Source organism: Gastrolobium bilobum, unplaced genomic scaffold, assembly GCF_033153095.1.
Source record: "Gastrolobium bilobum isolate Gb01-03AN ecotype WA unplaced genomic scaffold, APGP_CSIRO_Gbil_v1 utg16099, whole genome shotgun sequence".
Lineage (NCBI taxonomy): Eukaryota > Viridiplantae > Streptophyta > Magnoliopsida > Fabales > Fabaceae > Gastrolobium > Gastrolobium bilobum.
The window spans coordinates 1-63956 of NW_026898009.1; the positions used below are offsets into that span (position 1 = coordinate 1).

At 37.0% G+C, this 63956-nt stretch overlaps 7 protein-coding genes and 1 long non-coding RNA gene across 10 annotated transcripts; 6 read left to right on the forward strand and 2 right to left on the reverse strand.

Annotated features, from left to right (window-relative positions):
* Positions 1 to 5241: 5241 nt before the first annotated feature.
* Positions 5242 to 13232, forward strand: LOC133312169 (uncharacterized). Its single transcript, XM_061513323.1, has 8 exons — positions 5242 to 5509; positions 7475 to 7662; positions 7991 to 8300; positions 8354 to 9898; positions 9961 to 12029; positions 12190 to 12532; positions 12788 to 12957; positions 13218 to 13232. Exons 1-8 carry the CDS (start codon positions 5242 to 5244, stop codon positions 13230 to 13232), a joined length of 4908 nt encoding a protein of 1635 aa, XP_061369307.1.
* Positions 13233 to 15474: 2242 nt separating this feature from the next.
* LOC133312194 (uncharacterized) lies at positions 15475 to 18651 on the reverse strand. 3 transcript variants are annotated; one of them, XM_061513361.1, is made up of 8 exons: positions 18506 to 18651; positions 18295 to 18343; positions 18163 to 18186; positions 17940 to 18066; positions 17481 to 17633; positions 17123 to 17228; positions 16893 to 17007; positions 15475 to 16030 (listed from the first exon to the last, which is right to left on the reverse strand). In XM_061513361.1, the coding sequence occupies exons 2-8, from the start codon at positions 18340 to 18342 to the stop codon at positions 15992 to 15994; spliced, it is 612 nt and encodes a 203-aa protein (XP_061369345.1). In that variant the 5' UTR covers position 18343; positions 18506 to 18651; the 3' UTR covers positions 15475 to 15991. The 3 variants fall into 3 exon arrangements, with proteins under 3 accessions (XP_061369345.1, XP_061369342.1, XP_061369344.1); XM_061513358.1 differs by having other exon boundaries at positions 17940 to 18186; positions 18506 to 18644; XM_061513360.1 differs by having other exon boundaries at positions 17481 to 17624; positions 17940 to 18186; positions 18506 to 18626.
* A 101-nt stretch (positions 18652 to 18752) lies between these two features.
* LOC133312195 (uncharacterized) lies at positions 18753 to 19180 on the forward strand. Its single transcript, XM_061513362.1, has one exon. The coding sequence runs from the start codon at positions 18764 to 18766 to the stop codon at positions 19028 to 19030; it is 267 nt and encodes an 88-aa protein (XP_061369346.1). The 5' UTR covers positions 18753 to 18763; the 3' UTR covers positions 19031 to 19180.
* A 6477-nt stretch (positions 19181 to 25657) lies between these two features.
* Positions 25658 to 26524, forward strand: LOC133312197 (major allergen Pru ar 1-like). The gene is made up of 2 exons (XM_061513364.1): positions 25658 to 25921; positions 26115 to 26524. The coding sequence occupies exons 1-2, from the start codon at positions 25738 to 25740 to the stop codon at positions 26411 to 26413; spliced, it is 483 nt and encodes a 160-aa protein (XP_061369348.1). The 5' UTR covers positions 25658 to 25737; the 3' UTR covers positions 26414 to 26524.
* A 1120-nt stretch (positions 26525 to 27644) lies between these two features.
* LOC133312185 (major allergen Pru ar 1-like) lies at positions 27645 to 28234 on the forward strand. The gene is made up of 2 exons (XM_061513341.1): positions 27645 to 27828; positions 27936 to 28234. The coding sequence occupies exons 1-2, from the start codon at positions 27645 to 27647 to the stop codon at positions 28232 to 28234; spliced, it is 483 nt and encodes a 160-aa protein (XP_061369325.1).
* Positions 28235 to 29613: 1379 nt separating this feature from the next.
* On the forward strand, positions 29614 to 30181 carry LOC133312198 (pathogenesis-related protein STH-2-like). The gene is made up of 2 exons (XM_061513365.1): positions 29614 to 29797; positions 29883 to 30181. Exons 1-2 carry the CDS (start codon positions 29614 to 29616, stop codon positions 30179 to 30181), a joined length of 483 nt encoding a protein of 160 aa, XP_061369349.1.
* An 18851-nt stretch (positions 30182 to 49032) lies between these two features.
* Positions 49033 to 49887, reverse strand: LOC133312168 (uncharacterized). The gene is made up of 2 exons (XR_009751645.1): positions 49813 to 49887; positions 49033 to 49292 (listed from the first exon to the last, which is right to left on the reverse strand). It is a non-coding gene; the product is annotated as an uncharacterized LOC133312168 (long non-coding RNA).
* Positions 49888 to 55581: 5694 nt separating this feature from the next.
* Positions 55582 to 56633, forward strand: LOC133312170 (pollen-specific leucine-rich repeat extensin-like protein 1). The gene is made up of 3 exons (XM_061513326.1): positions 55582 to 55619; positions 55742 to 55826; positions 55924 to 56633. Exons 1-3 carry the CDS (start codon positions 55602 to 55604, stop codon positions 56631 to 56633), a joined length of 813 nt encoding a protein of 270 aa, XP_061369310.1. The 5' UTR covers positions 55582 to 55601.
* Positions 56634 to 63956: the final 7323 nt, after the last annotated feature.

Below are 63956 nucleotides of genomic sequence, written 5' to 3' on the forward strand. Positions count from 1 at the left end.
TTGAACTTTGGACTGGAAGGAAACCTAGTATAAGACACCTGCATGTTTGGGGTTGTCAGGCAGAGATTAGATATTATAATCCGCAAGAAAAGGAACTAGATGCAAGGACAATCAGTGGTTATTTCATTGGTTATCCAGAAAAATCGAAAGGGTATAGATTTTACTGTCCTTATCATACTACAAGGATTATTGAATCTGGAAATGCAAGGTTCATTGAGAATGGTGAAGTTAGTGGGAGTGAAACACCACGTAAAGTGGATATTCATGAAGTGAGAGTACAAGTTACATTACCTTGTAGCTCTAGTAAAGTTATTGTTCCTTATGCTATTGAACCAATCAATAATAATGAAGGACAAGTTAATGATCCCACTACTTATGAAGAGATCATTGTTGATGAACCGAATGAACCCATAGTAGAAGAACCACAACAAATAGCATTAAGAAGATCTCAAAGAGAAAGGAGACCTGCTATTTCTAATGATTATGTGGTATATCTACAAGAGTCTGAATTTGACATGGGTATTCAGGATGATCCAGTAACGTTTTCACAAGCCATGAATGGAGAAAATGGTGATAAATGGTTAGATGCCATGAAAGATGAGTTGAAATCTATGGAACAGAATAAGGTCTGGGATCTTGTTGAGTTACCAGAAGGGTGCAAGAGAGTTGGTTGTAAATGGGTCTTTAAGACCAAACGTGACTCTCATGGTAACTTGGAACGTTACAAGGCCAGACTAGTTGCAAAGGGATTCACTCAGAAAGATGGCATTGACTATAAAGAAACTTTTTCACCAGTTTCAAAGAAGGATTCGTTAAGAATTATTATGGCATTGGTGGCTCATTATGATCTAGAGTTACACCAAATGGATGTGAAAACCGCCTTTCTAAATGGAAATTAAGATGAAGATGTGTACATGGACCAACCAATGGGGTTCATAGAAAAGGGTAAAGAGCACATGGTGTGCAAACTTAAGAAGTCAATATACGGACTTAAACAAGCTTCACGGCAATGGTACCTTAAGTTCAATGATACCGTTGTTTCCTTTGGATTTAAAGAAAACATCGTTGATCGATGTATATATCTGAAGATCAGTGGGAGCAAGTTCATCTTATTGGTTCTGTATGTTGATGATATTTTGCTTGCAACTAACGATCTTGGTCTTTTAACTGAGACTAAGAAGTTTCTCTCTAGTAACTTTGAAATGAAAGATATGGGTGAGGCAGCTTATGTGATAGGAATAGAAATATTCCGTGATAGATCACAAGGACTGTTAGGTTTGTCTCAGAAAGCATATATTAATAAAGTTCTAGAGAGATTCAGAATGGAAAACTGCTCATCATCTCCAGTTCCAATTCAGAAAGGAGATAAGTTTAGTCTCTTACAATGTCCTAAAAGTGAATTGGAACGAAAAGAAATGGAAGCAATTCCGTATGCATCATTAGTTGGGAGCTTAATGTATGCTCAGACTTGTACGAGACCAGATATTAGCTTTGCAGTTGGGATGTTGGGTAGATACCAAAGTAATCCCGGTATGGATCACTGGAAAGCAGCAAAGAAAGTTCTGAGATATTTGCAAGGAACTAAAGGTCACATGCTTACTTATAGAAGGTCTAGCAACCTTGAAGTTATTGGATACACAGATTCGGATTTTGCAGGATGCGTAGACACAAGAAAATCTACATGTGGTTACCTGTATTTTTTAGCTGAAGGAGCTATATCATGGAAAAGTGCAAAGCAGACTGTAATAGCTGTGTCCACTATGGAAGCTGAATTTGTGGCATGCTTTGAAGCCACGATTCAGGCTAAATGGCTACGGAACTTTATTTCAGGGCTTGGATTGGTCGACAATATTGCAAAGCCGCTGAAAATTTATTGTGATAATTCCGCAGCTGTCTTCTTTTCTAAAAACGACAAATATTCCAAAGGTGCTAAACATATGGAATTAAAGTACTTTGCCGTTAAAGAAGAGGTTCAGAAACAAAGAGTGTCTATAGAGCATATTAGCACCGATCTTATGATAGCTGATCCCTTGACGAAGGGATTACCGCCCAAGACATTTACTGGTCATGTATGTAGAATGAGCATTATGTCAGCTAATGAATGATAAAAATTATAGTTATGTATTAAAGTATTGACACTCTGAGCTCATTGATGAATATATGTTTCTGATATTGTCTTGTTTTTCAATTTATGTATGCATGCAAGTATATGTGATGATATTGAAAATATATGTGGTCCGTTATGAAGACATTATTGTTGGACATAATGTGTACTTCCTATTAAAGTATCATGTTAGGAAGAAGAGTCAATATAGTAGTACATGGAAGGGACTATGCCGACTTGATAGCATACAACCGCCATGACTCATGTTGATTTTATTTCTAATAATGAATTATGATGACGTCAATGTATGGAACCTTTAGCCTAGTAAATGCGCATTATAGTGAATTTTAATTAAATCATGAAGGGACACCTTATGACATGAGCCAAGTGGGAGAATGTAAAACTATTTGTGTCTCATGTGTAACGTGTGTCAATCGGTTTAATTAAATAATAAAAGAGGCTTTATGGTAATTGACGTTTCGCATTAATGGTAATTGACGTTTTGACGTTTTGCATTATGGTAACGTTTTACATTAATGGTAATTGACGTTTTGACGTTTCGCATTAATGGGAAGTTACAGGGAGTTATTTGAAACTCCGTAACTGGTGACATGGTTCAGTTATATAAAGAGAAAAATGGTGAGTCTCTGTGTTTTTTATCTCTCAGAATTCTCTCCTTCATGGTCTGCCCATAAAAGTTGTATCAGATCCCTGTCATAGACGATACAAGAAAAGCAGAGGGTAAAGACTCTGAGAAACAATCTTCCATCATCAAAGTTCTTCATCAGAGTTCTTCCGCACTAATGGAGAAAGGTACGCTCTTATGTGAAAATCATGAATTCTAAAGATCCTGTATCATGTTCTTGAATGATCATTGTTGAACATGAATCATGAATTACTGATTAAATTACTTACAAATATACCAGGTAAGCTCTCACTCATGGTGCATGCATTTTATGTACTGTTTACGTATGAGTAGGATATGCGAAGCAAAGGGTAGATGCGGTTGATGCAGAAAACTACGTGTACCACTACAGCATAATTGAAGGCAGTGCTTTGCCACACCCATTAGAGAAGATCTCTTATGAGTACAAAATGGTGGAAAACCATGACGGTGGAGGCATCATTAAGACCGTTACCAAATACTACACCAAAGGCGAAGAGCAGCTCCCAGAAGAGTATCTTAAGGCTAACAAGGAAAGGTCTGCTAGGTTCACGAAGGCTATTGATGATTATCTTTTGGCTAATCCTGATTACAACTAAAAAACACAACCTATTCAGTTTACGATGTTATTATATGTTCCTTATATGCGTTCTCAACTATCATGTTGCTTTAATTACTTGCCAGTAATAAACATTTGTAATTGAGGGAGTGGTGTGAGATTATTTAGCTGTTGTTTGTACGTATACATAATATTGTGACACTTTTAATCCAGGAATAATATGGACGCATCTACTCGTGACATGAAAAATAGTATTTAATATATATTCTGCGAAATCTTTCTTCCTGTAACTAATTTTTCCCTAAACTACATAAGACATAAATAATAAATGGGACTTTGATTGTAAAAAGTTGGGAAGAGACAAAATACGTCCTTTGAGCTTATTTGGTTTGACCGGAATTAATATTTAGTTATTTACTTGTGAATTCATTTTTAAGGATTAAACATTCTTTATTTTTTTTTTCCTTTCTGCCTTCTTCACCTCTTAGTGGGAATTTCTTAAGCACAACTTTAAAGTGCAATATATTATTGCTCAAATCTCTCCTACACCCTAATACGGTATAACATATATATATATATATATATAGACATGATCTTTTGACACCGATGTCAAATTTCAAATTTGACACTTCATCTGAAAGCCGTTACATCAAAAAAGATAAACGACTCTGATTTGTAACAATGTGAACCGTTGATCTAATTTTTTGATCTAACGGCTCAGATGAGGTGTCAAATTTAAAATTTAACACCAGTGTCAAAGGATCCTCCTACCTCATATATATATATATATATATATATATATATATATATATATATATATATAAAATCTAACACCTATAAATAGATTATTAAGTAATGTTATTATGAGTTTTGATGATATTAGACTTACATATAGCGCATGATTAACTTAAACCGATGTAAAATATTCATCCCCTTTATATATTGATATATTATGCCATTTCATTAATTTATTTCTTTACAATTTATCAAATTTGTCCAAACAATCATCGTAATTAAAAAAAAAAAAGAATTTTGCTTATACTTGAGTCTTATCACTTATGTATGCCCAAGTTTGCACTCGTCCTAACATAGCTCACAGTGAGAGTATTAGGAAGATACTTGAGTAATCTAGGAATGGATCATTGGAAAGCAATTAAAAAAGTTATGTGTTATCTAAAGAGAACAGAGGATTACATACTCACCCATTGGTGGACCCACGTTATTGCACATGACTGCAAGTGCACACAGTAATTTTTGAAAAAAAATTATATCTTACTTACTAATTGTGCATGCTTGTTTATTCTTCTAACTCACAAAGTATGTTCTGGCAACGGATATATGTTGACAATATATTTAATAGTACATAATTATATAGAAATGGATTGTCCATTTTAGGATTTTATAGAAATTATTGACTACTCTCAAGGATTGACAACATAATTATTGTAGGCGTTATTTCAGAATTTTCAATTTTGTTGGGTACATCTATGGATGTTTTAGTCATGACTGTTTTGTTGATTCTCTAATTGATTTATGTTTGATTGTAATCGTTCTATTGTAATAATTTAGTTGCCTCTTGGTTACTATTTTTTTATATTAAGTTGAAGTTTTCTTTTCTTTTCTTGTTTATATTCTTTTATTTTTTAATGCATTTAAAACCTTCTTTAAAAAATAATTGGATGCTCTATACCTGAACCATCGCCACTAAATGTGCAGATGTAAACAAAATTTTCTGGGTCCGCCATTGTACTCACCTATCGGAGATGAGACAGACTAGAGATCATTGAGCATGCTGATTTCGATTTTACTGGATGCCTAGACAGTAGGCGATCCACCTTAAGCTATGTTTACATGTTGGCAAAAATAGTTATTTCTTGGAGGAGTGTCAAACAGACACTCATAGCTTCATCTACCATGGCAGCGAAATTCAAAAGGGATATGGTTAATGGTATTGAAAGGTCATTAAAGTTATATTGTGACATTAAATCCACAGTGTTGTATTTCAATAACAACAAAAGCTCTTCAAAATCAAAATATATTGATATTAAGTTTCTAGTTGTTAAAGAAAGAATTCAAAACGGTGAGATTTCTATAGAATACATTAGGATGAACTCCATGCTTGCGGATCCGCTCACAAAGGGTTTCGTGCCCAATGTCTTTCATGAGTACATTGCTCATACAAGTTTGAACAAAGTAAAAATAACAAAGCAGTTATAACTATAATCAAGAGACAACAAGGTGGATGTTTTTAAAATAGTTTAACAGAAGGAATGGATTTACTGCTCCATTCTTAAATAGTTATTTTCTCTGCTCAAGACTTGGTACTTTTTGGCTTTGTCCAAGTTTCTTAACTGCCAACTCTGATTCCTCAGCTCATGGACTAGATGGCTCACAAGTTTCCATATTCCTATGGCTCCCTTGACTCCAACAGGTACTTGGTACATAACCTTAAAATGGACGGAGTGACCCCTTATTCCTAAGGTGACCAATAGTGTTTTTGCTAGAACACTACCTTCCCCCACTGGCTAAGCTGTCTGAAATCCCTTCCTTATGGAAGTTCCTTTCTCAGTATGTGTTCAATTTCCATTGATACACAATGAATATAGCTTACTTAGCCAGAGAAATACAAAAAGCTTCGGTCAAGAGTTTTGAAAATAATTCTCTAAGAGTTTTGCAGATTATCCGTTCCACAGATACTTCAGCCCATTGCTGATACTTTAAACATAATTATTCTAAACTGAAGTCCCATGGACCCGAGATTCAGTTCAGAGATAACAAATGGAACGAAAAGAAGTAACAGTTATATTAAATTGAAACAAGAAGGTTTACAACGCAACATAAAATGGAGAAGATGGTCTGATGCTCGTGAGGAGTCTTTAGGGGATGATACAGAACAAGGAAGAAGGGTTGTCACTTAACTATAGTTACAACTATACAAAATTAAACTACTAACTAATACTAGGTGATCTCTTCTTTTAGGACTTCAATCCCTCCAGAATTCGATGATGTTTTTGTATTTGGGATGTCCTATTTATAGGTAGAAGAATGTGTGGCAGTCTTATAAATCCTTTGGAGTTGGTTTCTTAAATGAAGGGACAGGGCGGTGGCAACAGTGTTTAGAAGGTTGCAAATTGCTTGATGGGACAGTTTTGTTGATGATTAGCCATTTTCTTACAGTCCCCCATGCCTTGCTTTCTTCTTAGCCAATGAGAACTCTTGATTCTCAGTTCTTCACGTTTTTTGGTGCTTAAGTGGTGCACCACCTTTGCTTTTAGAAGACGTTGTTTCCACGTTTCCTGCAAAATGGACAGAAGCATTAAATGAGTGCAACAGGTGTAACAAATGCTCTCAATTCGTTCCCCTTTTAATATATTTTCAAAGGAATACGTCATCATACGTTCCTCACTGTGTTTTTGTCACAAATGTGTAAAACACATGATTTTCATGCTGAAGTTGTTCATCAGATGAGGGAACGTATGGTATTTTGCCATCAAAATGGGCTTAGATGGGAACGAATTTACGTCCCATCAATATTCATATGTAGCCCAAGTGAGAGATTGTCAGAAAATTTTATTTTCTAAATTATTGTGGGCTACATATTTAATTATCAATCATTTCATGTTATTTAATTATTTGACAAATTAAGTGATCTATTAAGGGGAAATAAATTCTATGCCCTTCTCTCTCTCCTCCTTGTTTCTCTCTCGCTCGTCTCTCCTTTCTCCTCCCCCCTCTCTCTGCAAGAGCAATGGTCCCAGACCGCTACATTTTCGCTCCTATTAATTAAGGAACCAAATTAAGATTTAAATGAGCATAGATTAAATGAGTGGATATCCATATTAGCCCAACATAGTATAATGGGAGCGTGATAGGTCAAATGATAACGAATCACTAAAAAAGTTATTGTACCCAATATGTCAAATCAGTTAGATAGATTTCTTTTCCCAATCAAGAGATAGCTTCTGTGTAAGGATTTGCTCTTTGGTGATTGAACAAAGGAAGACCCTCAATCCCAAAGTTAAAAGGCATTAAGAAACCACAATCATTGCGATGGAATCAGATACGCTTTAATTCCTTTAGTTTCCTCGATGATCTAATATGATATATTAGGAGATTTACTGTGATGGTTTTCGTCATGGGATATTAGGGATAACCCCAACAATTTTTACTCCTGAAAGTGAATATGTTTATTATCTTTCCCTGGAAAGACTAAACAAAGCCATCGTCCTAGACTGTAGCAATGTTTCCCCAAACCTCATCAAGAATGCTGAAGCTATTGAAGGAGCTGGAGGGCCTGGATCCATTAAGAAGCTCACACTAGCTGAAAGTGATAAAGTTTATGTTACGAAGAGAAGTTCAACACGTGTCAGGGCTCCTCCACTTAAGCTTCGTGACTACGTGGCTTGACTATAGTTAGTAAGAGTAGTTAGTGAAATGTAGTAGTTAGTTAGTTAGTTGGAATATCAGCAATGTATAAAAACTGAAGTTGTAAAGATGAGAAATATTGAATAAGAATTTCCTTGAATCTTTCTTTCTTCTCTCTTTTCTCTTCCTCTGAACTATCTTTAGGGTTCATCCCTAACATTGGTGCTTTCATCTTCTGAACGCCATTGATACCAGGATGCGCGTACAAGATCTGGCTGAGGAGTTATCTACCTTTCAGCAACGGATTGATGGCCGCATTGTCGATTATCAGACGCAAATCGCTCGCGTTGAGTCACGGATTGAAGATCATCAAGTACAGATGAATCGTGTTGAATCACGACTTGATAATAATCAGGCTCAGATGAAGTTGATGTTAAATCAACTTCAACAGCTTAACAGCAATTTCGCGACTTCGGATTCCAGGGTTCATACGCGACCTCTACGTTCCCCTATTTTGACCCATTCTTCGGAATCAATGTCCATAGGTGGTGCACGTCCGGAGTTCAATCTTTCTAAGTCGATTCGTTTAGAAATTCCACTGTTCAATGGTACTGAGCCTAACACTTGGATTTTCAAAATCGAATTATTTTTTCATCTTCAGCAAATCCAAGAGGAATTCAAGGTTCCTTTAGCTGGGTTGCGGATGGATGGTATGGCTGGCGCGTGGTATCAGTGGATGTACCACAGTGGAACCATTCATTCATGGGGCGATTTGGTGATTGCTTGCATCAGCGATTTGGAGTCTCTGCCTTTACGAACCTTAAGGGTGTTTTATCGAAGCTTTCTCAAACAGATTCCTTGCGTGATTATATTCGAGAGTTTGAGGCTCTTCTTAATCAGGTACCTGGTTTGGACGATGACTTATATATGAGTTTCTTTGTGTCTGGCTTACAACCAGAACTTAGAAGTGCTGTTCAGCTTCGGACTCCCTCCACTCTTCATTTGGCCATGCAAATTGCTCTTGCATATGATGATCACCATTCGGAGTTGAAATCTTCGTTCTCGGTACATCAAAGGAAGGTTTTTTCTAAGCCTTTCACACAGGCTGATCCCTTACCAGCCCCAGTTCATAGCAAACCAGTGTCACAAAATTCACCTGCTACTCAGCCTTTGGCGCTTCCGGCACCTTCCCAGATGAGACGTTTATCTCATGAGGAGCTGCAACAAAAACGTGAGCAGGGTTTGTGCTACTATTGTAATGAGAAATGGAATGGTAAACACAAGTGTAAACACAGATTTCTACTGTTGATTGGTGATATTGATGAGTCTGATAATGACGTGGAGGAGGAGGAGATAGTGTGGAAACCAGAAAATGATACCACTGACATTAAAGATGCTGCTTTGCATGCTATGGGAGATCATTCTTTTGGTCATTCCCTCAGGTTTAAGATAGTTTTCTCCCATAAGGAGGTTAGTATATTAATTGATTCTGGCAGTACTCAGAATTTTATTCAAAAGCAATTAGCTCTTGAATTGCAATTGTCAATTACTAAGGTGAAGAAATTGCGTGTCTATTTGGGCAATGGTGAAGTTCTAGTCATTGACCGCAAATGTCTTAATGTTCCAATTGAGTTACAAGGTGTGCAGTTCTCTGTTGATTTATGGTTGTTAGAATTGAGTGACTTACAAATCATCTTGGGAATGCCATGGTTGGAGAAATTAGGGAGAGTTACTCATGATTATATGAGAGGTTCTATGGAATTTGTCTGGCATGGGAAGGATGTGATGTTAACAGGAGGGAAAGACGAGCCACTACATTCCCAAACAGATACTGCTAATGCCATCAGTACAACCATTTGCTATGCCATTTCTCAAAGAAGTGATTCCTTGGAAGTGACCAACTCTGAATTACTCGGCATCCAGAATCAAGTGTCATCAGAATTATGGCCGGTGTTGCTTCATTTCCAATCTATTTTTCAAGTTCCACATGAGTTGCCTCTATTTCGTGGCTTGAACCATGCAATCCATCTCTTAGACAAGGTTCCACCAGTGAATGTTAAGCCATATAGGTATGCACATTGTCAGAAAACAGAGATCGAACAACAAATTTCTGACTTGCTTGCCAATGGTTTCATTCAACACTCTCAGAGCCCTTTCTCCTCTCTAGTGTTGTTGGTCAAGAAGCAGGATGAATCATGGAGGATGTGTATAGACTATAGGCTCTCAATGCCATTACCATCCGTGATAGATTTCCTATTCCAACTATAGATGAATTGCTAGATGAACTGGGCAATGCATCAGTATTTACAAAATTGGACTTGAGGGCTGGCTATCACCAGATAAGAGTCCAACCAGCAGATGTGGAGAAGACTACTTTTAGAACACACCAAGGACATTACGAATTCCTTGTAATGCCTTTTGGTTTGACGAATGCACCAGCAACCTTCCAGGCAGTGATGAATCAACTCTTCAAACCATATTTGAGAAAATTCATAATTGTTTTTTTCGATGACATTTTGGTGTTTAGCAAATCCTTATCTGACCATATTGAGCATTTGCGTATAGCCTTGTTTCATTTACAGCAGCACAGGTTTTTTGTCAAGCTCTCTAAGTTCCAGTTTGGTGCATCTTCAATTGATTACTTAGGCCACATTGTTTCGAAACAAGGAGTACAAGCAGACCCCAAAAAGATAGCAGCTATGGTGAGTTGGCTTGAACCAAAATCCTTGAAACAATCGAGGGGATTTTTGGGATTAACAGGTTATTATCGAAGATTCGTGCAAGGGTATGCATCATTAGCAGCTCCCTTAACCGATTTGTTAAAAGGTGGTAAGGACTTGCCATGGTCTGCAACAGTTGCTCAAGCCTTTATTCAGTTGAAGGAGAAAATGGCTAACACTCCTGTGTTGGTGCTACCCGACTTCAAGCTTCCTTTTGTTATTGAAACGGATGCATCCAACAGTGAAATAGGAGTTGTCCTTCTCCAACAGGATAGACCACTGGCATTCTTTAGTCAGAAACTTGGAAGTAGGATGTCCAATGCCTCTACATATGTAAGGGAACTTTATGCCATTACTGTAGCTGTTAAAAGATGGCGCCAGTACCTTCTTGGATCCTTCTTCACCATCAGAACAGACCATAGGAGCATCAAGGAGTTGCTCACTCAAACCATCCAAACTATTGAACAACAGAAGTACATATGCAAGTTGATGGGGTATGCATTTCGAATTGAGTATAAGGCAGGAAGCTCTAACATCGTTGCTGATGCCTTATCAAGAATTCATGAAGAAGCATCAGTCAATGCCTTGCTGTCTGAACCAGTTTTTGATATTCTCAAGGAGATCAAGCAGCAAAACACTGAGGATTCTTACTTACTGCATTGCCAACAGCAGGTACAGAATAACTCAACTGATGTAAGTTTACTAACAGTGAAGGATGGCATTGTTTTTCATAAAAACAGGTTCCTCTTGAGTCCTAAGTCTTTGTTGATTCCTGGGTTAATTCGAGAAGCTTATGCATCTCCTGTGGGGGGCCATGCTAGCATCACACGTACCTTCTTGAGATTGTCAACAAATTTTTATTGGACTACCATGAGAGCTGATGTGAAACAGTATGTCAGTGAGTGTTCCATTTGTCAGCAAGTAAAGTATGAGGCCAATAAACCTACGCGTTTATTACAACCCTTACCAGTTCCTGAAGGAATATTTGAGGATTTATCGATGGACTTTATAGTGGGTTTACCACTGTCTCATGGTCATTGTACCATCCTTGTGGTCATTCACAGACTTTCAAAATTTGCTTATTTTGGAAGGCTTCCTCGTTCCTACACAGCTGCAGTGGTTGCTCATCTTTTTTGTGAATTGGTAGTCTCAAACCATGGGTTTCCATGTTCCTTGTTGACTGATCGAGACCCAGTTTTTATGAGTCAATTTTGGACTCAATTGTTCAAATTGAGTGGGACTCAGTTGCGCACAACTACTGCCTATCATCCACAATCTGATGGACAAACCGAAGTAACCAATCGGTACCTGGAACAGTACTTAAGGGCATTTTGCCATGAGCAGCCAATGCAATGGTCCAAATTCATTAGTTGGGCTCAACTCCATTATAATTCCTCTGTTCATTCTGCCATTGCTATGACCCCTTATGAAGCAGTTTATGGAAGGCCTCCTATGATGATTCCACACTATCCTCGTGGACTGCTAAAGGTGGAAGCTGTAGATTCGGTCTTGTCTCAACGAAATGAGATATTGTCTCGCCTCAAGACACATTTGGAACGAGCTAGGAACTGTATGAAAGTGCAAGCTGATAAGCACCGCAGAGAACGCACTTTTCAGGTGGGAGACTTGGTTTGGGTTAAGCTCCAAACCGTATAGACAGATTTCAGTTGTTCGAAGGGCCAATCATAAGCTGGCAGCTCATTTTTTTGGGCCTTTTCCTATGGAGCAGAAGCTGAGTGATGTAGCTTACTGATTAACCTTACCACCTGACAGTCAGGTTCATCCCACTTTCCATGTTTCAGTGTTGAAACCTATGAGGCAATCTGAGGGATCAGTGCTTCCAGCAGTTCCCCTGCCTCTGTTGGCTGTTGATAATAAGCCAGTCCAAGAACCGTTGGCTGTGGTGGCCAAGCGAGCTCTTCACGGCAATGGTCAAACCCAATATCAGTTCTTGGTCCAATGGACTCATTCTGTACCTGAGGACTCCACCTGGGAGAATGCAGATGATCTCCAGCGCTGTTATCCGAACTTAAACCTTGAGGACAAGGTTTCTTTTGAAGATGGGGGCAATGTTACGAAGAGAAGTTCAACACGTGTCAAGGCTCCTCCACTTAAGCTTCGTGACTACGTGGCTTGACTATAATTAGTAAGAGTAGTTAATGAAATGTAGTAGTTAGTTAGTTAGTTGGAATATCAGCAATGTATAAAAACTGAAGTTGTAAAGATGAGAAATATTGAATAAGAATTTCCTTGAATCTTTCTTTCTTCTCTCTTTTCTCTTCCTCTGAACTATCTTTAGGGTTCATCCCTAACAGTTTATATATATCTTTATGCATTGTTCACTCTTGTGGACCTGTTTGTGCTTGTGCATATAGAATGTTGTAACAATTGTTTCATTGAAGACAGTGCTTTCAGAGAAACATTAGAGAAGATTTCTTATGAGTACAAATTAGTGGCAACCCTTGACGGAGGATTTGTCAAATCTACAAGCAAATACTATATATGGACAACTCACAAAAGAGTTTTTGAACAATGGCAAAGACAGGTCTATTTCTATGTTTTTGTTTGGGAAGTCTTATTTTTAACTTTTTTATCTTTATAAGTGAAAGTTTAGCTAAATATGTTTTTACAAAAGCTATTATTATAAAAAGAGCTTTTTGTTATAAAAAACTAAAGATTTTATTATAAAAAGAGTTTCTTATTATTAAAAAAACAAAAGGTAAAAGCTCTTAAACTAGCTATTTAGAGTTCTCATATTTATTTTTAGTTTCATCCTTATTCTAAATTTATATCTATCAATTATAGTCTTTATCTTGGTAATTCATCCTAATAAAAAATTATTTTATCTTTCCTCCTTCAAAACTCTTTAAAATGTATATATATATATATATATATATATATATATATATATATATATTGGTAGATCTAATGGCAGACTCTAACGACCTCTTTAAGACGAGTCAGCTACCAAGTATTCCCACAAAACTTTAATTCTATGAGCCGATTATAAGACTAATTCCGAGTCGGGACCTAGTCATTATTAAAGCTCTTCGCCATTCCTTAAAGATATATTTGGTGGGAATCGAGTACAGGTTCTCTCTCCACTTACCTAGCCAGTATTATCAACAAAATTACATCCACTATGATAGTGTCAAAGATTACGTTCTGACTAATCGTGACTATAACTAAAACAACATATGTTTAGGTTCATTTTCGTTCTTAGCAATCATTTTACTTTATACAATAAATATTTGTGAGCCTTAGGAGTGAAATTATTTTGGAAAAAATTCAAAAATTTCCTTATGATTTTCTTTGAATCATTTATCCCCTTATGCTTTTTTTTATCACTTATCTCTCTATGATTTTTCCATCCAAGTCCTTAATTAACATTGTGAAAATTTTGATAAATCTGTCTATTCTATTATTTATATCATCTTGTTCCTCAAGCTTTGCAATAGTTCCTAACAATACAACCAAACTTTCTTTCATTATCCAATTTCTGAAAAAATTTGGGAAGTACCACATGACTGGTGACAAGAATATAAAAAATAGTTGCAATGAGATTTTAACCAAAGTAATTTTTAATAAAAAAAAAAATTATACAAAAAAAGTCAAATGCCAAAGGCTAAAACTACATATTTTCTTGATGAATTTATCCCACTTATCATATTGTAATCAGACAATGATCGAGAAGAAAATGATCTTTAATTTTTTGCTTTGAAAAAAAAAATTGTTTTAAAAATTGATACCAATTCTTTTTAGAGGTTTTGTGCTCACTTTGAGTTATGCTATGTTGCACCGACATCGACACGGGACACGGGATACGACACGACACTCCGACATGTTAATTTTAAAAAATGTTAAATTTCGACACGTTAGAACACGTTTTGATATTATATAATATTTCTAATTTATGTAGTGTATATTATATTTAATATTCAATAATTTAACAAAAAGATAAAACTAAACTTATAATACCCATCAATTTTGCAAAGAAACATAAGATATCGCAAATGTTTATGTTAAACTCAATAAAATAGTAATCGTAATCTAACAAATCTAATAGTTGGAACTCAAAATGCAACGCAACGTAACATTTGAACCTTTTTTGAGTCTTTGCAATGAGTAATGGAGTGTCAAAAAGTGTCGGAGTGTCAGTGAATATCGAAAAGTGTCGGATACGACACGTCAAAATTTTTGAAGTGTCGGGACTTTATAAAAACTATGTGACCAATTTGTGTTAGGATAGGTGTTATGTGACATCAACTTAGATGTCATCATTACGTGTTAAACACCCTTTTACTCTTATTTATATAGTTTAAAATTCAGCACAAAGGAAACTTGTTTTATACTGTATTTAACCTTCCTTCATAGTTTTTATTCTTATTGTTTTCTTTTCATTGCAATATATTTGACCTTTTTCTATTTTATTTTATTTTTTTAAGGGTAAAATTGATAAATTGGTTAAATTTATTCTCAAGTAAGGACTCTGATGAAAAAAATCATAAGAATATAAGTGATTAAAAAAATATAAGAAATAAGTGACTCAGAGAAACCATAGAGAATTTTTAAACTTTTCCCAATCATTTAAACACCTCTCAATATTGACGTTCGATGTGTATACGTAATATTAAAGTAATAAACATACAGATTACCAAAATAATAATAATAATAATAATAAACATACGACAAAAATATTGCATTATGTTTTAGTCGTTGATTCTATGTTTTGAGTACGATGCATCAAACATGATTGTAGCAATTCGTACAAGCATAAATATAAGATAAATCATATAAATGAGCAAAGCTTAATCTCAGTAACTCCAATTTGCAAACCTAAGCCTAATACTCTCCGAATGAATCAAATCAAATTATGAGAATTCAAACTGCCTAAAAGAACCACTTTTATTCCAACAGTAAGAACCAACCCATTTTTTAGGAATTGTTTCAAGAACCAAAACACCTTACACATTTAATTATGTTTGAGCTAAAAAATTAAGGAAAAAGTGTTTATCCTTTTAGATAATACAACTTATATCATTTCACTCTTTATCAACTCTCTTTCCATTTTTATCTATCTCTTTCTCTCTCTCAAAATGACACAACTTTACATCCTTTAAAATGATACACATTTTTCCCAAAAATCAAACCATATCCATTCTCAAGAGCCAAAAAAAATAACTACATATATTTTTATGAATCGGTTCAAGAACCAAACCAATTTTTAAAATCGATTCAGTTTGTCAGAATTGAACCAGTTTTCTGGTTTGGTTTTGAAAATTGAACAGAACCGAACTGGAGACACCCCTACCTCCACCATGTTGTGTCAAGTACTTTCTGCTGTGGCTAATTTTCCTTTAGTCCAGAGAAGAAGAAAAAAATGCATAGCATGTAAAACATATTACTTGCATTCATACATCCAGGCAGCAAATTTGCTGAAGAGAAACTGTAGATTTAGATTGCTGCAGAGCTTAGGGCTTAAATTCAGTAGTCAATTGGAACCATTAAGTATGTCTCGACTTCTCTCCTTTTCATCGGAAAATTATATGTCAATTGAGAGACAGAACAGCCAACTACTCTTAGGCAGCACCAAGTGAAATACCGTCCGTCTTCACAATCTGCAAGAGAAAGGTTGTTTCAGAAAGGCATATAGCATGAAAATAAGCGTATTCAAAGCCAACACGATAAGATATTCTCTTCAATAAAGTTCAACGATTATTATCAAAGAATAAGATATTGTAACAAACAAGTAGTGTTACTACCAATGTTACTACCAATCAATTTCACCGTTAGATCGATTATGTTAATCTAACGGTTATATTTATTTCCATCTTTGTATAGTTATGATTCTGTGAAAGGATTAAATATGGAAAATCATAACCATACAAAGGTGAAAATAAATGTAAAGTATTAAATATGGAGAATCATAACCATATAAAGATGAAAATAAATATAACCGTTGGATCAACGTAATCGATCTAATAGTGAAATTGATTAGTATTAACATTGGTAATAACACTACTTGATTGTTACAATATCCTTCCCTCATTATCAGATACCGTAATCCTTACATTATTGGAAACAAAAACTAATGTATGTTTTCTCGGTTTTATTTTAAAAAATCAAAAAATATTTCAGTGATCACTTGTTCTCTTGTCACCTATATGTACCACTCGGTGCTATATCAGAGACAGTCCACAAAATCTTAAAACTTCTTGCAGTGAAACATATCAGAACAATCCTGCACATACAGAGTTCTATTTGCTTCATCTGGTTTTTCAATTATGACTACTTGTGTTCAGCAACATGTTAATAATAATATAAATAGCAAACATGTATCAACGTTAGGCTAGAGCTCTCCCAAACGAAGTACATAAATATAAGACATTTATTGCCTAATATTGAATTGTTTAATGAATAAAAAAAGAGAAAGAAAGAACTAACCATAAAACTCATATAATTTACATTCCAAAACACTACCTGAGATATATATTCCTTAATCCTGTCTCTGATGAGTCCGTCTAAAGCTCTCTCAGCAAGCTCATAATATAAAGTATTGCCTTCAGGACCATTAACTTTATCCTTCTGTAAATACCTACAAAGAAAAAGAAGAATCAAGAATTACTTCATTGCTTTTTAGTGGAAACCTGAGGTGCCCCAAAATGCACCAAATCTTGTAATTTAAATCCACCGCATTGAAAAATTCTAACCTTTGCTGAACAAGAAGTTCCAATGCTTGCTTAATGTTTCCAAGGTCGGGATGACTTACTTCATTTTCTGACAAACCCATCCTCCTCATTTGGCTCCACAGATTTTCTGCAATACTCTCACCAGAAGGAGTTTCATTGTGTTAAAAAGACAGCAGCAGAAGTACCTTCTGAAATTCCCAGTTAATTTTTTAAGCCAATAACTGGCAAACTTTGAAAAGCAAAACCTTATACTTATTGCATTTATCTAGAGATCGTAAAGTACCTGCGTAAACTTCCATAAGTGTTTACCAGGAGTATAAGCATATGCATATATATTATGTATAATTTTAGCATTATGAAACTAAATTTGGGATCATACCTTCTGCAATTTTGCCACCAGCTAAATATACAATACTAATTAGAGCAAAAGTGAATCCAGACATGTGGGCAGCATTCACGTCTACAACATATTTTTCATATACATCAGGAGGAAGTTGACTTATGAGAACATACGATTTTGAATCTGCAACAACTGAAAGAACGAATGTCATAAAACCTATAAGTAGAGGAAAATGTAGATAGCTAACAACAACCAAAACAAAGTTGGAAAACTCTAACGAATGCAGACAGGTCCGAACAAGTAAAAAGCAATTTTGTACAAATTTCCTCAATGCCATTAAATATACATGCATGACACATTCAAAGATTAAAAAAACAATTAAATGAAAACTAAGCATTCTCTAGTCTCTACCCATTGCTAGGTAAGAGTATTATAAAGGCACAGTTCTTCAAATGGTATTTCATATATAGCCAGAGTGAGTAACCACAAAATGCTCACTTTGTTGGGATAACCGTGCCTGAGTTTTGGATGATGGGAGGGACCTCTGAAGCTCTCTCATTTCATACCCAAATACGCTTGAAAGCTTTTCTTTAGCCTCATTGATCACAAAAGTAGGAAGGTTACGCTGATGATAGTTACTTGTAACCAGCTGAGTTAGTTCTTCTCTCTTAATTGGACACCCAGAGTTTTGATGTGTTTTAAAAAGCATATAGCGTATTACCTCTCCAACAAGCTTATCCTTTTCCTGAAAACAAAGCATAACAAAATATAAATAAAAAAATAAAAAAAATAAACCCTTGTTTACAACAAGTTTGTATCTTTTGTTAAAAACAAAGGAACCAAACGAACGCACCTCCTTTGAAATTCCAAATTGGGAGAAATTTTCAGCACCACTTGCCATCCTGCAAGCATTATTACCAAACCATGATACTTTGCAAGTGTGGTTTTAAATTGGGATAGCGAATGGTAAAAACGAAAAGAAAATGAGAAACCCCAAACACTGTTTTGAGTCAAATTTAGAAGAAGCAGGGTGAAGGAACCATAATCAGGTAGAAAGTCCAAACCTTTTTTATAAAAATTTTCCTCTGCAAATTGAACTCTGCTCAGTGTGAAACGAACTAGGGTTTATCAGCACCTAATTGCTGATTCCAAAACTCTAACTTCAAAAGGCGGGAGTAGAATATACAGTTATAACTTTGAAACTGGGCCATGATAACTGGGCCAGGCCCAATTATCTATTGGATCAAAAAACAATGAACCTTTGTACCAACCCAACATAAGTGCGAGTGACACGAAACTTGCTGCGATCTGGAACGAGAAACATGTCGGGGGAAGGAACATGCGAGCGGTTGCAGAGGGCGCTAAGGGAGTGTCACCGTCGGGTTCCGGCGGGTCCGGGTCGTGACAGAGCGTGCCGTCACCTGAACCACGCGCTGGCGAAGTGCCTTGTTTGTTTGGCGTGTCCTGATGAATCTGAGGCGGTTCGAAGCCTTTGCTCGAGCGCTGGAACCGCTCTGAAGCGAAATCAATGCCAACGGGCTCAGCTTTCTCTATCCCTATGCCTCTCTTCTCATCAACAAAACTTCTAACCCTTTCGCCAAAAAAAAAAAAAAAAAATCCCTAACCCTTGTGCAATTCTATGTAATTTTTTATTTATTTATTTTCAGAATTTGTTTCTTTGTTTTCTCTTTAGGAATTTGTAGATTCAGTTGTCTAATTTAACTTTTATTAAATTTGTACCTGACGATGAATTTATTGTGAAAAAAGATAAAATAATTATTTGTTGTTGATAATCTATGGTTAAAACATAATGAAATAATGTATGAGATTAATGCATGGGAGATAATTTTATATCTTATATACACATAAAAATATTTAAAATTTATATTTTTTTTCTTTTTTTTTCACATGGTTGCACATGGATTCATATATTTTTATTGTAATACTTCATTTTAGAACCGGTTTGTTAACATTACGTATGACATTAATCGCAGTTATAATCACAGTAATTGAATTATAATACCGATAAACTTTTTCGTTAATAAATGTTTCTGTTAAAAATCAATTCTGTAATTAAAATAATTCCAAAAACTATAATCATAACTTAAACTATAAGCGGAACACTTAATGAAATTTTATTTAGACCATACGTTGCTATCACAGTGTGCCAAGTAGCTCTTTTAGACCAACAAGGCTTAAACTCATTTTATTGATACTTAACACTAAACACTTACACTTTTAAATAGGGTGTGTTTGGTATAGGTTATCTTCAAATTTTACTAGACATTTGAAAGCGGGTATTTAGGTTGTCCATGTTTGGTACAAGTTATTCAAAAATTTACCTAGCTAATTGAGTTGTCTAGCAATTGAGCTTTGTGTGCAAATTTGAACCAAAAGTACAACACTGAAATCCAACTTTAATGGTGGTATTCCATGGATAGCTAGCTAAGTTAGGCAACATTAGAACTATAATATAAACCATCATTATTTTATGACTGAATTATCCCTTTCATTTGATGACTTTAGGCAACAGTAGAAGTAAATTAAAATATTGTAAAAGGTTCTTTTGTAATTTCAACCTGGTTTTCCATCAATATTTTATCTTCAACCAAACATAGATTCAGGGAATTTCACTCAATTTTTCCGGTAATATTTTGCCCAACCAAACAACTTTTTTTTAACTTTCTTACCTATCTCAATTTCCCTGCAGATCCTTAGTAAATACATTTTCCTGGTAAAAAAAAAAATTCACCTATACGAAACGCCCCCTTAGGGGGCGTTTGGTTCAAGTTTTTGGTTTGGTTTCCCATCCATCTTGAAGTGGCATTCCATGATTGCTTTGTTTGGTAGAAAGATTAAAAAAATTTAGCCATGTTTCTCTTTTCCATGTACTTTAACAAGCATGTGCAAAAGCAAATCATGGTAGAACTTTACCACTTAGGATGTGGTATTCCTAGAAAACTAGCTAAAATGCAAAAAGGTGAATGAAGAGTGTTATCATAATACCCTCTTTTAAGTACACATGTCTACATCTCTTAAATATCAAGGGTTGTTTTCGGTATTTCAACACATTTACCTATCATTATTTCACCTTCAACGAAACAAAGACTCACAAAATTTAACCCAATTTTTCAGGCAAAATTTTGACCAATCAAACAACTTTTTATTAACTTTCCTATCGAACTCACTTTCCTACCATATTACTGGTAATTGCATTTACCTGGTAAAAAAAAATATCTCCTCTACCAAATGTCCTCTTAAGGAATTTTGTACTTCCTCTATGGTTATCATCTCCCACTATGTTATAGATTTCTTCGTTGGCTACGAGTGGGTTCAAACCGCGCTCAATTCGGAGCATTGTAGCCCAAGTTATGAATTTTTGAAGAAAATGATGCTGAATTTCACAGGGTCCTGCGCTGACAGAGCGAAACCCGTGCTTGTAGCGTCGTAACACTGGTTTCTTCGTGTCATCTTGCGCTGTCAGCGCCACGGATCTGGAGATTTCACCCTACCGTAGTATTTTACCCATAACTTGAGTTATATTTATCCGATTGGCGCAATCTTGGTCTCTTTAGAAAGCTAAAAAAATATCTATAACTTTCATTAAGACACAAGGGTCCAAATCTATCATATAAGATATAAAAAATGGACAATAAGACATGATATTCTTAAATTTACATTGATTCTCAACCGCAAGAGTTTTCTTTCACCTAATAGACATTGTACCACAACTCCAATGCCAAAATCTTTGTTATTTCAAGGCTTACATGATATCCAAATAGGCTCAATTACATCAATGTGCTTCAAAATGATTACATACCAAAGACTTAGAAATAACAAGTGATCAAAGTCCCAAATTAGGTGCACAAGGGCTATACAACATCAATGATCAACTTTTAAGTCCTATATGAATTCATCTACTACTAATGCATCAAAATATCCTATACATAGGATTTTCCACATGGCAAGCAATATCAAATATCATCTATCATATGCAAGCTACTTGGGCCCTTTGCCTCGCCTAGTATCATCTCTGCTATCACCTGAAATAGCAGTCCCCAATCGGGGTGAGATAAAACTCAATAAACCCAGGATTCTTGGAGAATTCCTCCAGCCCCAGAGTTCACTTCCTGCATGAAGGGTTAGTATACACATGGCATGAACTACATCATATATCCAGAGGTAATAACAAAAATGATTTAACTGCAGCATACCTATGCATTCACACGGCCAAAGAATTAAAGAATCAAATCATCACACAAGTTTCAATTGCATCTTAGTCCTTTCCACTAAGCATACAACATTGCCCCTAGTGCTTGTCCATTGGCCCTTTCTCCAATGACACAACAATACTATATGAATGCAAACATACCATAATACTAACATCACCACTCAATCATCCGATCATTAACCATTACTTCCATAAAAGCAATGGTGGAATAACAAGAGGAATGAACCTCCAAGATCCAAAGGTTTACCTCTTGATGTTTCCTCTCCTTTGCAAGCTTTCTTCCAGCTCACTTATCCAAACCAACATTTCTTGGTATCTCAACTTGGTAATTCCTTCCAATCACCAATACATCCAATCCAATTGAGCTACTCAAGCTCCATGGCTTCCTCCAATGGTTGGTCATTTAAGGATGGTCCATTTGCCTCAATCCACAAAAGGTCACACAACCAAGGAATGAAAGTCTCCTAAGCTCCCATGGGATGAAATTCCCTCAAACTCCTCCAATCATCAAATGGATCAAATTTTGGGAAGAAGAAATCTCACTCCACAATGGTTCCCACTCAAAACAAGCTTGGATTCACAAAGAGAGGAAGATTTGAAGCAAGATTGGTTTTGGAATGAAAGAATTTGAGTAAGAAATGAAAAAGCTAGGGCTTATGGCTTCAATTTGGTTTTCTCTCTTCCTCACTCTCAGTTTCCACAAAGAAGAAGAAGAAAATGTGAGGAAATGATTTGGGGTTTTTGCCACTTACTTAAGTTAGTTCACTCAATCGGGTAAAAACTTATCTGTCTATTTAACTCTGTTCTCTTTCAAACTTTATCCAAAGGAGTGAAATATTTTTCTAGGAATATTTTTACTACTACTTTTATATTTTGGGTACTTTTGCTTATATTCATTTTTACTGCTTAATTATCACTGACTGCACTTTTTACCACGAAAGTGACCCTAATTAATTTAATTAGGCCTTTTACTTATTTCTACCCACCAATACATGCTAAACTATTTAATTACATGTAATTTACTATTTAATTAGGCTAGAGATATTATATTTATCTATGTATAAATGATAAAATTATTTTTTTTATATTATAAAAAATTATAATCCTATAATTTATATAGTAATTTTTTATTGGGATTCTCGAATATTGGAAAAATATATATTTTTTAAATGATGATAATTTTGTTAAAATTAATATTCTTTTATTTAAAATTTAAATTAGAAAAATTACCCACTTTCTTTTCCTATAATTTTTATTATTTATCTTTTTTTTACTTAAAAATATATAATTTTATGTTCTTTAAAAATATAAATAAACCCTATATAATAAGGGTTTGCTTTTTCTGCAGTTACTAAAGATAAGTCATCTTTAGTAAGCCCAATACGACGTCGTTTTGGGGCAAAATCATAGTACTTTTGTAATTTTAATTTATTTCAGGGTTATTATAATCTTTATAATTATAATTTTTTGACATTTTAATCTCAAAACGACATCATTTTGGAAGTAGATGCAGATAACTTATCTGCTGTAACTGCAGAAATATTTTTATGATATAATAATAGGATAATAACTTTAAGGGAATATCAAATAACTACATAATTGAAGCAACTACCAAGACAATGAAAGAAAATAATGAGGGGAATGCTTGGAAGGTTGTAGCCCCATGGGGAGCTCTCCAATAGGTGGAGTTGGTCCAATGGACAGTAAAAATATTAGAAAAAAATAGCAGATATGACTAGGTTATTATTTTCTATTAAGTAAAATAAATTGTTTTTCTATTAAAATAATTTTTCTATCATTTTTAAATAATTTTAACTTTTTTGTATTCCTTTAAATTAATATTACTTGTTGATTCTTAACATTTATTCTCAACGTAAAATAATTAGTTTTTCAATAATAAATATCGGTATTAATTGGTTATAAATAGGAAAGAAATGTTTTTCTAAATTTTAATGTCTTATTTAATAATAGAAACGTATGTAATAAATATGGAATTATGGAAAGTTATATCATATCCTTAATGATGTTAACATTTTTTTTTTTGGTATCCTTAAGAGTACATTTTTTTTTTGGTGAAAATAAGAGTACATTTTTTTTTTTTATAACAATAAGAGTACATTTTTAATTGTACTCTTACAATGTGAAATTAGAAGATTTGAAATTAGAAAAAAGGCTTCTACTGATTTAAAATTTAATATTTGTCAACAACCATAAAAAATTTAATATATGTCAAAAATGACTTCAAAATTTAAACGTGTTTAGTAAAATTTAAAAATGTTATTACTTTCGTTTTATCATAGAAACATATTTGACATCCGCGAAATTAGGCATTATCTCATAAATACCATAAGCATATAATTTTTTATTTTTTATTTATTTTGTTATAAATATAATTCTTTGAGAATATATATTAAAATAAATATAATTTTTAATATTAAAAATTATATTTATTATATAATAAGTTATTTATAAATTAAAATATTAAAATTTGGCTGTAAAGTTCACATGTTATTATATAACAACATTTCTTGCCAAATCTAAATTAAAATAAATAAATATCGCACAAGCGAGTAGGTAGCTTCCAAAGAATATGTCCTGATCGATGCTGAGCTGAGAGAGACTGAAGATGGAAAACACAACCACATATTTCGGCCATTAAATAGGCCAAGCTTCAACTCCTATTTTTGCACCCAGATTTTATTTTTTGGGTACACATCTATCATGTGTAATTTTTTCTTGTATTAGGATACTAGCCATTAACGAATCACTCTTTTTTTGGAGTCTATTTGCTTCTTAATTACTTAAAGCAAATATCTCTCTGGCTTGGAAAAAAAATGGGTGGATTAATTGCAGCCAACAAATTTTCAACTTTAGTAAGAGGATCACAGAGAAAGAAATCCAACCCCCTCATTTAAGTTTAGGCACGATTCTTTTACTTAAAATAGCGGCGAGTCGGTGGTCCATAAAAAATCCTTCAAGCTGGAGGAATAAATGAGGACCTGAGGCATCCACTATTGGTGGGGTTGGCCCTGATCTTTACAAGTATTTAAGGTTTTGGGTCTGTATAAGGAAAATTAATTCCACTATAGCTTAATGGGGAAAGAAGGACTACAGTTTTTAATAATAGGCTACTATTTATGTGACTTGGTAATACCATTGCATTAGATTCAGGAGTAATAGCATCACTGGTTTCATTATTATATAAGTTGATTAGATGTTAAGTATGTTAATGGCATGTTGGTATACAGGTCTTATAGTATAAGATATGATTGTATAAAATCTGATTAAATTTTAATACTATCCAGTGTTTGACATAATATTATATAAGATAATATCATCTAATTTTTGATAATACACCGTATAATACTATATAGGTTAAAAATAAATATTTTTGTCAAAAATACATTTTAATAATGAATTTACTAATTCTTTCAAATATATCAGATGATATTATTTTTTATAGAAATATGTTGATGAGTATGTCCAAAAAATATATTAATTTTTATAAAAATAAAAATCTCCAGTATTTTAAAAAATTATATATTGAAAAGTATTTTTTATGTTAATATACTAATATTAAAATAATATATTAATTTTTGAAAATTGCATTGATTAATACATCAATTCTTTATCAGGCTTAATCTTACATTTCTAAGCCTGATTAAGTTATACATCATTTTAATGTATAAAAGAATCCTGTTGTATAAGTTTATACTATACGATTATCATACCAAACAATTAAAAATATCATAACATATAATATAAACTTATACTATCAGGTCTTATACATATCATCAAACACGTCTATCTAGGGAAATAAATACTTTCATAGGAATTAGAGGCAGCAAAGGACGGTGCGTAATATTAATAATTATAGTGGGACAGGCACCTTCATTGGTTTGGCAACCTGGTAGTTGAAGAAATATTGTCAAGTGCAACATCAATAGCCTTATGATCTTCATCTATAAATACAACCACCTTTGTTATCTCACTCCACTGCATTTCAAAGTTCTTCATATCTACCCTACTTCAATTTTCTAGCTATATCTTCTTGTTCTAAGGAAAATGGATGTCTTGACACTCACCGAGGAGTTCACTAGCACTGTCCAGGCAGAGAGGCTGTTCAAGGCTTTGATCCTTGATGCTCCAAACCTCATGCCCAAGCTAATGCCTCAGGCTATTAAGAGTGTTCAACTTGTTGAAGGCAATGGAGGCCCCGGAAGCATTCAGGAGATAACCACTGCTGAAGGTTAGTTACAGCATTTCACACTTAGTTTTCACTTTTTTATTATCATTGTTGATGATAATGTTACGATTATTATTTGTGACTAAGGAGACCCCTATTTTCTATCACCTTGTGGACCCCTCTACAACTCTAGGTTCATAGTACCTTGAAGCTGAAATGAGTTACAAAGAAATTATTTGTTGTGTGTTCATTGCAGGTGCAAACATCAAACACTTGAAGCATAGAATTGATGCAATAGACAAAGAGAATTTGACATATAGCTATGCAGTGATTGAGGGGGATGCTGTACTGGAAAAGGTTGAATCAGTTTCACATGAGATAAAGTTCGAGCCTGATACAAAGGGTGGTTGTAAAGTGAAGAATGTTAGCAAGTATCATCCCAAAGCAGGGGTTGAGATCAAAGAGGAGGATTTCAAAGCTTCCAGGGAGGAAGGCTCGGCTATCCTCAAGGTAGTGGATGCCTATCTTGTGGCAAACCCTGAGGCCTATGCTTGAAGTGATCTTATAGTGCACCTTTGCATTATGTTATATCATGATGTACTTTCAGTTTAGCCTATATGGTTTACTATGAATCCAAATATGATATGGCTATAATAATAAAACTTATATTATGAGTTATTTTGATGAGGCTTGAAAGCTAAAGTTCCGGAAGATTATACTATCCACATATAATTACTAATTCAATGATGAGCTACTTACTAAAACACAATGGTGAATTGAGACACCCTTTTTCATTTTTTTTTTTATTGGAAAACTAGGATACATTTTATTTTTCACTATGATTTCGTACATATGTGAGTAAAAGAGTTATGTGTAATAAGCATTTTCCTTTTTGTTTTTAACTTCTATCAGAGATTGACTATGTTTGATGGTGTCATAAAGTGGTAAATCAGATGTTATATGTAAAATCATAGACAGAATATGAATCAATGTTCCACGAGACAAGAAATCTTCTTATATAATTAATTAAACAGTATATGTTCCATAAATCATAAAAACGAAGTTTTCGATTATATATTAAATTGTTCCTTCAAGATTAATATAATCCCTCACAACAGACCCTCAATCATCATCCATCCGCATGTAGTTAACATTTGATTTAGAGGGACTTGTTTGCAATTGTGCAAAAGAACAGGATCACCGAATCCTATAAGCTAATGGCTCATGCTTCTAGAATGCTGCTTGGTTACGCCAAAATCATTTATATCTGTGACAATTATAAAGATCAATTATGGGTTTTAATCAGATACTTTAATTTCCTGTCCCGATTAACATTCCATCAATCATGGATTCAATTGAATTGGATATAAGGATCATTTTTCTTAAACGAGTCCCTAGCTTATGATAGAGATGCAAAACCCACCACGAAATAATGGGATACTCTAGGCCATTGAGCACCACCATTCTGTTCTGTTGAGTCAGGATTTGAGTTGGTCAAGGGAAGGAAGAAATTTGTCTTGTAAACAGCTTCACTCTTTTTATGCCAATCTTACAAAACAGAAATTTTTATCTTATTCTAAGATCAAATCTCGTAAACAACGTCCTCCGGGTTTCTTTCTTGATCTTATGGAATTTAGCAAAGCACCTGAAGACAAAGAAAAGCAAACAAAGGGGTCTGAACTTGGACATTATAAATAACAGTTTCTCAGCATCTCATCCTTGCCAAGTTCACCAAACACTTCAATTCTAGTTCCTTGGCAGTGGTGTCCTAATATCACTTTCTAACATGGGTGTTTACACTGACACAAATGAGTATCCATCCCCAATCTCTCCAACAAGGTTGTTCAAGGCCTTGGTTCTTGATGCTCACAACCTCATTCCAAAGCTTTTGCCACAGGCTGTGAAGAGCATTGAACTCATACAAGGCGATGGCGGGGCTGGAAGCATCAAGCAATATAACTTTGTTGAAGGCATATAACTTTCTAGCACATACTTCAGCAAAATTTGCTGAAATAGCATCTCATTTATTAGTATAATAGTGAGTTTGAAGTTTTAACATGGCATGGTTTTCTTGCAGGTGGCCAAGTGAAAATTGTTAAGAACCGGGTTGATCAGATGAACGAGGATACATTTACTTACAATTACACATTGATTGAAGGTGAAGCATTAAAGGACAAGTTCGCATCCATTGCTCATGAGATTAAGTTTGAGGCTACACCTGATGGTGGTAGCATAAATAAGATAACAAACAAGTATTATTCTAAAGATGATATTGAGCTCAATGAAGAGGAAATTAAGGTTGGCAAAGAGAAGGTCTTGGGCATTTACAAAGTTGTGGAAACCTATCTCCTGCAGAACCCTCATGTGTATGCTTGAATCATTAACTAGTATCTAGTTGATGCCCCTGTCTGTCTCACAAGTTTGTTTGATGGTTGGCTTTTGTTTGATAATAAGGGTCTGAAATGTTTGAAATTCGGGTTCCTCAAATGTTAGCACACTTCTTATGTTTGTCAGTGGCACTTAATTCAAAATAAAATGAAATTGTTTTTGTGCCAAGTGAGAATGGTTATTTTGTGCACATCAATCAAGTGAGTACATTCACTGATGACTGGCTAATATTGATTTTATGCGACAACATGAAATGATTCATCCTAATTGTGGGTTTTTTGTATTGTGCATAGTGATGAGCTTTAAGTCCATCTTTTCTTGGGCCTATGTTCAACTTTAAAATGGTTTAAGGTCTGATTTATAAATTATATACTAATACATCAATTGCCGCACATGCATAAGAAGTGCCTTGTTAACCCTGCCCGCTGGAAAATTCCAAAAATTCTCAGTTCAACAAACCTACAGTTGCGAAGAATTTCTATATTTATGACACGTGAACATTGTTTTGAAAACACTTCATGTTGACATTATCATCATTCTTAATCTTATAGTCCAGTCAAAAGTAAGATGTTTGTTATATTTTAAAGGGAGCAAGAAGAGTTACTTTGTTTTACCAAACTTCATATATCAGTCAATTCAAAAATTGTTTCAATTAATATGGTAAAATGATCTCCTTTTTTTGTACGTGCTAGTTAAATGCCTAACATTATGTGCCACATCCAATAGCCTGCAAAGGGCGTGTTTTTTTTGTGTTAGTTAATTAGTTTTGTGGCTCACAATCATTACTCTTATGCAAACTTCTTTTTTCTCACAAAAGTAAAATTAACTAATTGCCCCGGTTATGTAACTTCTATTCAATTAGAACTTAAGTTGTTTGCTACATTTATTTATTTTGGTTCCTCTGTAGCTGCTGCTCTTTGGTTAATTGCCTCAGTGTAAATGATGGCTAGAAAATGGAGAATGACACCTTCTGATTCAAACTATACACGAGGTAGGTAACGCACTATTATCACTTGTATGAATTCAAGTCTATAATGTTGGCAAATGAACTGATTCTACCAATAGCCGCCCATGTTTGCATAAGATTTATTAATACAATTATTTGGAAACATGATATAAAAAATTCACTCACCAGCCACTAACATTGAACGTCTTCAAATAAAAAATTCCCATTCTTAACTACCAAAAAAATGTCCAATTTTTAAGCCGCAATTATAAAAATTTTCAGTTTCCATCAAATGGGTCATTCCTATGAAACCTACTACAAATAGAACCACTGGACCTATAATACAATAAAGTGCTCTCCATCAGGATCCAACTTTCACAACCTTGATTTTCTGTGATTTCTTCAATCTACAAAATTCACCATGGGAGTTACAACTTTTACACATGATTATTTGTCCCCTATTGCTCCATCACGCATGTTCAAGGCCCTGATCACAGACTCCAGAACTTTGCTTCCGAAGCTCTTACCACAGTTTATTAAAGATGTCAACTTAATCCAGGGAGATGGAGAAGCTGGAAGCATTGAACAAGTTAACTTTGCTGAAGGTTAGCAAAAAGACTTTGACAAAGTGAAATGAAATGATTTACTTCTCTATATTTCTTGAAGTTCTTATATGTTTCTTTTATGCAGCTAGCCCCTTCAAATATCTGAAAAACAGGATTGATGAGCTTGATAATGACAACTTGGCATGCAAATACACTATGATTGAAGGGGATCCATTGGGCAACAAGCTTGAGTCTATAGCTTACGAGGTTAAGTTTGAGGCCACTAGTGATGGAGGTTGCCTTTGTAAAATGACAAGCAAATACAATGCCATTGGTGAGTTTGAAGTCAAAGAGGAAGAGTTAAAGGAAGGAAGAGAAAGCTCCATTGGAATCTACAGAGTTGTTGAAGCCTATCTGCTGGAGAATCCACAAGTCTACGCTTAATTATTCATTACTTTTGTCAAGTATAGAGATCTTATTCAAAGATGAAATTCAAATTTATTCAATTTTTAAATAGTGTGCACCCAGATATAGACACTTAGAATGTTTGCATAGTATTGAATTTGAACTCCTTAATAAGTCCTTAGCATATGTTGCCATTAAGGACATACTTTGTGGTTTGGCAAAATATTTGTACTTTGTAATAAAAAAGAGTTGGATATTCACAATCCTCTTTATGAATCATTAGCATCATACTTTGATGGGACTAATTCTGCCAAATTATTATGCAACTAATAAACGTTTATGAACATCTCAGACATACCCAAGGGCCAAGGATTGGTGCCATGAATATTCTGTCATGCTTGACAAAATTCAGACCAACCAGGCAAATAAACATTTTTTTATATAAAATGTAACATCCTGAGCGCTGACGAGGGCGGGGAGTGATCGCCGGTGCAAAGAGGCACGGACAAGGAGCGGCTCCTGACAGGCTTCCAGCGTGGGGTTACATGCATGAATGAATCGAATCGAATCGACACCCGAAATAGAGGGATTCCAAAGACTGTGCAGGTGTAAAACTGCACAGTTTAGAATAGCTTATAAGAATTAATTGGTACTACGTATACTAACAAGATGCATCTACTTTTCGGTAGCCCGGATCGGAAGAACTCCACAGTTAAGCGTGCTTGACTTGGAGCAATTCAGGGATGGGTGACCTCCTGGGAAGTTTTCCCGGGAAGTTTCCGAGTGAGGACAAAGCACGCTGAAAAGTCTCGTGTTAGTGTGTGGGGACAGTCGTTGATCCTTGCAAGTTGCAAGGCGTTACAAGTGGTATCAGAGCAAGGCCTCTCATCTAGTACGGTGTGGTTCGAGGACGGACCAGGCGGAAGCTGGTGGGCATGTAACATCCCGAGCGCTGACGAGGGCGGGGAGTGATCGCCGGTGCAAAGAGGCACGGACAAGGAGCGGCTCCTGATGTAACATCCCCGTCTCGAGCCGGTTCAATTAACATACACATGATATAAACAGAAACAGCGGAAGACTTAACTTACAAAAATATGAGCTAACTTTTTCTTTTTCTAATTTAATTCTTACTCGGCGTAAACGAAAATCGAGCAGAGTTTCCTCTATAAATCGGACAACTGGGGATTTTCCAATCCCACTCAGAACCATTTCCTGATAAACAGTTTATACAACATATCAACTCAGAAATACCAGGTATCCAAATATAATCAAATACCCATACATGGGCGCATGCATAACATGGCTCCGTGCCACTATATCTAACAGCATGCCATCAAAATGTAAACCTATCTGAATACTACATCATCATATAACGTGCCTGAATACTCAAATGTGCATGCATCAAACTGACATACATGTACAAAACATATACAGGCCACATACAACATATAGGATCTAACATCATGATCCACAAAATACGGAAATACTAAATGAAGGTACTATACTCCAAAATAAAAGTAGCCTACAGCTACTCAAAATCCAATACGTCCAAAATCCTCAGCCACGGGTAGCGTCCCTGACTCGAGAGGTCTTACCGGGGATCTGGGCACCTGAAAATATGGCCCCAACGAGGGGTGAGATTACAAATCTCAATAAACTCCAGGTTTATAGAGAATTCTCCATACCCTTGGCTCACTCCTGCATGAAAGTCAGATACAGAGTATACGAATACAACATATAACAGATATCATAACAGAACAGAGTATATATCCATGTCATATCAAAGATGTGCGCCGTCATTCCCAAGGGAGGACCCCAAGCGGAAATCAACGCACGTGTTCCCGAGGGAGGACCCCAAAGCGGAACCAGACATATCAAAGGCGTACACCATCAGTCCCGAGGGAGGACCCCAAAGCGGACATCCGGGTACTATACAATCAATGGCCAGAGATTGTTACAGAAATCATATTACAAAAGTCATATTAGAGCAAAACATATCATGTTATCAAATAACTCTATATGAATGCATCTATACAAAGCATCTAAGTAACAGTCATACAGTCCAACCATAGTTCACTAACCATGGTGGAGCACTCAAGCAGGAAAAGACTCCTTAAACATAGAGCTTACCTCTTGAAGCTTTACCAATACCCTTACTTGTTGCACAAGTTACTTATATATCTTCAAGAGATTCTGATTCCTTTTTAGTCCCTAGGTACACCTAGAGCAAGAATCCACAAATACCAATTAATAAAATGCCATCATGCCTAACTTTCACATAAGGCATACATTTTATCGCTTCTTTTCATTTCTTTGCATTTTTGCCAATCCTATGCCAATACACAAGTCTAGACCTCTTTATAACCGTTGGTGTTCTTTAATTTAATCAACCATTCCCTTAGGAATTTTCAATATAAATCATGCTATTTTTCTTTACAATTTATTATTACACATTTTATTTAAAATAAAACGTACAAAATATATCCCTAAATACCCTATAGATCGAATCTTATAAGGGGAATTTCCAAAGATCCTTCTCTTTTACAATACATTTTCTTCTCTTACATTACAACTTGCAAACACCTAGGAATGCTTCCACTAGATTCCTATTTTGAGTTTAGACACCAAGTCCTTTTTACTTAGGCATTCTTACTAACTCATCCAATTTCACTCATTTCCAACACATTATACCTTCACAATACATAATATAATTTTTTTCACAATAACCCTTACACACTCCATGAAGGCCGAAACCTAGGAGGAAAAATGCAATAGGGCTTTTCAATTTTTTTTCACATGTGGATGCTTACTCAACACTATAACTTCCTAAACAACAATAATTCATCATAAATTTCACATTCTAACATCAATTATTCCCCACTCACAACATGCTCATAGATTTCACAACATAAATCACAAGACTAAAGTCATAGGGTTAGAGTTTTGTTACCTCTAATCAACTACCCAAAGCCTAGATGACATCCATTAAGTAAAGCTCAATGAAAAGCTCCACTTTTCCCTTGGATGAATAGTAACTCAAAAATGGAGTGATGAACATCTCCCTCCACAAACGAAATCAGCTCAAATGGAGGGGTGGAATAGCTTCCTTGGATGATTTCCTATGAGATTGGTATATTGGGTGAAAGATTTGGTGGAATATTGGAGGAGAAATCAAAGAAGCAAAAACCAAAACCCTTGCCCCCTTTCCATAGCTGCTGCTCGGCCCCAAGGAGAGAGAAAAGAGTGTTTTTCTTTGAGTGAATAGTGATCTCATAAGTCACTTATGTTTTATAGCATATGTGGCTTTTACCCGGGTATTTTTCTTTCGCGTATTTTCACTTAAACTAACCCGGAACTACTCAAAGCTACAAATATATTTTTATTTTTCTAAAGTCACTTACATTACTTTTATTTTCTGAGGAACAATATTTATAATTCACAGTATGGTTTTTGCACCGTTTTTAACGAAATGCATTGTGAACCATTAACTGTACTTTATTTATTTCTAAAACTTAACACTTATAAACTTATCATTTTCTTGGGCCTATATTGACTTGCTTGGCATATATTGGACTTTCTTATTCTTACGTCATCAATTATTTGTTTCTGGACTCTACCGGTTGCTTAAACAGCGGTACAAAATACCCGGTAGAAATACTATTCACGAGATTTTCACGGAAAGTGCCAGACTATACAATTTTTCATTCTGAACTCATATATGGAGTCAGAATTGTCAAATTATTTCTCTAAAATCATTTTTGCTTATTTAAGCTCTACCGGTTAATTCACAAGACTGCGAATTCTCCGACAGAACGCACTGTTCATAACATAGTCATGATTACAGTCAAAATACTCGAAATCACTCACTGAATCTAATTATGGCATTTAAATCCTTAAATTAAATCTCTAATTAAGATTTACCATATAGGGTCATTATATTCACCCCACCTTTTAAGGATTTTGCCAACAAAATCAAATACGAAATATCATACATACCTGACGTCAAACTCAGGATACTGCTGGAGAATCTCATTCTCCCGCTCCCAAGTAGCGTCCTCAGGAGTCAATCCTTCCCATTGTACCTTGATCATGGGAATAGTCCTGTTTCTCAATACTTTTTAATCACGTGCTAGAACCTTCAATGGTCCCACAACAAACTTTAAGTCTTTCCTTACTTCGATATTGTCCGGTTGTACAATGTGGGATGCATCCGGCACGTATTTTCGAAGTTGACTGATGTGAAATACACTATGCAGATTTGACAGGTGTGGAGGTAAGGCAAGCTGGTAAGCCACAGGTCCGACCCTCTTTATAATCTGGTAAGGCCCAATGAACCTAGGACTCAACTTCCTCACTCCGAGAGCACGCCCAACACCCGTAGTCGGAGACAAACAGATAAATACATGATCCCCTTCTGAAAATTCAAGGGGTCAATGTTTTGCATCATAATAACTCTTTTGGCGGCTCTGTGCTTTCTTCAATCGATCCTTAATCATCATAATTTGATCGGTAGTCTCTTGGACCATACCAGGCCCAAATAACTGCCTCTCACCAATTTCTGACCAACACGTAGGCGCCCTGCACCTACGGCCATACAAAGCTTCATAGGGAGCCATGCCCAAACTGGCATGATAACTATTATTATAGGAAAATTCCACCAGAAGAAGATACTTATCCCATGCATTTCCCTATTCTAGGGCACAAGCCCTCAACATGTCCTCCAGGGTCTGAATAGTCCTTTCAGTCTGACCATCAGTCTGGGGGTGATAAGCCGTACTCAGCCTAAGCTGCGTACCGAACACCTGTTGCATTGCATCCCAAAGTCGAGAAGTAAATTTAGGGTCCCGATCACTAATGATACTTTCAGGAACACCATGCAGTTTCACAATCTCCCTTACATACACCCGAGCCAACTGTCTGTAGAGAAACTCGTTTTGACTGGTATGAAATGTGCAGACTTTGTCAATCTGTCAACAACTACCCAGATAGAATCAAAACCAGCCTGAGTTCTCGGTAATGCAACTAAAAAATCCATAGAAATACTGACCCATTTCAATTCCGGAATATCTAAGGGCTGCAGTAATCCAGAAGGTCTCTGATGCTCAATCTTAACTTTCTGACATGTCAAACACTTACTCACAAACAGAGCAATGTATTTCTTCATTCCCGACCACCAGAAATTTCATTTTAAGTCTTGGTACATCTTGGTAGCACCAGGATGGATAGTGTACTTACCCATATGGCCCTCAGCCAATACCTCATCTACCATTTGACCCTTCGGAACAATGATCCAATCTTTGTAAAACTTAAGACCGAACCTATACGTGGACACAAAGTCCTGCTCTTTCATAGACTAAATCTCTTCGTCAAGCAATTGAGCTTCTTTAATCCGCTCAAATAATGAGTTCAGGACTACCGTAGTAGTCAAAAAATGCGGGATATCCTCTGTATTCACAGGACTGCGGAGATCCCTGAATTTCTCAATCAAATTATACTCAAAAATCATCAAATTGGCCATACCAAGCGCCTTTCTGCTTAAAGCATCTGCTACTACATTGGCCTTACCGGGGTGATATTGCAATTCAAAATCATAATCCTTCAGGAATTCAACCCATCGGCGTTGCCTCATATTCAATTCTTTCTGATCAAACAGATACTTCAAACTTTTGTGGACACTGTAGACAATGAAATCGGCCCCGTATAGAAAGTGTCGCCAGATTTTCAATGCGAACACTACGGCTGCCAACTCAAGATCGTGTGTCGGATAGTTCTCCTCATACGGTTTTAACTGCCGAGAAGCATAAGCAACCACCTGACGAAACTGCATTAAAACACAGCCTAACCCAAACTTAGAAGCATCACAATACACCACAAATTTACTGGTAGGATCCGGCAATATCAATACCGGAGCTGTAGTCAACTTCCTTTTTAACTCTTGAAAGCTCACTTCACATTCTTGGGTCCACACAAATGGGTTGCCTTTACGGGTTAACCGTGTCAAAGGTAATACCATCCGTGAGAATCCCTCAATAAAACGCCTATAATACCCAGCCAAACCAAGAAAACTCCTGATCTCTGTAATAATTTTAGGACGTTCCCATTCTAACCCTGCTTCAATCTTACTCGGGTCCACTGCCACTCCTTCAGATGAGATGACATGGCCCAGAAATTGTATCTCAGAAAGCCAGAATTCACACTTTGACGGTTTAGCATACAACTGATGCTCTCTCAGAATCTGCAAAACAACCTTTAGAAGCTCAGAATGCTCTTCTTTACTCTTTGAATATATCAATATGTCATCAATAAAGACAACCACAAACTGATCCAGATAGGCTTTAAAGATCCGATTCATATAACTCATGAAAACGGCTAGTGCATTTGTAAGCCCAAATGGAATAACCAGATACTCATAGTGCCCATATCAGGACCTGAAAGCTGTCTTCGGAACGTCATCTGGCTTTACCCGGATCTGATGATACTCGGACCAGAGATCAATCTTAGAAAATACAGTCGCACCACGCAACTGATCCAACAAATCATCTATACGCGGCAAAGGATACTTATTCTTAACAGTAACCTTATTCAACTGCCGGTAGTCTGTACATAATCTCATAGACCCATCCTTCTTCTTAACAAAGATCACCGGTGCTCCCCAAGGAGACACATTCGGTCTGATAAAATTTTTACTGGACAAGTCTTCAATCTGCTTATTCAATTCAGATAATTCCAGAGGTGACATCCGGTATGGGGCAAGAGAGATAGGCCCCACGCCAGGTAACAAGTCAATTTCAAATTCAATTTCCCTCTCTAGAGGAAAGTGCGGAATTTCATCCGGAAAGACATCCTCAAACTCGGAGATAAACGGAATAACAGAAATTGGCTCCTTGTTGACGCCAACCAGACCTCCCAATGAAACATACCCGGAATCTCTTTCCTTCAAGGCCTTTACCACCCGAAGTACAGACAAATAAGGAGACTCCCTCTCTTCATCATGAGATGAGACAGAAATGGTTTTACTACAGCAGTCAATCTTCACATAGTACTTAGACAACCAATCCATCCCCAAAATTAAATTCACAGATGCAAGATGTAAGACGATAAAATCGGCAGAATATTCCCTGCCATCATACTTGAATCTCACATTTTCACAAACATAGTCTTCATTAAAAACTCTTCCCACAGCCGTAACAATACGCATAGAAGTTTTCATTTTTATCACATGCAGACCAAATGCTTCAGCTACATAATCAGCAATAAAAGAATGCGTGGCACCAGAATCAAATAAAACACTAAGCATTTCATCACGAATAGAAATCATACCTCGTACCAAACTAGCTGACCTCTCAGCCTCTTGCTGCGTCACTGCATATACTCTGGCAACTGGAGATGGGAGAGGTAGAGATGGTTCCTCAACCACAATAGGAGCCAAAGTGGCCTGAATAGTAGAAACATGTCCCCCATTAAAGAGGCAATCCTTGATAAAATGCCCAGGTTGGCCACATTTGTAACACAGTCTTTGCTCTTTTCTGCAAACCTCAGCATGAACTTTACCACATGTAGCACATAGAGAAGCAGACTTAATATTTTCAGGCTTAGAATTTCTTGCCTTTTTGAACTTACCATCAGACTGTCTAACCTGCAACCCTTTTCCTTTAGAATTCCAAGAAGTGTTTTTAGGACCAGAATTAGGAGCAGATTGGTCCTTATGCTTCCTTCTATAGTACTCTTGAATGTTTTTACACTTTTTAACGAGTTCAGCAAAAGTATCAAAAGTGTGTCCTGCAAATTTTTCAGAAATATTATCATGTAGTCCTCTATGAAATTTAAACACCAGATCATCCTCAGTAGGTAAAGCTCTCTGTAAATGAGAGTATTTGGCCGGCTTATTAAACTTATTCATATATTCATCGATAGACATCTGGCCCTGCTTTAATTCTTCAAATTCACCTTTCTTTCTTATCCGAGCTTTCGTCGGAAAATATTTCAGCAAGAATTGCCTTTCAAATAAAGGCCAAGTAATAGCATGACCCTGACATTCCAAGGGCTGACGGGTATTTCTCCACCAATCGGCTGCATCATTCTGCAGCATATAAGAAGCATACAACAATCTCTGCTGATCATCACACTCCATGACAGTAAAAATGCGATCCAACTCCTCTAACCACTGAATTGCGGCAATCGGATCAATGCCTCCTTTGTAATTTGGTGGAGCATGTTTTCGGAAGGCATTAAGCATTCTTTCTCTTTGCTCTCTATTAGTGGCTGGCTGTGCCACACCACCCCTGTGACTAGATTCTTCATTCATATCATTATTTCCTTCACCTTCCACAACAATGAGATTATGAGGAGGAGGAACAGGCTGTTGTGGTTGTGGTTGTGGTTGTGGTTGTTGCAAAGGCTGCTGTTGTGGTCCTTGTCCACCAGCCCTCACCTCAGCTAGAAGTAATCTCATCATTTCAATATTTGCCATTCTGCTTGTTGTCATCATTTCTTGATTGGCCAACCTATTAGCCTCTAACAGGTCTTGATTTGCTTTCATCATTACTTCCATCTCTCGCTGCCTAGCTGCAGCCATATTTTGTTGCATCTCAGTTAAGGCCGTTAACACGGGATCAGGCTGTGAAGTACTTCCCCGCTGAGTAACACAGGGTCTAGCCAAATCTGCTAAAATTGGATCTGTCGGGTCAATAGGAGAATCAGAAGTCCTTCTTGGGCGAACCATAATTCTGCATATTTCACACAAAGGAATGAGTTAGCTACGCTCACACTCAGTGATCAGACATGCATATCATAGTACTCCAAGAAAATATCGACAACATATCAACCCGAACAATTTATGCAACATTTCACAGGCTCTCCTAGAGAAATTGCTCTGATACCATAAATGTAACATCCCCGTCTCGAGCCGGTTCAATTAACATACACATGATATAAACAGAAATAGCGGAAGACTTAACTTACAAAAATATGAGCTAACTTTTTCTTTTTCTAATTTAATTCTTACTCGGCGTAAACGAAAATCGAGTAGAGTTTCCTCTATAAATCGGACAACTGGGGATTTTCCAATCCCACTCAGAACCATTTCCTGATAAACAGTTTATACAACATATCAACTCAGAAATACCAGGTATCCAAATATAATCAAATACCCATACATGGGCGCATGCATAACATGGCTCCGTGCCACTATATCTAACAGCATGCCATCAAAACGTAAACCTATCTGAATACTACATCATCATATAACGTGCCTGAATACTCAAATGTACATGCATCAAACTGACAGACATGTACAAAACATATACAGGCCACATACAAAATATAGGATCTAACATCATGATCCACAAAATACGGAAATACTAAATGAAGGTACTATACTCCAAAATAAAAGTAGCCTACAGCTACTCAAAATCCAATACGTCCAAAATCCTCAGCCACGGGTAGCGTCCCTGACTCGAGAGGTCTCACCGGAGATCTGGGCACCTGAAAATATGGCCCCAACGAGGGGTGAGATTACAAATCTCAATAAACTCCAGGTTTATAGAGAATTCTCCATACCCTTAGCTCACTCCTGCATGAAAGTCAGATACATAGTATACGAATACAACATATAACAGATATCATAACAGAACAGAGCATATATCCATGTCATATCAGAGATGTGCGCCGTCATTCCCAAGGGAGGATCCCAAGCGAAAATCAACGCACGTGTTCCCGAGGGAGGACCCCAAAGCGGAACCAGACATATCAAATACCCTTAAACATAGAGCTTACCTCTTGAAGCTTTACCAATACCCTTACTTGTTGCACAAGTTACTTATATATCTTCAAGAGATTCTGATTCCTTTTTAGTCCCTAGGTACACCTAGAGCAAGAATCCACAAATACCAATTAATAAAATGCCATCATGCCTAACTTTCACATAAGGCATACATTTTATTGCTTCTTTTCATTTCTTTGCATTTTTGCCAATCCTATGCCAATACACAAGTCTAGACCTCTTTATAACAGGTTGTGTTCTTTCATTTAATCAACCATTCCCTTAGGAATTTTCAACACAAATCATGCTATTTTTCTTCAAAACTCATCACTTTTATACAATTTGTTATTACACATTTTATTTAAAATAAAACGTACAAAATATATCCCTAAATACCCTATAGATCGAATCTTATAAGGGGAATTTCCAAAGATCCTTCTCTTTTACAATACATTTTCTTCACTTACATTACAACTTGCAAACACCTAGGAATGCTTCCACTAGATTCCTATTTTGAGTTTAGACACCAAGTCCTTTTTACTTAGGCATTCTTACTAACTCATCCAATTTCGCTCATTTCCAACACATTATACCTTCACAATACATAATATAATTTTTTTCACAATAACCCTTACACACTCCATGAAGGCCGAAACCTAGGAGGAAAAATGCAATAGGGTTTTTCAATTTTTTTTCACATGTGGATGCTTACTCAACACTATAACTTCCTAAACAACAATAATTCATCATAAATTTCACATTCTAACATCAATTATTCCCCACTCACAACATGCTCATAGATTTCACAACATAAATCACAAGACTAAAGTCATAGGGTTAGAGTTTTGTTACCTCTAATCAACTACCCAAAGCCTAGATGACATCCATTAAGTAAAGCTCAATGAAAAGCTCCACTTTTTCCCTTGGATGAATAGTAACTCGAAAATGGAGTGATGAACATCTCCCTCTGTAACGTCCCCGTCTCGAGCCGGTTCAATTAACATATATATGATAAAACAGAAAACAGCGGAAGACTTAACTTCTGAAAATACGAGCTAACTTTTTTCTTTTTATTTTTAAATTCTCATTCGTCGTAAACGAAAATCGGGCAGAGTTTCCTCTATAAATCGGACAACTGGGGATTTTCCAATCCCACACAGAAGCATTTCCTGATAAACAGTTTATACAAATATACTCAAATGCCCATCCATGGGCGCATGCATAACTTGGCTCAGTGCCACTATATCTAACAGCATGCAATCTAACAGGTAAACATATCTGAATACTACCTCATCACATAACGTGCCTGACTACCCAAATGTACATGCATCAAAGCGACAGACGTGTACAAAACATATACAGGCCATATACAAAATAAAGGATCAATATCATGATCCATCAAATGCGAAAATACTAAAATACATCAAACACTCCAAAAAGGTAGTAGCCTACAGCCACTCAAAATCCGATCTGTCAACTGCCTCAGCCACGTGTCGTGTCCCTGCCTAGTGAGGACTCACCGGGAATCTGGGCACCTGAAAATGTGTCCCCAAAGAGGGGTGAGATTACAAATCTCAATAAGCTCCAGGTTTATAGAGAATTCTCCATACCCCTGGCTCACTCCTGCATGAAAGTCAGATACAAAGTATACGAATACAACATATAACAGATATCATAACAGAACAGAGCATATATCCATATCATATCAGAGATGTGCGCCGTCATTCCCAAGGGAGGACCCCAAGCGGAAATCAACGCACGTGTTCCCGAGGGAGGACCCCAAAGCGGAACCAGACATATCAGAGGCGTACACCATCAGTCCCGAGGGAGGACCCCAAAGCGGACGTCCGGGTACTATACAATCAATGGCCAGAGATTGTTACAGAAATCATATTACAGAAGTCATATCAGAGCAAGACATATCATGTTATCAAATAACTCTATATGAATGCATCTATACAAAGCATCTAAATAACAGTCATACAGTCCAACCATAGTTCACTAACCATGGTGGAGCACTCAAGCAGGAAAAGACTCCTTAAACATAGAGCTTACCTCTTGAAGCTTTAACAATCAGCTTACTTGTGGCTCAAGTTACTTATATATCTTCAAGAGATTCTGATTCCTTTTTAGTCCCTAGGTACACCTAGAGCAAGAATCCACAAATACCAATTAATAAAATGCCATCATGCCTAGTTTTCACATAAGACATACATTTTACCGCCTCTTTTCGTTTCTTTGTATTTTTGCCAATCCTATGCCAATACACAAGTCTAGACCGTTTCACTATATAATCTTATTAATTTCATACATTGGATACTCAACACTTTAATAAAATAGGACATAATCTAATTCTCCTTATTTTTACCCTATAAGGCCGAATTCCTAAAGGAAAGGCCAAGGGTGCTCTTTCTTTTCATTCCATTTTTTTTCCTTAATTTTGCAACTTGCACCTACATGCATATTTATACATTATGTCCAATTAAATTTTTTTTTAAACAATAGGCCCCTCAATGGCACATTATGGCCTAGCCTAGAGGCATGACACCCTAATATTTTTCTTATTTTTGTATTCTTACTCATTCATCAATTTTCCACTTATTTCAACACATGAAGCCTTCCAACTACATGGATTAAAATTTTATACATCATTCCCTCATAATCTTATGAAGGCCGAAATTAAAAGGAAGCCCACACCGTGGATTTTTTTCCATTTTAAACATATACAAATACTTACTTCCATTCCTATATAACACCCCTTCATAATCTATCATCAATCCAAGTGGTGAACTACTTTATTTCTCACTCAAAATATGCTCACAATATTTTTCACAACATAAATCACAAGACTAAGTCATAGGGTTAGAGTTTTGTTACGTTAAAGCAACTACCCAAAGCCTAGGAGACCTCTCTCAAGCAAAACTCCATGGAAGCTCCACTTTTTTTTCCTTGGGATGAATAGTAACTCAGATTTGGGAGGAGGGAAAACTCACCCAGCTCTCAACAAAAACTCAAATTGATGGTTGGAATAGCTTCATTGGACTTTTTCCCATAACTTTCATGTAAGGCATAATTCCTTTTGATGACCAAAAGAGTGAGAATGGAAGGAAAGAAAATTTGAAAACCCTAGGTCTCCATCTCCAAGCAGCCACGGGTTTGGGAGGGTGAGAAGAGAGAGAAAATGCTTTTTGGGTAATGAGAGATGAGTGGTTTGGTTCTTTTAAGCCCATGTGGCATTATTTTAATCGGATGTTTTTCTCTCGCGTATTTCACTTAAACTAACCCGGATCTAACTCAAAGATACTAATATATTTTTATTTTTTTAAAGTCATTTACATTAACTTTTATTTTCTAAGGAGCACTATTCATAATTTGCAGTGTGGTTTCTGCACCGTTTTTGACGAAATGCACAAAAACCCACTAACTGTACTTTGTTTATTTATAAAATTTGAAACTTATAAACTTATCATTTTCTTGGGTCTATATTGACTTGCTTGGCATATATTGGACTTTCTTATTCTTATTTCATCAATTATTTATTTCTGGACTCTACCGGTTGCTCAAATAGCAGTACAAAATACCCGGTAGAAACACTATTCACGAGATTTTCACGGAAAGTGCCAGACTATACAATTTTTCATTCTGAACTCATATTTGTCGTCAGATTTGTCAAATTATGTCTCTAAAATAATTTTGCTTCTTTAAGCTCTACCGGTTAATTCACGAGACTGCGAATTCTCCGACAGAACGCACTGTTCATAACATAGTCATGATTACAGTCAAAATACTCGGAATCACTCACTGAATCTAATTATGGCATTTAAATCCTTAAATTAAATCTTTAATTAAGATTTACCATTTAGGGTCATTATATTCACCCCACCTTTTAAGGATTTTGCCCACAAAATCAAATACGAAATATTACACATACCTGACGTCAAACTCAGGATACCGCTGGAGAATTTCATTCTCCCGCTCCCAAGTGGCGTCCTCAGGAGTCAATCCTTCCCATTGTACCTTGATCATGGGAATATTCCTGTTTCTCAACACTTTTTCATCACGTGCTAGAACCTTAAACGGTCCCACAACAAACTTCAAGTCTTTTCTTACTTCGATATTGTCCGGCTGTACAATGTGGGATTCATCCGGCACGTATTTTCGAAGTTGACTGATGTGAAAAACACTATGCAAATTTGACAGATGTGGAGGTAAGGCAAGCTGATAAGCCACAGGTCCGACCCTTTTCATAATCTGGTAGGGCCCAATGAACCTAGGACTCAACTTCCTCACTCCTAGAGCACGCCCAACACCCGTAGTCGGAGACAAACGGATAAATACATGCTCCCCTTCTGAAAATTCAAGGGGTCGATGCTTTGCATCATAATAACTCTTTTGGCGACTCTGTGCTTTCTTCAATCGATCCTTAATCATCATAATTTGATCGGTAGTCTCTTGGACCATATCAGGCCCAAATAACTGCCTCTCACCAATTTCTGCCCAACAAGTAGGCGCCCTGCACCTACGGCCATACAAAGCTTCATAGGGAGCCATGCCCAAACTGGCATGATAACTATTATTGTAGGAAAATTCCACCAGAGGAAGATATTTATCCCATGCATTTCCCTGCTCTAAGGCACAAGCCCTCAACATGTCCTCCAGGGTCTGAATAGTCCTCTCAGTCTGACCATCAGTCTGGGGATGATAAGCCGTGCTCAGCCTCAACTGTGTACCGAAGGCCTGTTGCACTGCATCCCAAAGTCTAGAAGTAAATTTAGGGTCCCGATCACTAATGATACTTTCAGGAACACCATGAAGTTTCACAATCTCTCTTACATATATCCGAGCCAACTGCTCTGTGGAGAAACTCGTTTTAACTGGTATGAAATGTGCAGACTTTGTCAATCTGTCAACAACTACCCAGATAGAATCAAAACCAGCCTGAGTTCTCGGTAATGCCACTACAAAATCCATAGAAATACTGACCCATTTCCATTCCGGAATATCCAAGGGCTGCAGTAATCCAGAAGGTCTCTGATGTTCAATCTTAACTTTCTGACATGTCAAACACTTACTCACAAATAGAGCAATGTCTTTCTTCATTCCCGACCACCAGAAATTTTGTTTCAAGTCTTGGTACATCTTGGTAGCACCAGGATGGATAGTGTACTTACCCATGTGGCCCTCAGTCAATACCTCATCTACCATCTGACCTTTTGGAACAATGATCCGATCCTTGTAAAACTTAAGACCGAACCTATCAGTGGACACAAAGTCCTGCTCTTTCATAGACTGAATCTCTTCATCAAGCAATTGAGCTTCTTTATTCCGCTCAACTAATGAATTCAGGACTACCGTAGTAGTCAATAAATGTGGACTATCTTCTATATTCACAGGAATATGGAGATCCCTGAATTTCTCAATCAAGTTATACTTGGAAATCATCAAATTGGCCATACCAAGCGTCTTTCTGCTTAAAGCATCAGCTACTACATTGGCTTTACCAGGGTGATATTGCAATTCAAAATCATAATCCTTCAGAAATTCCACCCATCGGCGTTGCCTCATATTTAGCTCGTTCTGATCAAACAGATACTTTAAACTTTTGTGGTCACTGTAGACAGTAAAATCGGCCCCGTATAGAAAGTGTCGCCAGATTTTCAATGCGAACACTACGGCTGCCAACTCAAGATCATGTGTCGGATAATTCTCCTCATGCGGTTTCAACTGCCGAGAAGCATAAGCGACCACCTGACGGAACTGCATTAACACACAGTGTAACCCAAACTTAGAAGCATCACAATACACCACAAACTTACTTGTAGGATCCGCCGGAGCTGTAGTCAACTTCCTTTTTAACTCTTGAAAGCTCACTTCACATTCTTGGGTCCACACAAATGGGTTCCCTTTACGGGTTAACCGTGTCAAAGGTAACACCATCCGTGAGAATCCCTCAATAAAACGCCTATAATATCCAGCCAAACCAAGAAAACTCCTGATCTCTGTAACATTTTTAGGACGTTCCCATTCTACCACTGCTTCAATCTTGCTCGGGTCCACTGCCACTCCTTCAGATGAGATGACATGGCCCAGAAATTGTATCTCAGAAAGCCAGAATTCACATTTTGACGGTTTAGCATACAACTGATGCTCTCTCAGAATCTGCAAAACAACCTTTAGATGCTCAGAATGCTCTTCTTTACTCTTTGAATATATCAGTATGTCATCTATAAAGACCACCACAAACTGATCCAGATAGGCTTTAAAGATCCGATTCATATAACCCATGAAAACGGCTGGTGCATTTGTAAGCCCAAAAGGAATAACCAGATACTCATAGTGCCCATAACGGGACCTGAAAGCTGTCTTCGGAACGTCATCCGGCTTTACCCGGATCTGATGATACCCGGACCGAAGATCAATCTTAGAAAATACAGTCGCACCACGCAACTGATCCAACAAATCATCTATCCGCGGCAAAGGATACTTATTCTTAACAGTAACCTTGTTCAACTGCCGGTAGTCTGTACATAATCTCATAGACCCATCCTTCTTCTTAACAAAGATCACCGGGGCTCCCCAAGGAGACACACTCGGCCTAATAAATTTTGTTTTCTGGATAAGTCTTCAATCTGCTTCTTCAATTCAGATAATTCCAGAGGTGACATCCGGTATGGGGCAAGAGAGATAGGTCCCACACCAGGCAATAAGTCAATTGCAAATTCAATTTCCCTCTCTGGAGGAAAGTGCAGAATTTCATCCGGAAAGACCTCCTCAAATTCAGAGACAATCGGAATAACATAAATTGGCTCCTTGTTGACGCCAACCAAACCTCCCAATAAAACATACCCGGAATCTCCTTCCTTCAAGGCCTTTACCACCTGAAGTACAGACAAATAAGGAGACTCCCTTTCTTCATCATGAGATGAGACAGAAATGGTTTTACTGCAGCAGTCAATCTTCACACAGTACTTGGACAACCAATCCATCCCCAGAATTAAATTCACAGAAGCAAGGTGCAAGACAATAAAGTCGGCAGAATATTCCCTGCCTTCATACTTGAATTTCACATTTTCACAAACATAGTCTTCATTAAAAACTCTTCCCACAGCCGTAACAATACGCATAGGAGTTTTCATTTTTATCATATGCAGACCAAATGCTCCAGCTACATAATCAGCAATAAAAGAATGCGTGGCACCAGAATCAAACAAAACACTAAGCATTTCATCATGAATAGAAATCATACCTCGCACCAAACTCGCTGACCTCTCAGCCTCTTGCTGAGTCACTGCATATACTCGGGCAACTGGAGGTGGGAGAGGTAGAGATGGTTCCTCAACCACAATAGGAGCCGGAGTGGCCTGAATAATAGAAACCTGTCCCCCATTAAAGGGGCAGTCCCTAATAAAATGCCCAGGTTGGCCACATTTGTAACACAATCTTTGCTCTTTTCTGCAAACCCCTGCATGAACTTTACCACATGTAGCACATAGAGAAGCAGGCTTAATATTTCCAGGCTTAGAATTTCCCGCCTTTTTGAACTTACCATCAGACTGTCTAACCTGCAACCCTTTTCCTTTAGAATTCCCAGAAGTGTTTTTAGGACCAGAATTAGGAGCAGATTGGTCCTTATGCTTCCTTCTGTAATATTCTTGAATATTTTTACACTTTTTAACAAGTGCAGCAAAAGTATCAAATGAGTCACCTGCAAGTTTTTCAGAGATGTTATCATGTAATCCTCTATGAAATTTAAAAATCAAGTCATCCTCTGTAGGTGGAGCTCTCTGGAAATGAGAGTATTTGGCCAGCTTATTGAACTTATTCAAGTATTCATCAATAGACATCTGACCCTGCTTTAGTTCTTCAAATTCACCCTTCTTCCTTATCCGGGCTTCAGCCGGAAAGTATTTCAGCAAGAATTGCCTTTCAAATAAAGGCCAGGTAATAGCATAACCCTGACATTCCAAGGGCAGACGGGTATTTCTCCACCAATCAGCTGCATCATTCTGCAACATATAAGAAGCATACAACAATTTCTGCTGATCATCACACTCCATGACAGTAAAAATGCGATCCAATTCTTCTAACCACTGAATTGCAGCAATAGGATCAATGCCTCCTTTATAATTTGGTGGTGCATGTTTTCGGAAGGCATTTAGCATTCTTTCTCTTTGCTCTCTATTAGTGGCTGGCTGTGCCACACCACCCCTGTGACTAGATTCTTCATTCACATCATGATTTCCTTCACCCTCCACAACAATGGGATTTTGAGGAGGAGGAACAGGCTGTTGTGGTTGTGGCTCAAGCTGTGGCTGTGGTTGTGGCTGTTGCAAAGGCTGTGGCTGTGGACCTTGCCCACCCGCCCTCACCTCAACCAAGAGTAATCTCATCATTTCAATATTCGCCATTCTGCTTGCTGCCATCATTTCTTGATTGGCCAACCTATTAGCCTCTAACAGATCTTGATTTGCTTTCATCATCACTTCAAGCTCTCGCTGCCTAGCTGCAGCCATATTTTGTTGCATCTCAGTTAAGGCCATTATCATTGGATCTGGCTGTGAAGTATTTCCCCGCTGGTTAAGTCGGGGTCTTGCCAAATCTGCTAATATTGGATTGGTCGGGTCAATAGGAGGATCAGAAGTCCTTCTTGGGCGAACCATAATTCTGCATATTTCACACAAAGGAATGAGTTAGCTACGCTCACACTCGGTGATCAGACATGCATATCATAGTATTCCAAGAAAAACTCAAGAACATAACAACCCGAACAGTTCATGCAATATTTCACAGGCTCTCCTAGAGAAACTGCTCTGATACCATAAATGTAACGTCCCCGTCTCGAGCCGGTTCAATTAACATACATATGATAAAATAGAAAACAGCGGAAGACTTAACTTCTGAAAATACGAGCTAACTTTTTTCTTTTTATTTTTAAATTCTCATTCGTCGTAAACGAAAATCGGGCAGAGTTTCCTCTATAAATCGGACAACTGGGGATTTTCCAATCCCACACAGAAGCATTTCCTGATAAACAGTTTATACAAATATACTCAAATGCCCATCCATGGGCGCATGCATAACTTGGCTCAGTGCCACTATATCTAACAGCATGCAATCCAACAGGTAAACATATCTGAATACTACCTCATCACATAACGTGCCTGAATACCCAAATGTACATGCATCAAAGCGACAGACGTGTACAAAACATATACAGGCCATATACAAAATAAAGGATCAATATCATGATCCATCAAATGCGAAAATACTAAAATACATCAAACACTCCAAAAAGGTAGTAGCCTACAGCCACTCAAAATCCGATCTGTCAACTGCCTCAGCCACGTGTCGTGTCCCTGCCTAGTGAGGACTCACCGGGAATCTGGGCACCTGAAAATGTGTCCCCAAAGAGGGGTGAGATTACAAATCTCAATAAGCTCCAGGTTTATAGAGAATTCTCCATACCCCTGGCCCACTCCTGCATGAAAGTCAGATACAAAGTATACGAATACAACATATAACAGATATCATAACAGAACAGAGCATATATCCATATCATATTAGAGATGTGCGCCGTCATTCCCAAGGGAGGACCCCAAGCGGAAATCAACGCACGTGTTCCCGAGGGAGGACCCCAAAGCGGAACCAGACATATAAGAGGCGTACACCATCAGTCCCGAGGGAGGACCCCAAAGCGGACGTCCGGGTACTATACAATCAATGGCCAGAGATTGTTACAGAAATCATATTACAGAAGTCATATCAGAGCAAGACATATCATGTTATCAAATAACTCTATATGAATGCATCTATACAAAGCATCTAAATAACAGTCATACAGTCCAACCATAGTTCACTAACCATGGTGGAGCACTCAAGCAGGAAAAGACTCCTTAAACATAGAGCTTACCTCTTGAAGCTTTAACAATCAGCTTACTTGTGGCTCAAGTTACTTATATATCTTCAAGAGATTCTGATTCCTTTTTAGTCCCTAGGTACACCTAGAGCAAGAATCCACAAATACCAATTAATAAAATGCCATCATGCCTAGTTTTCACATAAGGCATACATTTTACCGCCTCTTTTCATTTCTTTGTATTTTTGCCAATCCTATGCCAATACACAAGTCTAGACCGTTTCACTATATAATCTTATTAATTTCATACATTGGATACTCAACACTTTAATAAAATAGGACATAATCTAATTCTCCTTATTTTTACCCTATAAGGCTGAATTCCTAAAGGAAAGGCCAAGGGTGCTCTTTCTTTTCATTCCATTTTTTTTCCTTAATTTTGCAACTTGCACCTACATGCATATTTATACATTATGTCCAACTCAAATTTTTTTTTAAACAATAGGCCCCTCAATGGCACATTATGGCCTAGCCTAGAGGCATGACACCCTAATATTTTTCTTATTTTTGTATTCTTACTCATTCATCAATTTTCCACTTATTTCAACACATGAAGCCTTCCAACTACATGGATTAAAATTTTATACATCATTCCCTCATAATCTTATGAAGGCCGAAATTAAAAGGAAGCCCACACCGTGGATTTTTTTCCATTTTAAACATATACAAATACTTACTTCCATTCCTATATAACACCCCTTCATAATCTATCATCAATCCAAGTGGTGAACTACTTTATTTCTCACTCAAAATATGCTCACAATATTTTTCACAACATAAATCACAAGACTAAGTCATAGGGTTAGAGTTTTGTTACCTTAAAGCAACTACCCAAAGCCTAGGAGACCTCTCTCAAGCAAAACTCCATGGAAGCTCCACTTTTTTTTCCTTGGGATGAATAGTAACTCAGATTTGGGAGGAGGGAAAACTCACCCAGCTCTCAACAAATACCCGGTAGAAACACTATTCACGAGATTTTCACGGAAAGTGCCAGACTATACAATTTTTCATTCTGAACTCATATTTGTCGTCAGAATTGTCAAATTATGTCTCTAAAATAATTTTGCTTCTTTAAGCTCTACCGGTTAATTCACGAGACTGCGAATTCTCCGACAGAACGCACTGTTCATAACATAGTCATGATTACAGTCAAAATACTCGGAATCACTCACTGAATCTAATTATGGCATTTAAATCCTTAAATTAAATCTCTAATTAAGATTTACCATTTAGGGTCATTATACCCTCCACAAACGAAATCAGCTCAAATGGAGGGGTGGAATAGCTTCCTTGGATGATTTCCTATGAGATTGGTATATTGGGTGAAAGATTTGGTGGAATATTGGAGGAGAAATCAAAGAAGCAAAAACCAAAACCCTTGCCCCCTTTCCATAGCTGCTGCTCGGCCCCAAGGAGAGAGAAAAGAATGTTTTTCTTTGAGTGAATAGTGATCCCATAAGTCACTTATGTTTTATAGCATATGTGGCTTTTACCCGGATATTTTTCTTTCGCGTATTTTCACTTAAACTAACCCGGAACTACTCAAAGCTACAAATATATTTTTATTTTTCTAAAGTCATTTACATTACTTTTATTTTCTAAGGAACAATATTTATAATTCACAGTATGGTTTTTGCCCGTTTTTAACGAAATGCATTGTGAACCATTAACTGTACTTTATTTATTTCTGAAACTTAACACTTATAAACTTATCATTTTCTTGGGCCTATATTGACTTGCTTGGCATATATTGGACTTTCTTATTCTTACGTCATCAATTATTTGTTTCTGGACTCTACCGGTTGCTTAAACAACGGTACAAAATACCCGGTAGAAATACTATTCACGAGATTTTCACGGAAAGTGCCAGACTATACAATTTTTCATTCTGAACTCATATATGGAGTCAGAATTGTCAAATTATTTCTCTAAAATCATTTTTTCTTATTTAAGCTCTACCGGTTAATTCACAAGACTGCGAATTCTCTGACAGAACGCACTGTTCATAACATAGTCATGATTACAGTCAAAATACTCGAAATCACTCATTGAATCTAATTATGGCATTTAAATCCTTAAATTAAATCTCTAATTAAGATTTTCCATATAGGGTCATTATACCTGACAGGCTTCCAGCGTGGGGTTACATGCATGAATGAATCGAATCGACACCCGAAAGAGAGGGATTCCAAAGACTGTGCAGGTGTGAGACTGCACAGTTTGGAATAGCTTATAAGAATTAATTAGTACTACCTATACTAACAAGATGCATCTACTTTTCGTTTGCCCGGATCGAAGAACTCCACAGTTAAGCGTGCTTGACTTGAAGCAATTCAGGGATGGGTGACCTCCTGAGAAGTTCTCCCGGGAAGTGTCCGAGTGAGGACAAAGCACGCTGAAAAGTCTCGTGTTAGTGTGTGGGGACAATCGTTGATCCTTGCAAGTTGCCAGGCGTTACATAAAAGATGGGGATAAATTTAATGATTATTAAATTTTCTTCTGCTTCATAGCTGGATTGGAGAGTGGAGACCACCAAAGATAAATTTGTCTGCATTTGAGATTTTTTTAATCATTTTTTGTAATTTTGGATTTTAGATGCCTTGCAACAATAATCAGACAAAAGCATGGCAATGAAAGACATGCATAGCCGGCTTGTGTATTCCTCATGATGAAGTTGAGCGATTTGTCATTTATTATTCTATTTATTGCTCTTTACAGAAGTGCACAATTTTTTGACCCAAAAAGGAGGGGGGTGATGGTAACTTGGCCCACCCTCAAAGCTTTATGGTTCATGAGAATTCTTCTATGCTGAAGGTATAGAATTAAAGATTGACTCTATGTGACTATGAGAAAGGCATAAAGAGGTTAGGTGCTATAACTAATCGCCAAATAACATAGAATGCGGACATAATCAAAGAATATAAAGAAGGTAATTAGTCCTATCAAATGTAACATCCCGGGCGCTGACGAGGGCGGAGAGTGATCGCCGGTGCGCAAGGGCACGGACAAGGAGCGGCTCCTGGCAGGCTTCCAGCTTCCAGCGACGGGGTACATGAATGAATCGAATCAACACCCGAAATAGAGGGATTCCAGAGACTGTGCTGGTATGGGACAGTACAGTTGGGAATGACTTATAAGAATTAATTGGTACTACCTATACTAACAAGATGCATCTACTTTTCGGTAGCCCGGATCAGAAGAACTCCACAGTTAAGCGTGCTTGACTTGGAGCAATTCTGGGATGGGTGACCTCCTGAGAAGTTTTCCCGAGAAGTGTGCGAATGAGGACAAAGCACGCTAAAAAGTCTCGTGTTAGTGTGTGGAGACAGTCGTTAATCCTTGCAAGTTGCCAGGCGTTACACCAAACTCCAAAAAATATTAGGCGAATCTGCAGTTGACATTCCCAGCAAAACTTTTTCATAGAATCAAACCAAGTGGTACTCTAATGATTTTCTATTCCCCGCAAATTCTACCAAGTTGAATGGCTTAACCAAAAAACCCATGAGCATCAAGCAACTTAGGGAATCTATACATTTTGGCAGAAAGTTGATTAAACCATTGCAAGGAAAAGCATTATGGAGTTGCGTGATTCACAAAGAATACTAATCCTAAGAAAAACCAGTAACAGATTCAAACAAGTTAAGAGGAAATCCGGTGAATAAGAATCATAACACTTTTTCACTCATGGACTCCCACAATATATTACTAGGATTCTGTATTTTATTACTTTAGATAGAATCTTCAAACTTTTACATGTTACATTCAGGAATTGTCCAAGTCCATTAAAAGAAAAAAATAAATATTCTATTACAATAACTAATTTTAGACAACAAAATTTTGCACATTTGATCCAAGTATAAGAAAATCAAAGACTTCTCGTCCCTTGAGATTTCAGGTATTGATGGTGCACCGATGGTCCTTGTTTTTCAAGCCATTTGTGAAAATTGAGATGAATGGCTAGGATTGAAGGACATATATAAATAGGTTCCTTGACGAAGTGAAATATTGCGAGAGCATTTTTACTGCAACCATTGGGTGCAAATGGTGCAATTGTCTATTATAAGTATGTATTCTGAAAAATATATAGTTAAAATATTAAAATTATTTTTTTTCTTTTTCTTTACATCAGTCGGCAATTTTTAAGAGAAAAAAAATAATTTTAATATTTTAATTATATATTTCCTAAAATATATAGTTATAATATGACAGTTTCATTGAATACTCAGTGTAACGGTTGTATATTAATTTTTTTCCAATATTGCAAACTGATCCCTACAAAAAAGAGATAATTATGTGCACACTTTGTCAGGCTACGATTGAGGCTTCACCGGATTCGGGTGAGAAAATTTCTATCATATCCTTTAAAAGAAATTGAGCTCGAATTTGAGTTAAAGTTGTGTGATTTTTTTGCTCGTTGTGCTTCCTGGGTTTGTGAGCATATTTGCTCATGCCCACTTATTATTTTTTGATTTTGAGCTATAATTGGAGTTAAGTTTATGATTTTTGCTCGTTACGCTTAACGGGTTTGAGTTAAAAAATTAAAGTTGTTATTTTGCATATGCCCATTTCATCTTTTTTTGAACTTAAGCTTGAATTTGCGTTGTTGTGTTTTAGTTCATGCCTATTTCATCTTCTTTTAAACTTAAGCTTGATGAATTTGCGTTGAAAGTTATGATTTTTGTTGCTGGACTTCGGTGAGAAAATTTGCTCCTTCCCATTTATTATTTGTTGAATTCGAGATAAAATTTGAGGTTAGTTTGGAGGTAGCCCCATGTTGCTGGACTTAAGATACAAAATTCAACCTGAATAACTGTTTTTCTGGGAACAAACTTCAAAAAACATGTATATAGGCACATTGAAATATTTGTCATCAACTAATAAAACACTGAGAAAAAAGTTTCTAGAGTTATTTTAGATAAAAAAAATTTTGCAGGCTACGATTTTAATTATATTTTATCAGTAAAATATAGTTATAATGGTAAAAAAAAAAAAATTCTATCATGTTAGCCGATAATGTCTGAGGAGACAGATAAAAAAATAATTTTATTATTATAATTATATTTTATCGATAAAATATAATTAAAATTATGCGCCGCAAATAACTTATCTAAAATAACTATAGAAAAAATTAACCCACAAACCATTCCTGACTTCATCAATAGAAGCTTGTTCAAGAAAATCTGTTTGCCTTCCAAATAAGCTAGCGAGACATACAAAATCTAAAACACAAATCATAGTGTTTTTTTTTTTCCTGTAAATAAAAAATTGTCATTTTATAAACTCATCATGGATATCTTTCTTGTGATAAAAGGATTCCTTGGGAGTGGATACCCTTTTTCAAGGAAAAAAGCTACTTTGGTCTTTTTGACTAAGGTACCATGAATTGCTAATGTTCTATCGCCTACCATACCCTTCAAATAGGAGGGGGTCGGTTTGAACATCCATCCTAACCTCTCACGAATCTTCCACTTTATACGTGGCCAAAGAGGCCGTCCATCATAAAGCAAATTCCCTTTGGCTCAGCATTACAATACTCATAAAGAACTCCTACCCTCTTCCCTGAACTCATCCCTCTCTCTTCCACTTCTAATATTCTAAGTTTAGGCAATGACTTAGAGGGACCAATCTCTCTCTCCCCTGCCAAAAAGAGATTCCTTGCATGTCCCACATATTTTGCCTTTTACATATTCCCTGCCCATGTACAAATATATGCTTGTCACATATTCTTAACAGCCATAATCTACTGCTTTCATTGAAAATTACATATTCTCTAATTCAGCTCCATGGTTCCAGAGTTCCAGGTACGGAACCAAAATCCATGCATGTATACTAATTAACATGTCTATGCAATTATGTCTATTATCAATTTAAGCATAAATTGCAATGGTTCTTTCTAAGAGTGACTAACCCATATCAAATGCAGAAACCTCGAGTCACAGAGATACATGCCCGAATGGACTGTAACGGATGTGTGCAGAAGATCAAGAAAGCACTCAACGGCATTAATGGTAAGCATGTCACATAATTTTCCTACCAATTTATTCTGCAACATGCATGAATTCCCTATCTCCTTATAACCCTTTGATAAACTTTCACCTCCTGCAGGTATATGTGATCTCTATATTGATTTCCCCCAACAAAAAATAACAATTATTGGGTGGGCAGATCCAGAAAAAATTGTGAAAGCAATTAAGAAGACAAGGAAGATGGCCACCATTTGCAATATTGAACCAACTGAATCTCCATCTCAACCAGCAGAACCATCACCTCAACAAACAGAACCAGAACCTGAAGAAAATGCACAAGCCCTTAAAGCAACACAACCACAAGAAGCAGAATTTCCACCAGCTCAAGAAGGGTCCCCAGAGAAACCCCCAAAAGACATACCACAGCCTGAACAGCCACCACATGAGGCAACACTATCACCAACAGCAACACCTGCAGAGAATAATACTAGACAGCAATCACAAAACACCCCAGTAACAAAGGATGTAGGAGAGGTTCATGTGGTACACCACCATCCACCTGACTATGGAAATAGAGTTGGTTCTGGCCATAGCTATGTTGGACACTGGGATAGATACCACAATAGCCCAGCATTACTACAAGAGCCACCTCAACCAGCATATGTGACACACAGCTATAATACATATAGGCCATCACCTTATGTCACAGAATATGAATATGTCAGGTCACCACCAAGGCACACACATTACAATCGTATGGAATACTATAGTGCAGATTACCACAATAGCAATGGAAACATCACATCCATGCTTAGCGATGAAAATCCAAATGCATGCAGGATTGTCTAGAAGAACAATTGTGCTTTCACAACATGTCTTGAATCTTGATGAGCTAGTTCATGGAAAAGTAGTAAAACAACAGAATATGAAGCCAGAAAATGGGGGGAAAAAATGGGTGCATGAGAATGGAAAAGCAAGAATTAGATTCTTATTTTTTGGGGTGCCAGAATACCATACTGCTTGGTATTTCATAAAACATAACGTAAGCTTTTATATTCACTATAATATTGACTCCAGTAATTGCATGGTTTCTGTTAATTACCAAGAGACAAGAGGTATTTATTGTAATCCTTGTTATATTAAACTACACAACATTGGTGCTATTATATAGCAAACCAATTTAAGAATACAAAGAGACACACTCAATGTGGGACTTCTATATTATGTACAACAACACTCCCCCTCAAGCTGGTGCATATAGATCGTATGCACCAAGCTTGTTACATATCTGGTCTATCCTAGGTCCTCTCAAAGACTTAGTAAATACATCAGCTAATTGATCATTTGAGTTGACAAAACGAGTGACTATATCTCCTGAGAGAACCTTTTCCCTAAGGAAATGACAATCTATCTCAATGTGCTTAGTCCTTTCATGAAACACTGGATTTGAAGCAATATGCAAAGCAGCTTGATTATCACAAATGAGAGATGTTGGGCCAGTGTCTCCAAACTTGAGTTCCTTCAGTAGCTGTTTTAACCAGATGAGTTCACAGGTAGTTGTGGCCATGGAGCGATATTCTGCTTCAGCACTTGATCTAGCAACTACACTTTGCTTCTTACTTCTCCAGGAAATCAAGTTATCTCCAACGAATACACAATACCCAGAAGTGGATCTTCTATCAATAGGAGAACCTGCCCAATTAGCATCTGAGTATCCTACAACTCTGGTATGACCTTTGTTTTCATAGAGAAGACCTTTGCCAGGAGCAGTCTTGATGTACTTGAGGATACGGATTACTGCATTCCAGTGATCTTCACAGGGAGAATTCAAGAACTTACTTACTACACTGACTGCAAAGGAAATGTCTGGTCGAGTAACTGTGAGATAGTTCAGTTTCCCAACCAATCTTCTATACCTTTCTGGATCAGAAAATAGCTCCCCCTGATTTGGTAAAAGCTTGACATTTGGATCCATAGGAGTATCAATGGGCTTAGCGTTTAACAATGCTGTTTCCTCAAGAATATCCATAGCATATTTTCTCTGTGATAGTACAATGCCATCTTTGGATTGGGCCACTTCTATCCCTAAGAAATATCGGAGTCTTCCAAGGTCCTTTGTTTGAAAATGATGGCACAAATGTTGTTTTATCTGAGTTATGCCATGAGTATCATTACCTGTAATGACGATATCATCAACATATACTACCAAATAAATAGAACCTGAATCAGAGTGTCTGTAAAAGACTGAGTGATCAGCCCCACTTCGAGTCATGCCAAACTGTTGTACAACAGTGCTAAACCTTCCAAACCAAGCCCGGGGAGACTGCTTTAGACCATACAAGGATCTTCGGAGACGACAAACTAGGTTAAACTCCCCCTGAGCAACAAACTCAGGAGGTTGCTCCATATAAACCTCTTCCCGCAGATCACCATGGATGAAAGCATTCTTTATGTCCAGCTGATACATAGGCTAGTGATGAATGGCTGCCATAGTAATAAAGAGGCGAACAGAAGTCATTTTCGCCACGGGAGAAAATGTGTCACCATAGTCAAGGCCAAATATCTGAGTATAACCTTTAGCCACCAAGCGGGCCTTAAGACGATCCCTGACCATCCGGACCAACTTTAACTGTGTATATCCATCGACAGCCAACAACAGACTTCCCAGAGGGAAGGGGAACCAGATCCCAGGTACCACTACTCTGAAGTGCACTCATCTCATCAATCATGGCCTGTCGCCAACCAGAATGTGATAACGCCTCACCTGTAGTCTTAGGAACAGATACAGAAGAAAGAGAAGAGAGGCAAGCAAAATGGGATGGTGAAAGACGATGATAACTCAAATTTATTAAATACCTGGGAGGGGGACGAGAATCACGAGTGCCTTTCCAGAGTGCAATGGGCACATCAATGTTAGACGTAAGGATCGGAGCTGCCGGAGGAGATGATGACGGAAGTGAGTCCACATGAGCCTCAGTAACAATAGGGGCAGACTCGGGGGGCAGGGTCCTGGGGAACAGGGGGACGTTGCCGACGATGATAGACCTGGAGGGGGGAACAGGGGACGGGGACATCTAAAGAAGGAGATGGTGAAGGTATATAGTGAACTGAAACAGGTGGTAAAGGTAGCTGAGTAGCAATAGAATCACTGGGATGGGAGGAGGAGTCAAAGAATGGAATAGACTCAAAGAATGTAACATCCGCCGAGACAAAGTAACGACGAAGACTAGGAGAATAACAACGATAACCCTTTTGTGAGCGAGGGTAACCCAGGAAAATACATTTATGTGACTTAGCAGATAACTTGTCAAGACCAGGACTGAGATTGTGGACAAAACAAGTAGAACCAAAGATGTGAGGAGTGAGTGGGTACAAAGGTTGATGGGGAAACAACACAGAATGTGGTACCTGATTATGAAGTACGGAGGAAGACATCCGATTAATGAGATAACAAGCTGTGAGGACAACATCGCCCCAATACTGGAATGGGATATGACCATGTAACAAAAGTGTCCGAGTAGTCTCAATTAGGTGACGGTTCTTGCGTTCAGCAACCCCATTCTGTTGAGGGGTGTGTGAACATGATGTCTGGTGAAGGATGTCGTGAGATGCAAAGAAGGTTTGAAACTGATGAGACAAATATTCAAGAGCATTATCACTTCGAAAAATGTGAATCGAAACACCAAATTGAGTAAGGATTTCATTAAAGAACTTGTTAAAAATAGAAAACAATTCAGACCGATTTTTCATTAAAAATAACCAAGTACATCGAGAATAATCATCAATGAAAGTTACAAAATATCTGTACCCCATAGTGGAAACGATACGACTAGGACCCCAAATATCTGAATGAACTAAAGCAAAAGGAGACGAAGACCGACGACTGACATGATCGGGAAACGAACTACGAGTGTGCTTCCCTAACTGACACGACTCACAAGACAAACTAGATAAATTTGAGAAACGTGGGACCATCTTCTGGAGCTTAGCAAGATTTGGATGACCCAACTGAGCGTGGATAGTAAGCGTAGAATCCACAACAGAGCACACCAGAACAGAAGTTGAAAGCTGATAAAGGCCATTGGACTCAGATCCGACGCCAAGTGTCCTCCTCGAGCTCCGATCCTGCAAAATGACAGACTCTTTAGTGAAAGAAATAATACAGTCAAGGGATTGAGTCAAGCGACTAATGGAAATAAGGTTGAAAGGAGAATGAGGAACATAAAGCACATTCTCAATGAGAATAGAAGGAAAAAGGAGAACAATGTCAATCCCTTGGGACTGAACCAATGACCCATTAGCCATAGTGATACTGGGCAGGGGACCAGACGTACAGAGAGAGGTAAATAAAGACTTATTACCAGAAATATGGTCAGATGCACCAGAATCGAGAATCCATGGACCAAGAGAGGGCGAGTGAGAAACACCAGCAAAGGAATTACCTGTGTGTGCACTAGAGGCAGTGGTACCAGGAGGTGGCTGTGATCCAGCAATCAAGGCAGAGTCCGAGGCAGGAACAGTAGTATGAGAAAAATGAGCGGAGCGAGGAGGGCGACCGTGAAGATCCCAGCAATGATCAATAGTATGGCCCGGCTTTTTGCAATGAGTGCAGAGAAAGCGTCTCGTAGAGGGTTTGTGTCCACGTGCAAAACCCTTGGAGACAAGGGCAGATGGGTCAATTAAAGAGGGAGCAGATACTGCAGGCTCCATAGAAGTCTTAGGTGGAATGCGAAGCAACGTAGACCAAACAGAGTCCAACGATGGAACAGTAGTAAAGCCCAAGATCTGATCCCGGTTGACAGAATATGCCGGGGGCAAACCATAAAGAGCCATGAGCATGAAGAACGTGCTGTGTTGCTCAAGTTCTTTAGCAGGATCTGCAGCAGGCGGCAACAGTTCATTGAAATTATGAATGAGGCCCTGAACTTTTCCCAAGTAAGCAGACATAGAGACATCAAGTTGTTGAGCAGCAATAGTAGTGATCAAATTTTGACAAACCCCATAGAGTCGCTGAGTGTCATTGGTATAAAGTGACTTGGCCTGACGCCAAACAGACTCACAAGTGACGTGAGCATGAAAAATCTGCTTCAAGGACGAGTGGATGGTAGACTTGATGATGCTACATAACTGAGCATCAACCTTTTTCCAATGAGGGCGTACATCTACCGAGATGGACTCAGCCTTAGTAATGAGATGGTCAGTGTAGTCCTGTCCATCAAGCCAAAGTCGGAGATCAGAAGCCCAAGAATCATAATTGGAGCCATCCAACTTGTCGACGTGCAGCGGAACATTAACATAATTAGAAAAACAGGCGGGTCAGCCTTTGGAGAACCCTTGGATGCATCGTGGGGTGATAAATCAGCCATAGATCACCTGAAACAAAAGCGAACAGTAACCAAAAGCAAAGAAACACGCGTGAATAGGGACCAGCAAGAGAAAGAGACACTGTCGGAAGCCGAAACGAAGTCAGAACAACAAAGTGAGGACAGATCCAGGTGCGCAAGGAGAAGACGAGTTGAACCGTGGTGGTCGGAGGTCCAGCCGGAGCTGCACGCGCCGCTGAAATGAAGCAGACGGCAGAAGCTTCCTCCCGCGCGTGTGGGCGCGTGGCTGAGGTGTTGGAGATGGGTGTTGGATAGACAGGACCGCCTTGTTGTGGCGGTCAGATCGATGGGAGTTTCACCGGAAAAATCGCCGGAAAAGTCGCCGGAGACGATGGTCAATGGCGGTCAACAGTGGTCAACGGCGGAGGCGGCGGTCAACGGTGGTTCTGGACAGCGGCAGTACTCAGACAAGGTCAGAAACAAAATAGGCAAGCCGGAAACTGACAGATGTGACGATTTCCGGAAAAAAAAAATATTACTCAGCGGACAGTGGTCCACCGAAAAACCGCGGATTAGGATTCCTCTTGTTAGGCTCTAGATACCATGTTAATTACCAAGAGACAAGAGGTATTCATTGTAATCCTTGTTATATTAAACTACACAACATTGGTGCTATTATATAGCAAACCAATTGAAGAATACAAAGAGACACACTCAACAACAGTTTCCTTTTTTTGAAAAATTAACATCAGTAGTTACATTTCCACTTGAGCTGCCTAGAAGCTAAATTGATATAACCAGTGCATGAAAGCAGATTATGCTTGGACTATATTAATCAATGTTTATTTACCAGAAAAATTATATAATTTAGTGGCTGTAACATTTTTAACAAATCAGGTTAACATCAAAGTTTCTTCATATGAGAAAGGAAGTACCTATATGGCAACAATATTATGAATACAAGTTACAGAGCTGAGGTGGGGCAACTTTGCAATTATTGTTTCTTCTGCTACCAACTTTATTATTTATTAATCTTATCCATTTACCTGCTCAGCAGGTTCTTAGTTATTGTTTTCACCCATTGGTGCCTTTTATTACAAAATTAATGGCTCAAATTCAAGTTCCATACATGCACCCTTACTTGTAGAGCATATGCAACAAGTTAACCTATAAAAGCACGAATTCAGATTAATAAAGAGTTAAAATATGTTTTCAATCTTTACACGTTATTTATTTTTATTTTTATTTTTATTTACATATATATGGGGAGGTTATAGTTACTATCTCTTTTTCTTACTGCCTCTTACTACTAAATCTTAACAGTTGATTTCCGTCAATCTAACGGTTGTAATTTATTGGGTCATACTTATTAATTAATTATAAATTTTCAATAAATTATAACTGTAAGATTGGCAAAAATCAACGGTTAAGATTTTATAGTAAGATATAGTAAGAAAAAGAGGTAGTAAGTATAACCTCTCGATCCCTACATATATATATATATATATATATATATATATATATATATATAGAAAAAATATTTCTACAGTCACTTTAAATAAGGTTATCTATAACTACCCTTTATAATTATATATTACTCGTAGTACGATCCTAATTTTTAATTTAACTTTTATATTTGAAAATAACTTCATGTCAATCTAATAATATTATAACAACAAAAAGTATGGATAATATTAAAAATAATTATACCAATAGGAATTAAAAATAAGAACACATATGAAAACAAAATTAAAAATGAGTGTAAGAAAATATATTTTAACAATAAAGAAAGGAGAAGATTATATTTACAAATTTTTTATCTACAAATTCTTACAAATTATACTATGTCTTACCGGTAAGACACTCTTGAATGAAGTTTACCGGTAAAACATAATATAATTTGTAAGTTTGTAAAAAAAAATTGTCAATATAACTCTTCTTACAAACAAAAAAGGAAAAAAATCAAATTATGAAATTGGTATCACAGCAGTTACCAGTTAGTCGTGGATCACTGAAATTATATTCACAAACCTTGGCCCAACAGTCCAACACTATGTCCTTGATAATGCCCAATATAGAAAAAACAGAAAATTACACCCAATTGCACCGAGATTTGCATTCTTTGGGGGTTTTTTTCTCATGTAAAGATTCAACACGACTGGTTATAAAATTAACTAGTTATATTTTTAAAAAGAAAATTCTCTCTACCAACATGATCTATTTCTGCTATAGAAAATTATGGACAGTTTCAAATCCATTGCGGTTAAGATATCAACAAGGATGAAAGCAACAACTGAGGTCTCAAAATAGAAAAAATGGAAAGGTGCCCTCAGTATCCGGTTTTGGTAAGTTTGGAGGCACAAGAATGAGGAAGACGAGGTAATGTGCTTTCCACATGATATGATATATTTACGTTAGCTGGCAAACTGGCAAGCCACCCAATTCATTATGTTGATGTCATGTCGCTTTTGTTGACCTTCACATTAGAAAGTTAACTCTAATGTCTTCAAATTCCACAACACATTAAAGGTGTCATAAACACTTAACTGCTACAATTGAATCGAGACAGATTTGTTTATCTACATATTAGAGCAGAAAAAATATAATTTATCTAGTTATGGATTGAGAGATTTTAGGACATCTATATCATTATAACAATATATATTATGTACATATATCTATATAGTCTTAAATTGTGATTTAAGATTGTAGGTATAACATCACTGTCAAGACATGGATAATTATAACTCAAAGTAGAAGTTTCTTTAATTGAAGTATCACCAAACCCACTCTACATGCTTTACAGTGAAATCACAATGGTACTAAAGCAAAACTAATAAATTTTGAG

Excerpts from the sequence above, each read along its gene's own strand:
- LOC133312169 (XM_061513323.1), top strand. The coding sequence starts at position 5,242 with ATGGCAGCGAAATTCAAAAGGGATATGGTTAATGGTATTGAAAGGTCA. Across the intron at positions 7,663-7,990 it reads CACTAGCTGAAAGTGATAAA|CAACGGATTGATGGCCGCAT; the intron begins GTTTATGTTACG and ends TCTACCTTTCAG. Across the intron at positions 12,533-12,787 it reads GGCTCCTCCACTTAAGCTTC|AATGTTGTAACAATTGTTTC; the intron begins GTGACTACGTGG and ends TTGTGCATATAG.
- LOC133312194 (XM_061513358.1), bottom strand. The coding sequence starts at position 18,342 with ATGGCAAGTGGTGCTGAAAATTTCTCCCAATTTGGAATTTCAAAGGAG. Across the intron at positions 17,008-17,122 it reads GAACTTCTTGTTCAGCAAAG|GTATTTACAGAAGGATAAAG; the intron begins GTTAGAATTTTT and ends TTTTCTTTGTAG. Across the intron at positions 16,031-16,892 it reads TTAAGGAATATATATCTCAG|ATTGTGAAGACGGACGGTAT; the intron begins GTAGTGTTTTGG and ends TTTCTCTTGCAG.
- LOC133312195 (XM_061513362.1), top strand. The coding sequence starts at position 18,764 with ATGTCGGGGGAAGGAACATGCGAGCGGTTGCAGAGGGCGCTAAGGGAG.
- LOC133312197 (XM_061513364.1), top strand. The coding sequence starts at position 25,738 with ATGGATGTCTTGACACTCACCGAGGAGTTCACTAGCACTGTCCAGGCA. Across the intron at positions 25,922-26,114 it reads GGAGATAACCACTGCTGAAG|GTGCAAACATCAAACACTTG; the intron begins GTTAGTTACAGC and ends TGTTCATTGCAG.
- LOC133312185 (XM_061513341.1), top strand. The coding sequence starts at position 27,645 with ATGGGTGTTTACACTGACACAAATGAGTATCCATCCCCAATCTCTCCA. Across the intron at positions 27,829-27,935 it reads GCAATATAACTTTGTTGAAG|GTGGCCAAGTGAAAATTGTT; the intron begins GCATATAACTTT and ends GTTTTCTTGCAG.
- LOC133312198 (XM_061513365.1), top strand. The coding sequence starts at position 29,614 with ATGGGAGTTACAACTTTTACACATGATTATTTGTCCCCTATTGCTCCA. Across the intron at positions 29,798-29,882 it reads ACAAGTTAACTTTGCTGAAG|CTAGCCCCTTCAAATATCTG; the intron begins GTTAGCAAAAAG and ends TCTTTTATGCAG.
- LOC133312170 (XM_061513326.1), top strand. Across the intron at positions 55,827-55,923 it reads AGCACTCAACGGCATTAATG|GTATATGTGATCTCTATATT; the intron begins GTAAGCATGTCA and ends CACCTCCTGCAG.